Source organism: Zea mays, chromosome 2 (assembly GCF_902167145.1).
Source record: "Zea mays cultivar B73 chromosome 2, Zm-B73-REFERENCE-NAM-5.0, whole genome shotgun sequence".
NCBI lineage: Eukaryota > Viridiplantae > Streptophyta > Magnoliopsida > Poales > Poaceae > Zea > Zea mays.
Window position 1 is genome coordinate 195,496,364 of NC_050097.1, and position 72,089 is coordinate 195,568,452.

Consider the following 72,089-nt stretch of genomic DNA (forward strand, 5'->3'; position numbering starts at 1 on the left):
ATAGGTTTAAACCCATATACAATTTCGAAGGGGCATAAATTAGTTGTAGAATGTACTGCCCTATTATAAGCAAACTCCACGTGTGGCAAACATTCCTCCCAATCCTTCAAGTTCTTCTTTACCATTGTTCGCAGCAGCATTGACAATGTACGATTCACCACTTCAGTTTGGCCATCAGTTTGGGGGTGGCATGTGGTGGAGAACAAAAGTTTAGTCCCAAGCTTTGCCCACAATGTTTTCCAAAAATAGCTCACAAACTTCACATCACGGTCAGATACGATGGTCTTGGGCACTCCATGTAGTCTCACGATTTCTCTGAAAAACAAATTAGCAACATGTGAAGCATCGTCGTTCTTGTTGCATGGAATAAAATGAGCCATTTTTGAAAATCTATCAACCACAACAAAAATAGAATCTCTCTTTTTTCGAGTCATCGGCAGTCCTAAAACGAAATCCATGCTTATGTCTTCCCAAGGAATTTTAGGAGCGGGTAAAGGAGTATATAAACCATGAGGGTTCAATTTTGACTTAGCTTTGTGACAGGTGACACAACGCTCCACAAATCTGATGACGTCTCTCCTCATCTTGGGCCAATAGAAATGATCACTGAGCATTTCATAAGTCTTCCTTTGTCCAAAATGACCTGTTAGACCGCCTCCATGTGACTCCTGCAATAAAAGCAATCTAACTGAAGAATTTGGTACACAAAGTTTGTTAGCTCTAAACAAAAATCCATCATGTATATGATATTTTTCCCAACCTTTTCCATCTTTACAATGATTGTATGGTTCTGAAAATTCAGGATCATCATTATACATTTCTTTCAAATTTTCAAGACCCAAAACTTTTACCTCTAGTTGATTCAACAACACATTCCTTCGAGACAAGGCATCAGCGACCACATTGTCCTTACCTTTCTTATATTTCACAATGTATGGAAATGTTTCGATAAACTCAACCCATTTGGCACGGCGACGGTTCAGTTTGGCTTGCCCTTTCAAATACTTCAAAGCTTCATGATCGGAATGAATAACAAACTCTTTTGGCCATAAGTAGTGCTGCCATGTTTCAAGCGCTCGGACCAAAGCATACAATTCTTTGTCATACACAGAATAATTTAATTGAGCACCTCCCAATTTTTCACTAAAATATGCTATAGGTTTTCCTTGTTGCATTAAAACTCCTCCTATCCCAATCCCACTAGCATCACATTCTACTTCAAAAGTTTTAGTGAAATCAGGAAGAATAAGTACAGGTGCTTCAGTCAAACGTTTCTTCAATTCTTGAAAAGCATCTTCTTGTGAGTTTCCCCATTTAAATTCAACACCTTTCTTTGTCAATTCATTTAAAGGAGAAGCGATGGTACTAAAATCTCGCACAAATCTTCTATAAAAACCAGCAAGACCATGAAAACTTCTTACTTGACTTACATTCGTTGGAGCTGGCCAATCCTTGATGGCTTTCACCTTGGATTCATCCACCTCTATTCCTTTTGCTGAAACAACAAAGCCAAGAAACACAACATGGTCTGTGCAAAAACTGCACTTCTCAAGATTAGCAAATAATTTCTCCTTTCTAAGCTCATCTAAAACTTGTCGAATGTGTTTCACATGTTCATCAAAAGACTTGCTGTAAATTAGAATATCATCGAAGTAGACAACAACAAATTTTCCAATGAAAGTTCTTAAGACATGGTTCATTAATCTCATAAAAGTACTAGGAGCATTAGTCAACCCAAAGGGCATTACTAACCATTCATACAACCCAAATTTTGTTTTAAATGCAGTCTTCCATTCATCTCCAGTTTTCATTCTTATTTGATGGTATCCACTTCTCAAATCAATTTTAGTAAAAATTGTGGAACCACTTAATTCATCAAGCATATCATCTAGTCGTGGAATAGGATGGCGATAGCGAACGGTAATATTATTTATAGCTCTACAATCAACACACATCCTCCAAGATCCATCTTTCTTAGGTACTAAAATCACAGGAATAGCACAAGGGCTTAAGCTTTCACGAACAAAACCTTTATCAAGAAGTTCTTGTACTTGCCTTTGTATTTCCTTAGTTTCTTCGGGATTGGTTCGATATGGTGGACGGTTAGGAAGTGCAGCCCCTGCAATAAGATCGATTTGATGCTCAATCCCTCGAATTGGAGGTAGTCCAGCCGGTGTTTCTTGTGGAAATACGTCTTCATAGTCCTGCAAAAGATCAGCCACAACACTAGGAAGAGATGTTATGTCGTTAGGAGAAATCAAAACATCTTTGTTCACAAGTACAAAGAGCACTTGATATGGGTTGTTCCTCACTTCTCTCAGCTCGGATTTTGTGGCTAGCATAACTAGGTGTTCTCCCTCTTCCTTCTTTTTATCTTTGGAATTTGGCTTGTAGCACTCACTCACCGAATTGTGGATGGCACTCAATTTCTTTTGCTCTTCTCCTCCTCTACTTGCTGTACTAATTTCAGTTTTCTTTTGTAAGTGTTCAGCCATGATTTGTTGAGGGGTCATAGGCTTGAGTACAAACTTTCTCCCTTTCAGATCTAGCGTGTATTGATTTGTTCTTCCACAATGTTGAGAATATCGGTCATATTGCCAAGGTCTTCCTAGCAGCATGTGACACACAGACATGGGTGCAACATCACACTCCACTATGTCAACATACTCTCCAATCTTGAACGGAACTTTCACTTTATAACCAATCTTGATATCTCCCGATTCATTCAGCCATTGGACATGATATGGATGAGGGTGTCGCTGCAACTTCAAACCAAGCTTTTCAACCATCTCACGACTTGCAAGATTATGACAGCTCCCTCCATCAATGATCACCTTTACTACTTTGTCTTGCACTTTTGCTCGTGTTTGAAAAAGATTATGTCGCTGTCCAATTTCAGCTTCTTTCATTTGAACACTCAAGATTTGTGTAACCACAAGAGTAGTACCATGCTCAAATTCACATCCCGTATGTTCTTCAGATTTATCAATGTCATCTTCATTTCCTGCTTCAGCTTCCTCTTCACTAGCTGATGTATATTCTCCATCATCAGTCACAAGGATCACACGATTATTTGGACACTCCTTTATGACAAGACCACGACCTCCACACTTGAAGCACTGAATACCACTACTCTTGGCTGTTGAACCCACTGTCGTTGAAGTGGAGGCTGCTGGTTTATAACTCGTGTTTGGAGCAGCACTGTTCTTTCCACTAGAATTGCCTTGAATATTGGATCGCAAGCCTCCAGTTGAACCTTTTGTTGCTGAGGATGCAGCAGTAAACCTTGAGATCGATTTGCTTCCTCCAGTCATGGTTCGTGCACCATATGACAAGGGCTTGCTGCTCTTAGCATCTTGTTGCAGCTGGCGTTCAGCTTTGGTGGCTTGATGTACCAAATCAATAAGACTTTGGTACGGCTGAAACTCAACAATACGCTGAATGTTGCGGTGTAACCCAGCCATGAAACGTGCAATGGTTTGCTCTTCGTCTTCATACACATTGGCTCTAATCATGGCCTTCTCCATCTCCTTATAATACTCCTCAACAGAGAAACTTCCTTGCCTCAAATTCTGCAATTTATCAAAAAGATCACGCCGATAATGCTTCGGCACAAAACGAATTCTCATTTCTCGCTTCATCTCTTGCCAAGTAATAATAGGGTCCTCTCCATCTTCTTCACGATCACGAAGAAGTTGCTCCCACCAAATCAGGGCATATCCTTCAAACTCAAGAGATGCCATTGCAAGTTTCTTCTCCTCTGAATAATTATGTAGGCGGAAGATTTTCTCCACCTTCAATTCCCATGTGAAATAATCTTCAGGATCAGATCTACCATCAAATTTTGGCATGGTAAACTTAAGTTTCCCAAATCTCTCTTCTTGGTTGACACCTCTATGATGACGACGACCATAGCGATGTTGAGACTGATCATCCCCAAATTCAGATTCTTCATTGTCATTATTTCTTCGATTCCGGCCTCTTCCTCTACCATATGCAGCACCTTGATTTCTCCTCCCATGTTCACTTGCTCTTCTAGAATAATTTCCTTCATCTTCTTCCCCATCTTCATCCTGGTTTCTTACACCGTCGGGGAGTCGACGACGACCTCTGATTTCAGCCATAAGTGTCTGAAGATCTTGTGCCAACAGATCTTGCTTGGCTTCTATGCTTTGTTTGAGCTCATTGAATTGTATCAGGGTGACACATTCTTCAATCTCAACGTTGGGATCCATCTTCCTGCGAAGTTAGTGGCAACAAGGCAACAAATATAGGTGGAATATGAAGCTATATAGAATCTCACAACCTCACCACTCTTACCAACCAAAGCTCTTATGAGTTCCCTACGGGTTGCAAGAAAAATGTGTGGTGGTAACAAGAAAGTGATGGTTAAGCGAATACAAGACCAGAGTACCGATTACGATGGCTTATATGTGGAGCTTGGTGGGGAATAGTAAACAAGGAATGCAATCTGAATCCAAGTTGTTGTAAAGTTAAGCTGTGGCGGAACTGCCCGAATTATTCCAACTTAAGTGCCTAAGCCCCGCCTTAGAGGCTAGACCACACTTAAATGGGAATAACCCGTCAATCCCTCGGATCTAGTCCGACACGGCCACTGACAGGATCAAGTACCACAATCTCACTCGAAGGTGAGTCACAGAGCAAATACAATAAAGCATAAAACCATACATGTCAGAGTATTAGATTATTACATCACCATCATCATCATCGGAGTTTTGCAAAAGTAACCATCATTGTTCGAAGTGCAGCGGAAATAAACTAATGGTAAATAAATGGAGAGATGGGGAAGCCTGTCCCATCACTCCTCATGCTCCTCCTCAGCCGAGGCAGGGTCCCACTCGACAGTCCAACCCGGTGGCAAGGTGGACGGCCAAGTTATTCCAGCAACCATTTCCTCCAGAGAACCTGTAAAAAATTATGCCACAAGCAAGGCTGAGTATACTAATACTCAGCTAGACTTACCCGGTGTGAGGAGTCTACTCCTCTACCTCTAGACATGCAGCTGTTTGGCTGTGGGGTTTGGTTGCCAAAAGCACTAGCTGAGTTTCTAAATCAAAATTTTAACTTAGTCAAAGTTAAGTGTGACTCTCTTAAGGCTAAAAGTGGACTATCTACTCATACATGGTAGCAAGCATTATTAACAATCAACATCTTATCTCAACTCATCATACCTCCACTTATTACTCAATGCAGTACAATGGATCAAGCAGTCTCATTAGCTGCGAGAAGCAGACGATTCGAATCGAGTTTTTATCCTTGCAAGGTAAACCTAAACACACGACATGTAGGGGCACTCCGTCCCCACACACATCAACCGTCCCCATCGATTCCCCGTCAGCAGATCAGGGCTCACCACCTTGGCGTACAATGCCTCACTGACCCCGACTGGCCGTCGTGCAGTGACCGCACTTGTACCCACCATAACCGGAATGGGAGACCTCGTCTCAGGTCGCGTGAGGGGTAAAGTCCACTGCCAGGTTCAATCAGGTACTAGGCTTACCGATTTACCATATTTCTCGGCATGTGCTTAGTACGTTCAAACGCTTGACACAGGTATCTGCACGTTAATCCTTATTCCATTTTCCATCTCGTAAACAACCAATCCCCATGGATTGTTGTCCACCAACTAATATCATGACAGTGTGAAAGTGGGTACAATCAATTTCCTGATCTCGCGCGAGTGCTAGAAAAATCACTCGTCTTCTACCGAGATCCTAATTAAATAAAGCAACTACTCGACCTGTCATACTAGTATTCATTTCAAAAGGATTCCTGAGATCATGCAACTAGGGTTTCAAACAATTCCTACACCTAAGTGCACAATCAATCCTACAATCATTAAGTGAAGTAAAATAGCATAAATAACAGGTTATGCATAAAACCGGGGCTTGCCTTCCAAAGCAGTGGCAGGCAGGTCCTCTGGTGCAGGCTCGGGTGCTGGATCTGGGGCTACCTCCTGAGCAGCTCCTTGCTCCGGCACGAGGATGTACTCTCCGTCAGCAAGATTACAGTCTATCGAAATGCAATGAACATGTATGTCATGATTATGCAAGATTTAAGAACATTAAGCTAAAGAAACTAAGTCAAGAATTAACTTAGGGTTTCCTGGTTATGTGGGGCTTCTAGTGGTACATATATACATAGACTTATTACCTTTTAAGCTTAGGTTTTCTTTTAGGATAACATAGTGGAATTGCATTGTCTTTATAGATTTCAGTGGACAATCTTATAAAGGTTTTAGGATGACATTAATTTCCATTATTCATTTTCCTTTCTTTAATTTCCATTTAGGGTTTCTAGTGTAGGTTTGAACTACGACAGTGTTTTAATAATTTCCAAAAATTCTGTAAAAATTACAGTGGGTTGCCACTTGCTATTCTAGCTTGTTTTAAAAATTTGAGGCTTAAAGTACAAAAGCTAGGCCTTAAACAAAAATAGCAATAGTTAGGCAAAATGGGCCACTTTACACTACACCTCTTAGTTAGGGGTAGGTTCTGTCCTAAAGGTTATTTTTGCTGGCATCCCATAGTACTAATAGGCCTCTGTGCTAAAAATCACAGAAAACTAAGGGGTGGTTATTTAGTTATGATTTTCTCAAGTCTAATGTCAAAAAGGCTCTTTCTACTACATTATTATTTGAAAAATGTCAAACAGCAGATTTCATATTTTTTCCCAAATTCTCCTTAATAAAACATTAGTTATCCTAAGAGTGGGGGTGTTTTTACCTTGGGGTTATTTTTGTAGAGTTTTTCTAAGTTTCACTTGTTTTATTAAAACAAAAGGGGTCCTACTTATTTTATACTAAAACAGGGTATGATATATTTTTCCAGTGAACTATATTGAATAAGTAACCTAACAAAAATAGAGGTACTCTCTGGTCCATTAATTAAATTACATTTTCTATTTTTCTTACCCTTAAGCATATTATGAAATAAGGGGTAAAAACTAACTTAATGGAGTGGACAGAGAGGTTTAGCATTTTTATTTGGTTTAGTAGGTAGATACAAACTTCTCAAAATTTTTTTAACCCCAGTCAAATAGTGCAACTAATTTTGGCCCTATTATTAAGCTTTTGGTCAAAACTATAATTAAATCAGAGCTTTAAAGTTTTCTATAGTACATAGGGGGTTTTATATTTTTTTAAGTAGGTTACATTATTTAGAGTCTGACAAAATTGTTTTGACCAAATTTGGATGAATTAAACAGAAGTTATGCTTTTTCAAAGTTTCTGTCCAATTTAAAAACAGATTTAATAAAGGTTTTCTGGAAAAACAGTTTACACCGAGGTCCCTGGGCTTAAACTAAATCAACTTGCGCAAATCTACCCTCGCGCCACTATTCCCCTGTGTCTCTGACATTTCACAAAACCCCCTAACCTTCTCTCCCTCTCACCCGCAGTCCTTCCTCTTATGCAAACAGTAATCGCGGGAAAGAAAAGGGTGGCACGGCTTACCGGCGGCGAGGGAGGTCCGGCGAAGGGTGGGGTTGGCTCGGGGAGGCTCTGGCGGTCACGTCGAGGTACGGCTTGACGTCGGGGATGGCCGGAATCACCCGGTCCACGCGTGCAGGCGGGTGTCCTCGTCGGCGGCGAGTATACCGGCCAAACCACGGCGAACTGGTTCAATCCGAGGGCACGGTGAGCTTCACGGGGTAACATAGCGACCGTGTGCACAAGGAATCGAAGGATGGTGGAGTGGTTTACCCGATCCACGTACTCCGGCGGGGTTGAGAGCTCCGGCGAGCGTGGACTGGCCTCTCCGGCGAAGCAAACTCCGATTCCTTGCTCGGGGAGCCTCACGGAGGTGTGCACAGTCTTCTCCGAGGGCTGGCCAGAGTTGGGAATGGTTCCACTGGCCGGTCTACGGTGGCAGAGGGATTGGGCGGCCGCGGACTCGCTGCGCACGGGCAAACGGCGACGAGCTAGACTCCGGTGGGGTTTGAGGGTGCGCGGAAGGGTACAATCTAAGCCTGGGAGGGTTTTATAAGCGCGGGCGCGGGCCATGGCGCTGGCTTGGCTCGGGCGCGGCGCTGGGCATGAGGGGGCGCGCGTGAGCATGCTCTGGCGCGGGCAGAAGGCGTCGAACACGTGGAGGTGTGTTTCTTCCATTGTTCAAACGTCTCCAGAGATCGCAAACGTGCGAATCTTGCCATGAATCCGGCGCAGACCTCTTCCTGGCACCTAGGGCTATCTCACATGTGTGAGTTCCAATGGAGGATACGCCCTAGATCAGGAGATAGACGGGCGCCAAATCTGGCTTGTCTCACTGCCCACATTGCGACAAAACTGATGTCAAGAGCTGTCAAACGTCCGAGTCTCGGCTTCCACTTTTTCCAGGGGGTGCCTTAAGTGGTATACCACATTTTTGGTATAGAACCCAAGTGGTTTTGGCGCCATCTTCAAAGTGAACACGGTTGAACTTTAACTTAGGGTTAGAATTTGACTTAGAGGGAAATAGAGAGCTCTAGCTCTCTCTCCACTTGGAGATTTGAATTGGGGTTTCTCCAGGGGTCTTTTTGCAATATTTCCCTCCCCTAATTGATGGTTACTAGGTTAGTTAAGGTTTGGGTAAAATTTACTCATGCTTTGCACACTTGTTCACTCTCTTTCCCTTCTTACCTAGGGTTTTGGGAGATAGGGTTTAGGAGAGGTCTAGGGTTCTTCTCCCCTCCTATCCAAGATAGTAAGTGTGCAAGGATTAGAGTAATGCTTCTTATGTCATTGGCAACTTTATTAGCACTTGATCTCCAAGTTCTTATGTGTTGCCCTAAGCCTTTACCCCCTTGTGATCACAGCTTCTAGTGTCAAGGTGGGCTCTAGCCAAGGTAACACCTGGGGTGTTACAGCCCTCCCCCCTTAAAGGAATCTCGTCCCGAGATTTAGGTAGAGTCCCTTGAAGGGTGCTTGAAGGTGTGCTGGTGTTGTTTTCCCCTTACTTAAATTTCTCTTATTAACTGCTCTTCGAATGTCATCCTCTTTGCAACTTCAGAAGGAAGCCCTTCTTAAGTTAAATCCACCACTTAGACTATCCGTGTTATCTAAGTTTTTCTTATAATTGATTTCAAAGGGCAGGTGGGGTGGGGTTTTGGGGTTACATACCGACTCCTTTGGGTAGAAAGTCGGGGAAGCGAGAGCGTAGAAAATCCTCAGTCTCCCATGTAGCTTCTTCTGCAGAATGGTGACTCCACTGAACCTTGTACATTCTGACCGACCTTGCCCGAGTTGATCTCTCCTTTTGATCTAATACCTTGACGGGGTACTCTTGGTAGGACAAGTCTGATTCTATCTCAATGTCTGGTTCTGGTAGCACTTCAGTGGGTAGACGAACACATTTCCGCAGCTGAGATACATGGAACACATTATGAACTGCTGACATGTGAGGTGGCAATTCCAATTGGTAGGCTACGGGTCCACAACTTGCCTTGATCTCATAGGGTCCAATGTAGCGAGGAGCTAACTTGCCCTTGATCCCGAATCTCTGGACACCCTTGGTGGGTGATACCTTAAGATAGACATGATCTCCCACTTCAAACTGTAGAGGCTTCCGCCTCTTATCATGATAGCTCCTTTGCCTGGCCTGAGCAGCTTCCAAGTTCTTGGTAATAACTCTGACTTTTGCCTCTGCCTCGAGTACTAAATCCGGCCCAAAAATTTCCCTTTCTCCTGCTTGAGACCAATTTAATGGGGTCCTACACCTTCTCCCATATAAGGCTTCAAAAGGTGCCATCCTCAGACTAGATTGATAGCTGTTATTGTAAGAAAACTCTGCCAAAGACAGACACTTGTCCCAATCCTTTCCATAATGTAGTGCACATGCCCGCAACATGTCTTCCAAAATCTGATTTACCCTTTCTGTCTGGCCATCTGTTTGTGGGTGATATGCTGAGCTTCGGACTACTTGGGTCCCAAGTGATTCTTGCAGTTTCTCCCAAAAGCGTGCCACAAACAGTGCTCCTCTGTCAGATATAATGGTCTTTGGAATACCATGCAATCTTACTATCTGATCAACATAAATTTCAGCGTACTTCTCTGTCTTGTGGGTGGTGTGCACTGGCAAGAAATGAGCAGTCTTGGTCAATCTGTCCACGATAACCCAAATAGAATCATGGTGTCTGGAGGTATTGGGTAATCCCACTATGAAGTCCATGCAAATGTCCTCCCATTTCCAAGATGGTATGGGAAGGGGTTGCAAAGGGCCTGCTGCCTTCAAGTGACTAGCTTTAATTCTCTAGCAGGTGTCACATTCGGATATGTACTTGGCAATTTCCCTTTTCATTCTAGTCAACCAATATAGAGATCTGAGATCATGGTACATCTTGTTGCTACCAGGGTGCATGGAGAATTTGGAAAGGTGAGCTTCATCCAGTAACTTCTTTCTGAGCTCAGGGTCCTTGGGAACAACCAATCGATCTCCAAACCATAGAATTCCCTTGCTGTCCTGTCGGAAACACTTGTATTTCTCTGCCTTTTGCTTGATCATATCCTTGATAACCTGAACACCCTTATCCTCAACCTGTGCCCTGACTATCTGCTCTTGCAACGTGGGCTCCACCGAGATATAGCTTAGGTCACCCGAAGAAACAACTTCCAGGTTCAATCTGCACAACTCATCACACAGGGTGGTAACTCCCACATCCATGCTCATACAATTGCACTGGGCCTTTCTGCTCAAGGCATCTGCCACAACATTGGCCTTACCAGGGTGGTAATGCACCTCCAAATCATAGTCTTTGATCAACTCTAACCATCTCCTTTGCCTCATGTTCAGATCTGCCTGAGTGAAGATGTATTTGAGACTCTTGTGATCAGTATAGATGTTACAGTGAGCTCCCATCAAGTAGTGTCTCCATATCTTAAGAGCATGCACCACAGCTGCCAATTCCAGATCATGAGTGGGGTAGTTCTGCTCATGGGGCCTGAGTGCTCGGGAAGCATAAGCAATCACTCTGTTCTCTTGCATCAAGACACATCCCAATCCGGTACCCGAAGCATCACAATAAACTTCAAATGGCTTGGTGTTGTCAGGTTGGGCCAGCATTGGGGCTGTTGTCAAATGCTGCCTCAAGGTATGAAAGGCATCTTCACACTTTTGGCTCCACTCAAATTTGACTCCCTTCTTTAACAGTTCAGTCATTGGCTTGGCAATTCTGGAGAAATCCAGAATAAATCATCGATAATACCCTGCCAATCCCAGAAAACTCCGAATCTGCTTCACTGTAGTCGGGGGTTTCCAATCCATCACCTCCTGCACCTTCTCAGGATCAACGGATATCCCATCCTGGGAAATTGTGTGACCCAAGAATTTAATCTCCTTCAGCCAGAACTCACATTTAGACAACTTAGCATAGAGATGATGATCGCGCAGCCGCTGAAGCACGATGTGCAGGTGCTCAGTATGTTCATCTTCATTCTTGGAATAGACCAGAATATCATCAATGAAAACGACCACGAACTTATCCAATTCTGGCATAAACACTGAGTTCATCAGGTACATAAAATAAGCCGGGGCATTGGTCAGCCCAAAAGACATCACCAGAAACTCATACAGTCCATATCTGGTAGAGAAAGCCGTCTTGGGAATATCGCTGGCACGGATCTTGATCTGATGGTAACCTGAGCGAAGGTCTATCTTGGAGAATACCTTGGCTCCTACCAATTGATCGAACAGAACATCAATGCGGGGCAGCGGGTATTTGTTCTTAATAGTCACCGCATTGAGAGGGCGGTAGTCAACACACATCCTCAAACTCTCATCCTTCTTCTTCACAAATAAAGCTGGACATCCCCAAGGTGAAGTACTTGGGCGAATAAACCCCTTATCCAACAATTCTTGCAATTGTTTCTTCAATTCTGCCAATTCCGCGGGAGGCATCCTATAGGGTCTCTTGGAGATAGGAGCAGTCCCGGGTTGCAATTCGATGGCGAACTCAATATCTCGGTCAGGTGGCATCCCTGGCAATTCTTCCGGAAAAACATCCGGATAGTCACGGACCACTGGGATCTTTTCCACTGGGGAATTTATCATGACGAAAGCACAAGAACGGGTACAACCCTGGTCAGGCAAATAGAGTGTGGTTTCACCACAAGTTGGTGAGTGCACCTCAATGGCCCTGGCTGCAATATCAATAATTGCTTGGTGCCTGGTCAACCAGTCAGTTCCCAATATAATATCCACACTATCCAACCCCAAAATGAGGAGGGTGGTTTTAATTATTAGACTACCAAACTTTATGGGCACGTGTCTGTTGATTTGATAAGTGGCAACTCTGCCTCCGGGTGTTGAAATTGTGATACCTCCATTGGTGTGGTGAAAAGGCAATTGGCACTTGGCACTAAATTTTGCACTGATAAAACTATGCGATGCACCAGAATCAAATAGAATAATAGCAGGATAATTCAAAACTGTAAAGATACCAGTCATGACGGGTGCTCCCTCTGGAATATCAGCCATGGTGGTGAAGTTCAGTCTGCCCTGCCTCACTTGCACCTTCTGTCTCTTGCCTTGGTTCTGATTGACATTCTGCCCCTGCCTCTGCTGGTTCCTGGGGCAATTCTTGGCATAATGCCCAGTGTTGCCACATGTGAAGCATTTGTTGTCATTTGCCTGGCGGTACTGCTGCTGCTGCTGATTGCCCCTCTGAGCTGGAAATTGGGTGCGGTTGGGTGCCGGCTGCTGCTGCTGCTGCGGTCGGATCACCCATCGCCCTTGCTGCTACTGGGGTCCCCTGCCCTGGGTGTCGGACACAATCCTGAAGCGCTGTGGCTGAGCTGAGGGTCCTGCCACATGGGTCTTCCTCTTCTTCTCTGCCTGTCTAGCTGTAATGCAGTCCTCTTGGGAGATAGCCATGTTGACCAACTCATTATAACTGTTGGCCCTGATGGTGTTGAGACGATCACGGAGCTTAGTGCTGAGCCCCCTCCTGAACCTATCCCTCTTCTTCTCATCTGTATCTGCATGATATCCCGCATACTGGCACAAATCATTAAAAGCCTGGGCATACTGCAACACTGTCCTGTTGCCCTGAGTGAGTGCCAAAAACTCATTGAGCTTCCTGTCCATGATCCCGGCTGGTATATGGTGTCCTCTAAAAGCTGCCTTGAACTCCCTCCACTCCACCTCTCGGTCCTCTGGCTGCATAGCAAGAAAATGATCCCACCAAGTCCTTGCAGGTCCACGAAGCTGCTGGGTGGCGAACCTGACTTTGGTGACCTCTGAGCAAGCTCCATGGAGCAGGGGGAATTTGGATTCCACCACTCGCAGCCACACATCTGCATAAAGTGGGTCCTCCGCCCTTGTGAACAATGGAGGCTGGGTGCTAAGGAATTCCTGGTATGTAGCCGCCGCGGGGTGACGCTGATGGTCTCCACCACCATGATGTTGAGGTGGTGGCTGACGTTGAGCCAGCTGCCTCAGGATCTCATTCTGCTGAGCCATGAGCTCCTGCAGAGTGGGAGGTGGTGGCGGCGGTGGAGGAACGCGCTCGTTCTGGCCACGACGTTGCCTCCTGGCCATCTGAAAAACCACATACATACTTAACACCACAGTTCCAAGTTCAAGATTTTATCACAGAGAAAAAGTTAAAACAACATGATAGACTCCGACTTCAACAAAAGGATTTTTAAAAGACACTAATTCTTTCTTCCAAATTTAGACTGATGACAACATCCATCAAACAAGCTTCCAAGAGAGTTTAGCATGATTACATCAAATTGTTCCAAAATGACTCAACTCTATCTAGCCTAGTACCCCAAGGGTGCAAAAGCTAAGCTAGCTGCGAGGAGTCCGACTATCCAACTTCTAAGCCTATCCTGAACACCTAGTGAGCGAACGAAGCAACACTCGACTCGGGGGAAGGTGGTCTTCCCGAGCCAGCAGTGTCCACACTGGAGGCAGGCTCATCTCCTCCCTCAATGTCGACGTCCTCGTTGGCCTCCTGGTCCTGGATCTCCTGGTGATGCATGTCCAGGTGCTCGTTAGCCTCAGCGAGCTGCTGCTGAGTGTTAATGAGCTGATCCTCTAGAATCTCGATGGTGTTCTCCTTGGTGCCCACCAGCTCCTCCAATTCCTGAATATCAGTGGATAGCTGCTCCACCTGCAAGTCCTTCTCCACCATTTCTTGAGACAAGTCAACCACGAGTTCCTCTCTGTTATCCAACGTAATCTTTGTTGCCTCCAGCAGTGCCATCAGATGGGACATTGCCTCACCGCGCATCACCTACAGACGGTACAGGGCATTCATGCACCGTACAGTCAAGTATGCGGTCTATCCTGGGTAGATGGCCCAGATATCCTTGGCATGCTCCACCCGATCCTTCCACATTGGGTCGTCCTCCCTCTCAGCGGGGAACAAGCCAATGGGGTGGGTAGCCAGCTCCAAAGGATGGAATCCGCAGAAAGTAGTCAATCCATGCAGAGCGATTGCCTTGATCGTGTCCTCTGCTCGGTATCCGAAAGACTCGGAGTCCAAAGAGCGCCAGCCTGGCTGCAGGGGATGAGGCTCCAAAGTCATCCTCACCCTACAACGAGGCACTCGGTGCTTCTCGAACTGCTGCACCGCGTACTGAGGGGGTGTCGTGTATCCGGCCCCCTGAAGTACCTCCCACAAAATGCGGGGAAAGCCCTCTCGTGCAAGTCCGTCAGTGTGGGTCAGTGCATTTCCGTCATCGGAGGATCCGTGGGAAGTCATCTGTGTACGGTTAAGCGTAAGTAAAAGAAAAAAGAATAAAAAGAACAAGGAAAAATAAAACTCAGCCCTTCTCTAGTTAAATGAAAAGGCACTGGGGACCTAGTTGGTTGTTATCTTATTTTTAAGTCCTTTACTCAGATATCCATTTGCTTAATTATGAATGCATGCATGCTCGTCCTGAACGACCTCACAACAAGATAAAAGGAATAGGGAGAAACTCCCATCCTGTAAAAGTGGCCTGTAGGGCCTAGTTACTTAGCCACCTAGCTACCCTTCTATTACCCTAAGGCTCCACGTCCTAGGTCTATCCTGCTCGTCCTACTATCTATCCAACATTGTTTCTATCAAATTTTACTTGGAAAATTGATGGTATTTACATTTTATTGATTCCTCTGTGGTGGTACAAGCTCCAATACCAGCTGTGGCGGAACTGCCCGAATTATTCCAACTTAAGTGCCTAAGCCCCGCCTTAGAGGCTAGACCACACTTAAATGGGAATAACCCGTCAATCCCTCGGATCTAGTCCGACACGGCCACTGACAGGATCAAGTACCACAATCTGACTCGAAGGTGAGTCACAGAGCAAATACAATAAAGCATAAAACCAAACATGTCAGAGTATTAGATTATTACATCACCATCATCATCATCGGAGTTTTGCAAAAGTAACCATCATTGTTCGAAGTGCAGCGGAAATAAACTAACGGTAAATAAATGGAGAGATGGGGAAGCCTGTCCCATCACTCCTCATGCTCCTCCTCAGCCGAGGCAGGGTCCCACTCGACAGTCCAACCCGGTGGCAAGGTGGACGGCCAAGTTATTCCAGCAACCATTTCCTCCAGAGAACCTGTAAAAAATTATGCCACAAGCAAGGCTGAGTATACTAATACTCAGCTAGACTTACCCGGTGTGAGGAGTCTACTCCTCTACCTCTAGACATGCAGCTGTTTGGCTGTGGGGTTTGGTTGCCAAAAGCACTAGCTGAGTTTCTAAATCAAAATTTTAACTTAGTCAAAGTTAAGTGTGACTCTCTTAAGGCTAAAAGTGGACTATCTACTCATACATGGTAGCAAGCATTATTAACAATCAACATCTTATCTCAACTCATCATACTTCCACTTATTACTCAATGCAGTACAATGGATCAAGCAGTCTCATTAGCTGCGAGAAGCAGACGATTCGAATCGAGTTTTTATCCTTTCAAGGTAAACCTAAACACACGACATGTAGGGGCACTCCGTCCCCACACACATCAACCGTCCCCATCGATTCCCCGTCAGCAGATCAGGGCTCACTGCCTTGGCGTACAATGCCTCACTGACCCCGACTGGCCGTCGTGCAGTGACCGCACTTGTACCCACCATAACCGGAATGGGAGACCTCGTCTCAGGTCGCGTGAGGGGTAAAGTCCACTGCCAGGTTCAATCAGGTACTAGGCTTACCGATTTACCATATTTCTCGGCATGTGCTTAGTACGTTCAAACGCTTGACACAGGTATCCGCACGTTAATCCTTATTCCATTTTCCATCTCGTAAACAACCAATCCCCATGGATTGTTGTCCACCAACTAATATCATGACAGTGTGAAAGTGGGTACAATCAATTTCCTGATCTCGCGCGAGTGCTAGAAAAATCACTCGTCTTCTACCGAGATCCTAATTAAATAAAGCAACTACTCGACCTGTCATACTAGTATTCATTTCAAAAGGATTCCTGAGATCATGCAACTAGGGTTTCAAACAATTCCTACACCTAAGTGCACAATCAATACTACAATCATTAAGTGAAGTAAAATAGCATAAATAACAGGTTATGCATAAAACTGGGGCTTGCCTTCCAAAGCAGTGGCAGGCAGGTCCTCTGGTGCAGGCTCGGGTGCTGGATCTGGGGCTACCTCCTGAGCAGCTCCTTGCTCCGGCACGAGGATGTACTCTCCGTCAGCAAGATTACAGTCTATCGAAATGCAATGAACATGTATGTCATGATTATGCAAGATTTAAGAACATTAAGCTAAAGAAACTAAGTCAAGAATTAACTTAGGGTTTCCTGGTTATGTGGGGCTTCTAGTGGTACATATATACATAGACTTATTACCTTTTAAGCTTAGGTTTTCTTTTAGGATAACATAGTGGATTTGCATTGTCTTTATAGATTTCAGTGGACAATCTTATAAAGGTTTTAGGATGACATTAATTTCCATTATTCATTTTCCTTTCCTTAATTTCCATTTAGGGTTTCTAGTGTAGGTTTGAACTACGACAGTGTTTTAATAATTTCCAAAAATTCTGTAAAAATTACAGTGGGTTGCCACTTGCTATTCTAGCTTGTTTTAAAAATTTGAGGCTTAAAGTACAAAAGCTAGGCTTTAAACAAAAATAGCAATAGTTAGGCAAAATGGGCCACTTTACACTACACCTCTTAGTTAGGGGTAGGTTCTGTCCTAAAGGTTATTTTTTGCTGGCATCCCATAGTACTAATAGGCCTCTGTGCTAAAAATCACAGAAAACTAAGGGGTGGTTATTTAGTTATGATTTTCTCAAGTCTAATGTCAAAAAGGCTCTTTCTACTACATTATTATTTGAAAAATGTCAAACAGCAGATTTCATATTTTTTCCCAAATTCTCCTTAATAAAACATTAGTTATCCTAAGGGTGGGGGTGTTTTTACCTTGGGGTTATTTTTGTAGAGTTTTTCTAAGTTTCACTTGTTTTATTAAAACAAAAGGGGTCCTACTTATTTTATACTAAAACAGGGTATGATATATTTTTCCAGTGAACTATATTGAATAAGTAACCTAACAAAAATAGAGGTACTCTCTGGTCCATTAATTAAATTACATTTTCTATTTTTCTTAGCCTTAAGCATATTATGAAATAAGGGGTAAAAACTAACTTAATGGAGTGGACAGAGAGGTTTAGCATTTTTATTTGGTTTAGTAGGTAGATACAAACTTCTCAAAATTTTTCTAACCCCAGTCAAATAGTGCAACTAATTTTGGCCCTATTATTAAGCTTTTGGTCAAAACTATAATTAAATCAGAGCTTTAAAGTTTTCTATAGTACATAGGGGGTTTTATATTTTTCTTAAGTAGGTTACATTATTTAGAGTCTGACAAAATTGGTTTGACCAAATTTGGATGAATTAAACAGCAGTTATGCTTTTTCAAAGTTTCTGTCCAATTTAAAAACAGATTTAATAAAGGTTTTCTGGAAAAACAGTTTACACCGAGGTCCCTGAGCTTAAACTAAATCAACTTGCGCAAATCTACCCTCGTGCCACTATTCCCCTGTGTCTCTGACATTTCACAAAACCCCCTAACCTTCTCTCCCTCTCACCCGCAGTCCTTCCTCTTATGCAAACAGTAATCGCGGGAAAGAAAAGGGTGGCGCGGCTTACCGGCGGCGAGGGAGGTCCGGCGAAGGGTGGGGTTGGCTCGGGGAGACTCTGGCGGTCACGTCGAGGTACGGCTTGACGTCGGGGATGGCCGGAATCGCCCGGTCCACGCGTGCAGGTGGGTGTCCTCGTCGGCGGCGAGTATACCGGCCAAACCACGGCGAACTGGTTCAATCCGAGGGCACGGTGAGCTTCACGGGGTAACATAGCGACCGTGTGCACAAGGAATCGAAGGATGGTGGAGTGGTTTACCCGGTCCACGTACTCCGGCGGGGTTGAGAGCTCCGGCGAGCGTGGACTGGCCTCTCCGGCGAAGCAAACTCCGATTCCTTGCTCGGGGAGCCTCACGGAGGTGTGCACAGTCTTCTCCGAGGGCTGGCCGGAGTTGGGAATGGTTCCACTGGCCGGTCTACGGTGGCAGAGGGATTGGGCGGCCGCGGACTCGCTGCGCACGGGCAAACGGCGACGAGCTAGACTCCGGTGGGGTTTGAGGGTGCACGGAAGGGTACAATCTAAGCCTGGGAGGGTTTTATAAGCGCGGGCGCGGGCCATGGTGCTGGCTTGGCTCGGGCGCGGCGCTGGGCATGCGGGGGCGCGCGTGAGCGTGCTCTGGCGCGGGCAGAAGGCGTCGAACACGTGGAGGTGTGTTTCTTCCATTGTTCAAACGTCTCCAGAGATCGCAAACGTGCGAATCTTGCCATGAATCCGGCGCAGACCTCTTCCTGGCACCTAGGGCTATCTCACATGTGTGAGTTCCAATGGAGGATACGCCCTAGATCAGGAGATAGACGGGCGCCAAATCTGGCTTGTCTCACTGCCCACATTGCGACAAAACTGATGTCAAGAGCTGTCAAACGTCCGAGTCTCGGCTTCCACTTTTTCCAGGGGGTGCCTTAAGTGGTATACCACATTTTTGGTATAGAACCCAAGTGGTTTTGGCGCCATCTTCAAAGTGAACACGGTTGAACTTTAACTTAGGGTTAGAATTTGACTTAGAGGGAAATAGAGAGCTCTAGCTCTCTCTCTCCACTTGGAGATTTGAATTGGGGTTTCTCCAGGGGTCTTTTTGCAATATTTCCCTCCCCTAATTGATGGTTACTAGGTTAGTTAAGGTTTGGGTAAAATTTACTCATGCTTTGCACACTTGTTCACTCTCTTTCCCTTCTTACCTAGGGTTTTGGGAGATAGGGTTTAGGAGAGGTCTAGGGTTCTTCTCCCCTCCTATCCAAGGTAGTAAGTGTGCAAGGATTAGAGTAATGCTTCTTATGTCATTGGCAACTTTATTAGCACTTGATCTCCAAGTTCTTATGTGTTGCCCTAAGCCTTTACCCCCTAGTGATCACAGCTTCTAGTGCCAAGGTGGGCTCTAGCCAAGGTAACACCTGGGGTGTTACAGCTGTGACACCCCAGGTGTCAGTTTCGTGTTACGTCGGGAGATTTATCCTAATCTCGGATGCTCAGTGAAAATTTATATTTCTCGCTCGCGTATGTCTCTGATTATCCAGACTATTCGTACACATTTCACCGAATTCGGAATTTTTCAGTCTCACAGAAGGCCGAATTTGGAGCCTGTTAAAACTTTTAATTCTCGGCACGAATACGAACTCGATAATCCATCTCGAATTATAAATCTCATCTGAAGCTCATTTAATCAAAAGATCGACAACTGCTAGTCGAGCTGTGTCCGATTTCTCGATGTTCGATCTATGTCCAAAAAATTAATCCTACTCCGTACTCTCAGACGGAATACTCAGTATATCGTCCTCTAATAAATTCTTACTCGACTCAGCCTAGTATATTTGTGTCTAAACCGAATTCAAAACCCACTCCGACAGCGATTTTTAAATGTCGCGGTTTGTCTCCTTCAATCAAAAATCCGAAAGCCGGCCGTATCTCAAGGCGATTTATTTTCCAATCACGCGTAGGGAATTAATTTCCGAGCAAATTCAAAACAGACTCTCGGCCGAGTTAATTGCGCAACCTTCCGTTCGTCCGAACTCTTTTCGCTCTGTTTCTCCGTAGCGGCAAATTCCGCGGGAACATTTTATTCCGGAAAATGTTTAGCGCAGCCCGATTTCGTGTTTGGGCCAGCCCAACCCAGCCCAATTGGGCCCATTTAAACCCTAATCCTAGGGCTGCTTCTATAAATAGGGGTGCTCATTCCTTGCCCTTGGCTATTTTGCACTCCCACCCCTCTAATTCTCCTAGCCGCCACCTTCTCTTTCCCTGTCTTCTCCCTCACGGCAGCAGCCCACGCTCCTTCACGCACGCCAGAGCAGGGAGCAGCCACTCCCATGGATGGCGCCCAAGCCTTCTTCCACCTCTAGCCGGACCTTTGCCTAGCGCCCCCCTGCTCTCCCCTTGGCCGCTGTTTTCTCTGTGTGTGCAGGGTTGACGGCAGGAGCTCCTCCCCTCGGCCAGCCATGGCCCGGCGCCCTCCCGGCTCCTCCTGCGAGCGGCTGCAGCATGGAGCTCCCTCTCCTCCCATGGCGTCCTCCCCTTCTTCCCAACGTGCAAGAGCAGGGCACCCCTTCTTCCTCCCGCATCACGGTAGCAAGCAGCCTCTCCATGCCGAGCTCGCCCAGCAGCCAAGGACGCCCCCTGCCACTGCTCCAAATGGTGAGCTCCATATCTGCATGGAGCCGAGCTCTCCCATCTCCACCAGCCGGCTCCCCTTCCTCCTTCCCCCTTCTTTCCCATGGCCGAGCCCTAGCTCCGGCCAGCAGTTTTGAGCGCCCTTTCTCCACTGCACCTGCCTTTCTCTGCTGTCCACGGTGAGCAGTCCAGCAGCCGAGCGCTCCACTGTTGAAGCTCCCTCGACGGCGCCCTTTCTTCTCCCCCATGGCCACAAGCAGCTCGCCCCTTTCCTCCAGCCACGCCCTCCCTGTTCCTCTTCCACGCAGCGCGGTTGGCTCCCTGTCCATGGATTGCAGCGAGCTCGCAGTTGCCCATGGCCGCGAGCCCTCTGCCGATGCCTCCTCTCTGCTGCTGCGCAGTGCGCCGTTGACGCTCGCTGTGTGCTCGACGAAATGCACAACAAGCCACGCGTCGTCGATTTCCTGCAGCAGCCCCGGCGTCTCCGCGCTCTGCGGGCTCGCTGTTTTATAAGGCACGGTGAACAGCACGCCGTCGACACTCGCCGATTGTTTCTGTTTTTGCGCAGCCTCATCGTTGTCGTCGTTCACCCCGGTGAGACTGCGACGCTCCGTGTTCGATTCCGCATCGACATTATTTTCCTATGGTTAATTATGTATGTGTGCTGCTTTGTTTTATTTTTGTGGAGGAGAGAACCCCGTGTTTTGCGTGGAGAAGAAGGCAAGCCGCTCGACGCTCGTCGATGTGCGGAGCGATGCACAAAGCCGAATCGCCATCGTCCTCACAAACACCGATTGGGTTGTTTATGGTGAGCCGATGCATGTCGCTCTTGATCGACTCGATTAATTATTTTGAATGGATGTGTGTAAAATGTTTCGATTATGCGCATTGGTAGGATCGCGTTTGCGATTGGAGAACAAGAGATTAATTGATATGCGCGATTTGTAGTTGTCTAATTATGTTTTGGTCGATGATGTGCATGTGGTTATATGTGTGTGAAAGTATAATTGTATGAATGGACGCGTGTAGGGAAGAAAATGAAATAGAAAAGAACTCGGGTATTTTTATTTCGATAAGAAAATATGCGATGCGTTGTTTGATGCGAAAACTAAGTTACAAAATGTGGATTTTGTTTTGGGAAACGCATCGATATGTGCTTATGTGAAAAGTGTGTTTGTTTTAAGCAATGTGATGGGATTCTTAATTTTAGAGGGGATATATTTATTGATGTGACGAGTAGTTTAGAGAATGCTAATTTGCGTAGAGGATGTATCGTTAAGACATGAGTGTCGGAGTTCATATATTAATGGTCGCGCCACATTGATTGAAATGTCTCGAGTGCACGCCACCATATGGTTGTATGCGAGACAAGGTTATGCGCATGATGAGTCTAGTAAAAGTCCATCGGTGTCGGTATGGCTTCTGTTGTATGGCGGATTGATGTCTTGCTTGGTCAAGTATCGCATTCCATTCCCATTGGATAAATAAATGTTTGGTTGATCGATTAGAGGTCTTATATGAGCGTGATCGCAGCCTAATAATTATTGGAAGCAAGTAGCATTCATAAGTGAGTCATGGTTAAAATTGGAAGAACAATTCGATAGCATATGCACATAAGTGCTTTAGGTCCCTTGGTAGCCCATGTAAGTCTTACGGAGTTCTATGCCAGGTGTTAATGCCTCTATGTTAGACCTCCTAAAATATGGTGTTTTAAGTGACTTGTGTGTTGTCCAGTTTAAGTTGAGAAAAGGTTAAGAAACATTAATTAACTTGCTCCCACCCATGTGTTGAGTTGCAATGTCTAAATGGTTCGCTAAGTTTTCTACTGTGATTAGCCAACTCATGTTAAATAGGAGTCGATTTTGTTAAGTGTTTGTTATATATATGTTGTGTCTCGGATTGCGATAGTAATAGACAAGCCGACGTGTATGCTGTCGAGCGGACCGTGTCGTTGCTCTAGTTAGCCAAATTGTTCGATGAATTGGTTAAGGTCGTAGCCACGATAAATTGCTTGTTGTATTCTAAATGCGTATGGTTACGGTCGCGGATGGAAAGTAGTAGCGCTCATGTGGTGTCTAAGCTAAAATGAGGACTAGTGGGTGAAAAGCGCTTTGATATACTTATATACCAAATTTGACTATTGTGATGAATGCGTTGTTAATTGTGTATAGTAATTCTAGGCACGAAATGAATTGAGTAAAAATTTAGGAAGTCCACTTGTTAGTTCACACTTGGTTATTTTAACTCTAACAAATGTCAAAGTGTTATAATAATTCAAGTCTCTAGAACGCGGCAACTCTTGAATTGTATAGAAGCTGAAATTTATTGATTGCTGTTTTGGACTGCACGCACTGTTTTGGTTGTGCTGTATGTTTGATGAACCAAATTGTGTTTTCTGTAGATATGTGATATAGAAAAGTGGTAGATAACTTTATTATCTTGCTGGTGTTAAAATTTGGCAGCCATAGGTCTGACAGTTTAGGAGTTATGCTATTTACAAATTCAGTAACTGAATCTGTCCAAATTCTATACAGATTTCCGAAACTGCATTGTTTGCCTAATTTAATGTTGCAATCTGTTTATGGTCGTTATAATAAAGTTGTAGATGCTTTTCTTATCTTGCTTGTGTTAAAATTTCCTAACTATAGGCCTGACGGTTTAAGAGTTATGAATTTTACAAACTGCTTGCTGTGTTCTGTCCACTGTCAGAACAGATTTCGAAAACTGTAATGTTTGATTTAGTTAAACCTGGAATCACTTCTTGGTGATTATAAAAGTTATGTAGTGCTTTTCCTAAGATTTCCAAAAAGTCTTGGATCACTATTTTTGGTGATCTGAAGATTAAGTTATGGATGTTTAAAGTCTGAAGACTGAATCTGTCCAATTCTGGACAGCAAAGCCTTCTAGTGCCTTTTATCCTTAGTTAAATATGGAATCACCTTGAGATGTTTATAAATAATTTGTAGAACATTTAATTAGCTTTCCAGAAAGTCTAAAATCACTTTGTTTGGATGTCTGAATCTTCAGTTGTGAATTTTTGAAGTTGCAAGCCTGAATCTGTCCAAATCTGGACAGAGCTGCTGTGTTTGCACAATTCGACTTTGCTAAGTGTTAAATCATGTTGTGATGAAAATACCAAAATTGTAGAGCACTTTCTAAACTTTCCAGAAAGTCATAGTTTACTATTTTTGGATTAATATTTGAAAAGTTATGATTAAAACAAGTAACTGCTGTGCTGCTGTCCCAAAAATCTGCAAGTGAGCAAATGAATGTTTAGTTCACCCTATTTGCTAAAAATGTTTGGTTAACACTTAAGTAATGTAGACTTGCCATGACTAAGCTTAATAATGCACGTGTGTCACGTTTTATATGTTTCTTTTCTAGTTAATTGTGATATAGGAGTTTCATAGACATTGATGCCTAGGCCCGATTTAAACTTACGTTGTCTTGGTTGCTCTTGTGTGGTCAATAGGAGAACAAATGAATGATTAAGGTGAGCGTAGAAAATGCGGGTACTTGTCATATCGTATTTGTGTTGCGTAAATAAATAAAATGTGGTCGTCTTGTTAATGGTGTTAATGATGAACGCCGATAACATACGAATAGCTAGCGATTGCGTATAGTCGTTGCGGTGTCTTACAATTAAATGTTAGTTTGCTACCATGTATTTATATAGCTTGTGATATTTTTCATTGTATTCATACATATGCATCCTGCATCTCATTTAGGATCGAGAGGTGACGACCGTGCAAGTGATGTGGTGACAACCACAAGATGCAGTTGGTGGACGTACTGAAGGATGGTGGACTTAACCAGTGGATGCTCGCCAAGCGAGCACCTCCCCAGCAAACACTACCTAAGTGTTAAATTAAAAGGCAAGCCCCGGTTTTATGCATAACCGTTATATATATGCTATTTTACTGCACTTAACGTTTGTAGGCTTGTACTGTGCACTTAAGTGTAGGAGTTGTCTGAAACCCTAGTTGCATGAACTCAGGATTTCCTTTGAGATGGATACTAGTATGCTAGGTCGAGTAGCTGCTTTGCTAATTAGGGATCTCGGTAGAAGTCGAGTGATTTTTCTGCACTCGCGCGAGGTCAGAAATTGATTGTATCCATTTTGATATCATAATAATGATGGTCTGTTAACGACGGTCCATGGGGATGCGTCGTCTCTGAGACGGAAATTGGAATAAGGATTATGGTGTGGTACCGTGAGTCAAGCGTTTGAACGTACTAAACATATGCCGAGAAATATGGTAAATCGGTAAGCCTAGTACCTGATTGAACCTGGCAGTGGACTTTACCCCTCACGCGACCTGAGACGTGGTCTCCCATTCCGGTTATGGTGGGTACAAGTGCGGTCACTGCACGACGGCAGTCGGGGTCAGTGAGGCATTGTACGCCAAGGCGGTGAGCCCTGATCTGCTGACGGGGAATCGATGGGGACGGTTGATGTGTGTGGGGACGGAGTGCCCCTACACGTCGTGTGTTTAGGTTTACCTTGCAAGGATAAAAACTCGATTCGAATCGTCTGCTTCTCGCAGCTAATGAGACTGCTTGATCCATGTTGCTACATTGAGTAACAAGTGGAAATGTGGTGACTGGCAAAAGATGTTGGTTGATAAAAATGTTTGATACCATGTATGATTAGCTAGATACACATCTAGTCTAAAGGATTCTACTAAAACTTGAAAAGCTAAAACTTGTTTTTAGACTCAGCTAGTGCTTTTGGCAAACCAAACCCCTCAGCCAAATAGCTGCATGTCTAGAGGTAGAGGAGTAGACTCCTCACACCGGGTAAGTCTAGCTGAGTATTAGTATACTCAGCCTTGCTTGTGGCATAATTTTTGCAGGTACTCCTTAGGATGATTGGTTGTTGGTGTGACTTGGCCTTCATCCCTGCCACCGGGATAGACGGTCGAGAGGGTTATTGCTTCCGCAGGAGAGGACCAGGAGGAGTAGCGTGGCCAGGCTTCGCCATGATACTCGGTTTTCTCCGATAGTTATTTCCGCTGCATTAAAATTTTATGATTATTATTTCTGAAACTCCGATAATGTAATCACTAATGATACTTATTAAATTTGTGGTATTATGTTTTATTGTATTTCTCTGTGCCTCACCTTCGTGTGAGCTAGTGGTATTCGATCCTGGTAAGTGGCTTTATCGGACTAGATCCGAGGGACTGACGGGTTATTCCTGTTTAAGTGTGTTGCTGCCCTTAAGGGTGCGACTTGGGCACTTAAGCTGGAATAATTCGGGCGGTTCCGCCACAGCTGGTATCGGAGCGAATACCAGTACAGAGAAGTCAATAAGTCATGATTCCAACCTTTTCTAAAGTAAAACTTGCTTAGAAACCAAAGTTGGATAGATCGTCAGGACGATCAGGATAGACCTAGGACGAGAAGCCATAGGACATAGATGGGTAGCTAGGTGGCTATTTATATAGGCCATAAAGGCTACTATTGCTACTAGCAGGATGCTGTAGAAGCATCCGAAAAATTAGTTAGGTCTGAGAAGACGACTAGAATGAGCATGCATCATGATTGTCACATAATTGTCTCTTGTGCACTGACATGCTTCTCTCACCTATATTCCAATAATAAGAACTTGTGAATAATGTGATGTACTGCTATGGTAGAAATGCCTTACCTCGTGTCAGTTTGGTAAGTCTTGTTAGGTCGTGCTAAGTGTTTCTCTTGCCTTGCTAGCTAGGTGGTATTGTAATTGTTCAACCCTCTTTGCCAATAAAAATTGTTGCCTGTTTTGCCCATAAAAAGAGACCCCTCTCCAACCAACCTTGATTTAGCAAGTGAAACCTCTTAAAAAAAATCACATGCTTGTGTTGGTGTTTTCTAGCCCTTGAGTGTTTTACCCTTGAATTTACACCTGCATAACTTGTAGACCCCCATTGCTTAACCGCTGGCCAAACCGAAACTTCCTTGTGCACGTGGTTATGTCAAAAAAAATTGTTGTTTGGTGTCTAGTTGCGCAAACCCTATCAAGGCCATGTTTCTTTCCATAGATCCTGTCCCGAATCTTCATAACCTTTCTTGTGCTCATCCTAATCGATCTCATGTGACTACCTCTCTTTTCACCTAGATCTGGTAAATTTTTTTTTCTTGTAAATCATGTTGTGGCTTTATCATCCGAATCTCCGGATCCCCTATTGATCCTACCCTATTATCTGGATATCTGCTCTAACTCGTTCTCAAGTATCAGATGTTGATATACCAAAATCTCTCAATTCTGGTCATTCTCATACCCCTTCTCCAAGGATCATGACGTCATTTTATCAACTTATCTCTAATCAGTATATCCACTTAGTTCAATGGATTTCATTGTTGTCCTTGGTTCTTTCATGTCTCTAAAAGCTCAACAATCTATTTTGATCTCATGGTCGGTTCATCCTCATATCAAATCTCGTGCTAATATCTGATCTGATAATCTCTATGTTGATCATAAAATGGTTCTCTGAGTTAAATAAAAATTCTCATCTGATGCTCTTTTGCCAACAATCTTTGCTTCAACTTTAGTCACATTTTCTGAGCCATACTCTCATGGGCTCCATCTATCTGTGCTATGTGGATTTCTTATTGTTGTGTTTAGTAATGGTGTTGCGACTAAACGACCGATGGTGCCGCGGCGAGATCGAGAGCCTACTATGGTGCACACATGGTTGAGCTACTCGGCACGCGCCGGTATCGCGGTTTATAGTCGTGGTCCATTACGAGACTATACTGATGTGCTATCTTTTGTGGATATTCTCTCAAAGTGATCGCTGCATTTTGTCTCAACATGGCGCGATATTCTATCCAAATCTGTCTTCAGTATCTTCTCAGATACCCTCTCACGAATTTGCATCTATCTTCAGCCTGGACGTTACATGCTTCTCCACCCTTGAAGACCCTCATTCGAATCTCGGGACGAGATTCTTTTTAAGGGGGGAAGGCTGTGACACCCCAGGTGTCAGTTTCGTGTTACGTCGGGAGATTTATCCTAATCTCGGATGCTCAGTGAAAATTTCTATTTCTCGCTCGCGTATGTCTCTGATTATCCAGACTATTCGTACACATTTCACCGAATTCGGAATTTTTCAGTCTCACAGAAGGCCGAATTTGGAGCCTGTTAAAACTTTTAATTCTCGGCACGAATACGAACTCGATAATCCATCTCGAATTATAAATCTCATCTGAAGCTCATTTAATCAAAAGATCGACAACTGCTAGTCGAGCTGTGTCTGATTTCTCGATGTTCGATCTATGTCCAAAAAATTAATCCTACTCCGTACTCTCAGACGGAATACTCAGTATATCGTCCTCTAATAAATTCTTACTCGACTCAGCCTAGTATCTTTGTGTCTAAACCGAATTCAAAACCCACTCCGACAGCGATTTTTAAATGTCGCGGTTTGTCTCCTTCAATCAAAAATCCGAAAGCCGGCCGTATCTCAAGGCGATTTATTTTCCAATCACGCGTAGAGAATTAATTTCCGAGCAAATTCAAAACAGACTCTCGGTCGAGTTAATTGCGCAACCTTCCGTTCGTCCGAACTCTTTTTGCTCTGTTTCTCCGTAGCGGCAAATTCCGCGGGAACATTTTATTCCGGAAAATGTTTAGCGCAGCCCGATTTCGTGTTTGGGCCAGCCCAACCCAGCCCAATTGGGCCCATTTAAACCCTAACCCTAGGGCTGCTTCTATAAATAGGGGTGCTCATTCCTTGCCCTTGGCTATTTTGCACTCCCACCCCTCTAATTCTCCTAGCCGCCACCTTCTCTTTCCCTATCTTCTCCCTCACGGCAGCAGCCCACGCTCCTTCACGCACGCCAGAGCAGGGAGCAGCCACTCCCATGGATGGCGCCCAAGCCTTCTTCCACCTCTAGCCGGACCTTTGCCTAGCGCCCCCCTGCTCTCCCCTTGGCCGCTGTTTTCTCTGCGTGTGCAGGGTTGACGGCAGGAGCTCCTCCCCTCGGCCAGCCATGGCCCGGCGCCCTCCCGGCTCCTCCTGCGAGCGGCTGCAGCATGGAGCTCCCTCTCCTCCCATGGCGTCCTCCCCTTCTTCCCAACGTGCAAGAGCAGGGCACCCCTTCTTCCTCCCGCATCACGGCAGCAAGCAGCCTCTCCATGCCGAGCTCGCCCAGCAGCCAAGGACGCCCCCTGCCACTGCTCCAAATGGCGAGCTCCATATCTGCATGGAGCCGAGCTCTCCCATCTCCACCAGCCGGCTCCCCTTCCTCCTTCCCCCTTCTTTCCCATGGCCGAGCCCTAGCTCCGGCCAGCAGTTTTGAGCACCCTTTCTCCACTGCACCTGCCTTTCTCTGCTGTCCACGGTGAGCAGTCCAGCAGCCGAGCGCTCCACTGTTGAAGCTCCCTCGACGGCGCCCTTTCTTCTCCCCCATGGCCACAAGCAGCTCGCCCCTTTCCTCCAGCCACGCCCTCCCTGTTCCTCTTCCACGCAGCGCGGTTGGCTCCCTGTCCATGGATTGCAGCGAGCTCGCAGTTGCCCATGGCCGCGAGCCCTCTGCCGATGCCTCCTCTCTGCTGCTGCGCAGTGCGCCGTTGACGCTCGCTGTGTGCTCGACGAAATGCACAACAAGCCACGCGTCGTCGATTTCCTGCAGCAGCCCCGGCGTCTCCGCGCTCTGCGGGCTCGCTGTTTTATAAGGCACGGTGAACAGCACGCCGTCGACACTCGCCGATTGTTTCTGTTTTTGCGCAGCCTCATCGTTGTCGTCGTTCACCCCGGTGAGACCGCGACGCTCCGTGTTCGATTCCGCATCGACATTATTTTCCTATGATTAATTATGTATGTGTGCTGCTTTGTTTTATTTTTGTGGAGGAGAGAACCCCGTGTTTTGCGTGGAGAAGAAGGCAAGCCGCTCGACGCTCGTCGATGTGCGGAGCGATGCACAAAGCCGAATCGCCATCGTCCTCACAAACACCGATTGGGTTGTTTATGGTGAGCCGATGCATGTCGCTCTTGATCGACTCGATTAATTATTTTGAATGGATGTGTGTAAAATGTTTCGATTATGCGCATTGGTAGGATCGCGTTTGCGATTGGAGAACAAGAGATTAATTGATATGCGCGATTTGTAGTTGTCTAATTATGTTTTGGTCGATGATGTGCATGTGGTTATATGTGTGTGAAAGTATAATTGTATGAATGGACGCGTGTAGGGAAGAAAATGAAATAGAAAAGAACTCGGGTATTTTTATTTCGATAAGAAAATATGCGATGCGTTGTTTGATGCGAAAACTAAGTTACAAAATGTGGATTTTGTTTTGGGAAACGCATCGATATGTGCTTATGTGAAAAGTGTGTTTGTTTTAAGCAATGTGATGGGATTCTTAATTTTAGAGGGGATATATTTATTGATGTGACGAGTAGTTTAGAGAATGCTAATTTGCGTAGAGGATGTATCGTTAAGACATGAGTGTCGGAGTTCATATATTAATGGTCGCGCCACATTGATTGAAATGTCTCGAGTGCACGCCACCATATGGTTGTATGCGAGACAAGGTTATGCGCATGATGAGTCTAGTAAAAGTCCATCGGTGTCGGTATGGCTTCTGTTGTATGGCGGATTGATGTCTTGCTTGGTCAAGTATCGCATTCCATTCCCATTGGATAAATAAATGTTTGGTTGATCGATTAGAGGTCTTATATGAGCGTGATCGCAGCCTAATAATTATTGGAAGCAAGTAGCATTCATAAGTGAGTCATGGTTAAAATTGGAAGAACAATTCGATAGCATATGCACATAAGTGCTTTAGGTCCCTTGGTAGCCCATGTAAGTCTTACGGAGTTCTATGCCAGGTGTTAATGCCTCTATGTTAGACCTCCTAAAATATGGTGTTTTAAGTGACTTGTGTGTTGTCCAGTTTAAGTTGAGAAAAGGTTAAGAAACATTAATTAACTTGCTCCCACCCATGTGTTGAGTTGCAATGTCTAAATGGTTCGCTAAGTTTTCTACTGTGATTAGCCAACTCATGTTAAATAGGAGTCGATTTTGTTAAGTGTTTGTTATATATATGTTGTGTCTCGGATTGCGATAGTAATAGACAAGCCGACGTGTATGCTGTCGAGCGGACCGTGTCGTTGCTCTAGTTAGCCAAATTGTTCGATGAATTGGTTAAGGTCGTAGCCACGATAAATTGCTTGTTGTATTCTAAATGCGTATGGTTACGGTCGCGGATGGAAAGTAGTAGCGCTCATGTGGTGTCTAAGCTAAAATGAGGACTAGTGGGTGAAAAGCGCTTTGATATACTTATATACCAAATTTGACTATTGTGATGAATGCGTTGTTAATTGTGTATAGTAATTCTAGGCACGAAATGAATTGAGTAAAAATTTAGGAAGTCCACTTGTTAGTTCACACTTGGTTATTTTAACTCTAACAAATGTCAAAGTGTTATAATAATTCAAGTCTCTAGAACGCGGCAACTCTTGAATTGTATAGAAGCTGAAATTTATTGATTGCTGTTTTGGACTGCACGCACTGTTTTGGTTGTGCTGTATGTTTGATGAACCAAATTGTGTTTTCTGTAGATATGTGATATAGAAAAGTGGTAGATAACTTTATTATCTTGCTGGTGTTAAAATTTGGCAGCCATAGGTCTGACAGTTTAGGAGTTATGCTGTTTACAAATTCAGTAACTGAATCTGTCCAAATTCTGTACAGATTTCAGAAACTGCATTGTTTGCCTAATTTAATGTTGCAATCTGTTTATGGTCGTTATAATAAAGTTGTAGATGCTTTTCTTATCTTGCTTGTGTTAAAATTTCCTAACTATAGGCCTGACGGTTTAAGAGTTATGAATTTTACAAACTACTTGCTGTGTTCTGTCCACTGTCAGAACAGATTTTGAAAACTGTAATGTTTGATTTAGTTAAACCTGGAATCACTTCTTGGTGATTATAAAAGTTATGTAGTGCTTTTCCCAAGCTTTCCAAAAAGTCTTGGATCACTATTTTTGGTAATCTGAAGATTAAGTTATGGATGTTTAAAGTCTGAAGACTGAATCTGTCCAATTCTGGACAGCAAAGCCTTCTAGTGCCTTTTATCCTTAGTTAAATATGGAATCACCTTGAGATGTTTATAAATAATTTGTAGAACATTTAATTAGCTTTCTAGAAAGTCTAAAATCACTTTGTTTAGATGTCTGAATCTTCAGTTGTGAATTTTTGAAGTTGCAAGCCTGAATCTGTCCAAATCTGGACAGAGCTGCTGTGTTTGCACAATTCGACTTTGCTAAGTGTTGAATCATGTTGTGATGAAAATACCAAAATTGTAGAGCACTTTCTAAACTTTCCAGAAAGTCATAGTTTACTATTTTTGGATTAATATTTGAAAAGTTATGATTAAAACAAGTAACTGTTGTGCTGCTGTCCCAAAAATCTGCAAGTGAGCAAATGAATGTTTAGTTCACCCTATTTGCTAAAAATGTTTGGTTAACACTTAAGTAATGTAGACTTGCCATGACTAAGCTTAATAATGCACGTGTGTCACGTTTTATATGTTTCTTCTCTAGTTAATTGTGATATAGGAGTTTCATAGACATTGATGCCTAGGCCCGATTTAAACTTACGTTGTCTTGGTTGCTCTTGTGTGGTCAATAGGAGAACAAATGAATGATTAAGGTGAGCGTAGAAAATGCGGGTACTTGTCATATCGTATTTGTGTTGCGTAAATAAATAAAATGTGGTCGTCTTGTTAATGGTGTTAATGATGAACGCCGATAACATACGAATAGCTAACGATTGCGTATAGTCGTTGCGGTGTCTTACAATTAAATGTTAGTTTGCTACCATGTATTTATATAGCTTGTGATATTTTTCATTGTATTCATACATATGCATCCTGCATCTCATTTAGGATCGAGAGGTGACGACCGTGCAAGTGATGTGGTGACAACCACAAGATGCAGTTGGTGGACGTACTGAAGGATGGTGGACTTAACCAGTGGATGCTCGCCAAGCGAGCACCTCCCCAGCAAACACTACCTAAGTGTTAAATTAAAAGGCAAGCCCCGGTTTTATGCATAACCGTTATATATATGCTATTTTACTGCACTTAATGTTTGTAGGCTTTTACTGTGCACTTAAGTGTAGGAGTTGTCTGAAACCCTAGTTGCATGAACTCAGGATTTCCTTTGAGATGGATACTAGTATGCTAGGTCGAGTAGCTGCTTTGCTAATTAGGGATCTCGGTAGAAGTCGAGTGATTTTTCTAGCACTCGCGCGAGGTCAGGAATTGATTGTATCCATTTTGATATCATAATAATGATGGTCTGTTGACGACGGTCCATGGGGATGCGTCGTCTCCGAGACGGAAATTGGAATAAGGATTATGGTGTGGTACCGTGAGTCAAGCGTTTGAACGTACTAAACATATGCCGAGAAATATGGTAAATCGATAAGCCTAGTACCTGATTGAACCTGGCAGTGGACTTTACCCCTCACGCGACCTGAGACGTGGTCTCCCATTCCGGTTATGGTGGGTACAAGTGCGGTCACTGCACGACGGCAGTCGGGGTCAGTGAGGCATTGTACGCCAAGGCGGTGAGCCCTGATCTGCTGACGGGGAATCGATGGGGACGGTTGATGTGTGTGGGGACGGAGTGCCCCTACACGTCGTGTGTTTAGGTTTACCTTGCAAGGATAAAAACTCGATTCGAATCGTCTGCTTCTCGCAGCTAATGAGACTGCTTGATCCATGCTGCTACATTGAGTAACAAGTGGAAATGTGGTGACTGGCAAAAGATGTTGGTTGATAAAAATGTTTGATACCATGTATGATTAGCTAGGTACACATCTAGTCTAAAGGATTCTTCTAAAACTTGAAAAGCTAAAACTTGTTTTTAGACTCAGCTAGTGCTTTTGGCAAACCAAACCCCTCAGCCAAATAGCTGCATGTCTAGAGGTAGAGGAGTAGACTCCTCACACCGGGTAAGTCTAGCTGAGTATTAGCATACTCAGCCTTGCTTGTGGCATAATTTTTGCAAGTACTCCTTAGGATGATTGGTTGTTGGTGTGACTTGGCCTTCATCCCTGCCACCGGGATAGACGGTCGAGAGGGTTATTGCTTCCGCAGGAGAGGACCAGGAGGAGTAGCGTGGCCAGGCTTCGCCATGATACTCGGTTTTCTCCGATAGTTATTTCCGCTGCATTAAAATTTTATGATTATTATTTCTGAAACTCCGATAATGTAATCACTAATGATACTTATTAAATTTGTGGTATTATGTTTTATTGTATTTCTCTGTGCCTCACCTTCGTGTGAGCTAGTGGTATTCGATCCTGGTAAGTGGCTGTAACACCCCAGGTGTTACCTTGGCTAGAGCCCACCTTGGCACTAGAAGCTGTGATCACAAGGGGGTAAAGGCTTAGGGCAACACATAAGAACTTGGAGATCAAGTGCTAATAAAGTTGCCAATGACATAAGAAGCATTACTCTAATCCTTGCACACTTACTACCTTGGATAGGAGGGGAGAAGAACCCTAGACCTCTCCTAAACCCTATCTCCCAAAACCCTAGGTAAGAAGGGAAAGAGAGTGAACAAGTGTGCAAAGCATGAGTAAATTTTACCCAAACCTTAACTAACCTAGTAACCATCAATTAGGGGAGGGAAATATTGCAAAAAGACCCCTGGAGAAACCCCAATTCAAATCTCCAAGTGGAGAGAGAGCTAGAGCTCTCTATTTCCCTCTAAGTCAAATTCTAACCCTAAGTTAAAGTTCAACCGTGTTCACTTTGAAGATGGCGCCAAAACCACTTGGGTTCTATACCAAAAATGTGGTATACCACTTAAGGCACCCCCTGGAAAAAGTGGAAGCCGAGACTCGGACGTTTGACAGCTCTTGACATCAGTTTTGTCGCAATGTGGGCAGTGAGACAAGCCAGATTTGGCGCCCGTCTATCTCCTGATCTAGGGCGTATCCTCCATTGGAACTCACACATGTGAGATAGCCCTAGGTGCCAGGAAGAGGTCTGCACCGGATTCATGGCAAGATTCGCATGTTTGCGATCTCTGGAGACGTTTGAACAATGGAAGAAACACACCTCCACGTGTTCGACGCCTTCTGCCCACGCCAGGGCACGCTCACGCGCGCCCCCGCATGCCCAGCGCCGCGCCCGAGCCAAGCCAGCGCCATGGCCCACGCCCGCGCTTATAAAACCCTCCCAGGCTTAGATTGTACCCTTCCACGCACCCTCAAACCCCACCGGAGTCTAGCTCGTCGCCGTTTGCCCGTGCGCAGCGAGTCCGCGGCCGCCCAATCCCTCTACCACCGTAGACTGGCCAGTGGAACCATTCCCAACTCCGGCCAGCCCTCGGAGAAGACTGTGCACACCTCTGTGAGGCTCCCCGAGCAAGGAATCGGAGTTTGCTTCGCCGGAGAGGCCAGTCCACGCTCGCCGGAGCTCTCAACCCCGCCGGAGTACGTGGACCGGGTAAACCACTCCACCATCCTTCGATTCCTTGTGCACACGGTCGCTATGTTACCCCGTGAAGCTCACCGTGCCCTCGGATTGAACCAGTTCGCCGTGGTTTGGCCGGTATACTCGCCGCCGACGAGGACACCCGCCTGCACGCGTGGACCGGGCGATTCCGGCCATCCCCGACGTCAAGCCGTACCTCGACGTGACCGCCAGAGTCTCCCCGAGCCAACCCCACCCTTCGCTGGACCTCCCTCGCCGCCGGTAAGCCGCGCCACCCTTTTCTTTCCCGCGGTTACTGTTTGCATAAGAGGAAGGACTGCGGGTGAGAGGGAGAGAAGGTTAGGGGGTATTGTGAAATGTCAGAGACACAGGGGAATAGTGGCGCGAGGGTAGATTTGCGCAAGTTTATTTAGTTTAAGCCCAGGGACCTCGGTGTAAACTGTTTTTCGAGAAAACCTTTATTAAATCTGTTTTTAAATTGGACAGAAATTTTGAAAAAGCATAACTTCTGTTTAATTCATCCAAATTTGGTCAAACCAATTTTGTCAGACTCTAAATAATGTAACCTACTTAAGAAAAATATAAAACCCCATATGTACTATAGAAAACTTTAAAGCTCTGATTTAATTATAGTTTTGACCAAAAGCTTAATAATAGGGCCAAAATTAGTTGCACTATTTGACTGGGGTTAGAAAAATTTTGAGAAGTTTGTATCTACCTACTAAACCAAATAAAAATGCTAAACCTCTCTGTCCACTCCATTAAGTTAGTTTTTACCCCTTATTTCATAATATGCTTAAGGGTAAGAAAAATAGAAAATGTAATTTAATTAATGGACCAGAGAGTACCTCTATTTTTGTTAGGTTACTTATTCAATATAGTTCACTGGAAAAATATATCATACCCTGTTTTAGTATAAAATAAGTAGGACCCCTTTTGTTTTAATAAAACAAGTGAAACTTAGAAAAACTCTACAAAAATAACCCCAAGGTAAAAACACCCCCACCCTTAGGATAACTAATGTTTTATTAAGGAGAATTTGGGAAAAAATATGAAATCTGCTGTTTGACATTTTTCAAATAATAATGTAGTAGAAAGAGCCTTTTGACATTAGACTTGAGAAAATCATAACTAAATAACCACCCCTTAGTTTTTTGTGATTTTTAGCACAAAGGCCTATTAGTACTATGGGATGCCAGCAAAAATAACCTTTAGGACAGAACCTACACCTAACTAAGAGGTGTAGTGTAAAGTGGCCCATTTTGCCTAACTATTGCTATTTTTGTTTAAAGCCTAGCTTTTGTACTTTAAGCCTCAAATTTTGAAAACAAGCTAGAATAGCAAGTGGCAACCCACTGTAATTTTTACAGAATTTTTGGAAATTATTAAAACACTGTCGCAGTTCAAACCTACACTAGAAACCCTAAATGGAAATTAAAGAAAGGAAAATGAATAATGGAAATTAATGTCATCCTAAAACCTTTATAAGATTGTCCACTAAAATCTATAATGACAATGCAAATCCACTATGTTATCCTAAAAGAAAACCTAAGCTTAAAAGGTAATAAGTCTATGTATATATGTACCACTAGAAGCCCCACATAACCAGGAAACCCTAAGTTAATTCTTGACTTAGTTTCTTTAGCTTAATGTTCTTAAATCTTGCATAATCATGACATACATGTTCATTGCATTTCGATAGACTGTAATCTTGCTGACGGAGAGTGCATCCTCGTGCCGGAGCAAGGAGCTACTCAGGAGGTAGCCCCAGATCCAGCACCCGAGCCTGCACCAGAGGACCTGCCTGCCACTGCTTTGGAAGGCAAGCCCCGGTTTTATGCATAACCTGTTATTTATGCTATTTTACTTCACTTAATGATTGTAGTATTGATTGTGCACTTAGGTGTAGGAATTGTTTGAAACCCTAGTTGCATGATCTCAGGAATCCTTTTGAAATGAATACTAGTATGACAGGTCGAGTAGTTGCTTTATTTAATTAGGATCTCGATAGAAGACGAGTGATTTTTCTAGCACTCGCGCGAGATCAGGAAATTGATTGTACCCACTTTCACACTGTCATGATATTAGTTGGTGGACAACAATCCATGGGGATTGGTTGTTTATGAGATGGAAAATGGAATAAGGATTAACGTGCGGATACCTGTGTCAAGCGTTTGAACGTACTAAGCACATGCCGAGAAATATGGTAAATCGGTAAGCCTAGTACCTGATTGAACCTGGCAGTGGACTTTACCCCTCACGCGACCTGAGACGAGGTCTCCCATTCCGGTTATGGTGGGTACAAGTGCGGTCACTGCACGACGGCCAGTCGGGGTCAGTGAGGCATTGTACGCCAAGGCGGTGAGCCCTGATCTGCTGATGGGGAATCGATGGGGACGGTTGATGTGTGTGGGGACGGAGTGCCCCTACATGTCGTGTGTTTAGGTTTACCTTGCAAGGATAAAAACTCGATTCGAATCGTCTGCTTCTCGCAGCTAATGAGACTGCTTGATCCATTGTACTGCATTGAGTAATAAGTGGAAGTATGATGAGTTGAGATAAGATGTTGATTGTTAATAATGCTTGCTACCATGTATGAGTAGATAGTCCACTTTTAGCCTTAAGAGAGTCACACTTAACTTTGACTAAGTTAAAATTTTGATTTAGAAACTCATCTAGTGCTTTTGGCAACCAAACCCCACAGCCAAACAGCTGCATGTCTAGAGGTAGAGGAGTAGACTCCTCACACCGGGTAAGTCTAGCTGAGTATTAGTATACTCAGCCTTGCTTGTGGCATAATTTTTTTACAGGTTCTCTGGAGGAAATGGTTGCTGGAATAACTTGGCCGTCCACCTTGCCACCGGGTTGGACTGTCGAGTGGGACCCTGCCTCGGCTGAGGAGGAGCATGAGGAGTGATGGGACAGGCTTCCCCATCTCTCCATTTATTTACCGTTAGTTTATTTCTGCTGCACTTCGAACAATGATGGTTACTTTTGCAAAACTCCGATGATGATGATGGTGATGTAATAATCTAATACTCTGACATGTATGGTTTTATGCTTTATTGTATTTGCTCTGTGACTCACCTTCGAGTGAGATTGTGGTACTTGATCCTGTCAGTGGCCGTGTCGGACTAGATCCGAGGGATTGACGGGTTATTCCCATTTAAGTGTGGTCTAGCCTCTAAGGCGGGGCTTAGGCACTTAAGTTGGAATAATTCGGGCAGTTCCGCCACAGCTGGTATCGGAGCTTGTACCACCACAGAGGAATCAATAAAATGTAAATACCATCAATTTTTCCAAGTAAAATTTGATAGAAACAATGTTGGATAGATAGTAGGACGAGCAGGATAGACCTAGGACGTGGAGCCTTAGGGTAATAGAAGGGTAGCTAGGTGGCTAAGTAACTAGGCCCTACAGGCCACTTTTACAGGATGGGAGTTTCTCCCTATTCCTTTTATCTTGTTGTGAGGTCATTCAGGACGAGCATGCATCCATTCATAATTAAGCAAATGGATATCTGAGTAAAGGACTTAAAAATAAGATAACAACCAACTAGGTCCCCAGTGCCTTTTCATTTAACTAGAGAAGGGCTGAGTTTTATTTTTCCTTGTTCTTTTTATTCTTTTTTCTTTTACTTACGCTTGACCGTACACAGATGACTTCCCACGGATCCTCTGATGACGGAAATGCACTGACCCACACTGACGGACTTGCACGAGAAGGCTTTCCCCGCATTTTGTGGGAGGTACTTCAGGGGGTCGGATACACGACACCCCCTCAGTACGCGGTGCAGCAGTTCGAGAAGCACCGAGTGCCTCGCTGTAGGGTGAGGATGACTTTGGAGCCTCATCCCCTGCAGCCAGGCTGGCGCTCTTTGGACTCCGAGTCTTTCGGATACCGAGCAGAGGACACGATCGAGGCAATCGCTCTGCATGGATTGACTACTTTCTGCGGATTCCATCCTTTGGAGCTGGCTACCCACCCCATTGGCTTGTTCCCCGCTGAGAGGGAGGACGACCCAATGTGGAAGGATCGGGTGGAGCATGCCAAGGATATCTGGGCCATCTACCCAGGACAGACCGCGCACTTGACTGTACGGTGCATGAATGCCCTGTACCGTCTGCAGGTGATGCGCGGTGAGGCAATGTCCCATCTGATGGCACTGCTGGAGGCAACAAAGATTACGTTGGATAACAGAGAGGAACTCGTGGTTGACTTGTCTCAAGAAATGGTGGAGAAGGACTTGCAGGTGGAGCAGCTATCCACTGATATTCAGGAATTGGAGGAGCTGGTGGGCACCAGGGAGAACACCATCGAGATTCTAGAGGATCAGCTCATTAACACTCAGCAGCAGCTCGCTGAGGCTAACGAGCACCTGGACATGCATCACCAGGAGATCCAGGACCAGGAGGCCAACGAGGACGTCGACATTGAGGGAGGAGATGAGCCTGCCTCCAGTGTGGACACTGCTGGCTCGGGAAGACCACCTTCCCCCGAGTCGAGTGTTGCTTCGTTCGCTCACTAGGTGTTCAGGATAGGCTTAGAAGTTGGATAGTCGGACTCCTCGCAGCTAGCTTAGCTTTTGCACCCTTGGGGTACTAGGCTAGATAGAGTTGAGTCATTTTGGAACAATTTGATGTAATCATGCTAAACTCTCTTGGAAGCTTGTTTGATGGATGTTGTCATCAGTCTAAATTTGGAAGAAAGAATTAGTGTCTTTTAAAAATCCTTTTGTTGAAGTCGGAGTCTATCATGTTGTTTTAACTTTTTCTCCGTGATAAAATCTTGAACTTGGAACTGTGGTGTTAAGTATGTATGTGGTTTTTCAGATGGCCGGGAGGCAGCGTCGTGGCCAGAACGAGCGCGTTCCTCCACCGCCGCCACCACCTCCCACTCTGCAGGAGCTCATGGCTCAGCAGAATGAGATCCTGAGGCAGCTGGCTCAACGTCAGCCACCACCTCAGCATTATGGTGGTGGAGACCATCAGCGTCACCCCGCGGCGGCTACATACCAGGAATTCCTTAGCACCCAGCCTCCATTGTTCACAAGGGCGGAGGACCCACTTGATGCAGATGTGTGGCTGCGAGTGGTGGAATCAAAATTCCCCCTGCTCCATGGAGCTTGCTCAGAGGTCACCAAAGTCAGGTTCGCCACCCAGCAGCTTCGCGGACCTGCAAGGACTTGGTGGGATCATTTTCTTGCTATGCAGCCAGAGGACCGAGAGGTGGAGTGGAGGGAGTTCAAGGCAGCTTTTAGAGGACACCATATACCAGCCGGGATCATGGACAGGAAGCTCAATGAGTTTTTGGCACTCACTCAGGGCAACAGGACAGTGTTGCAGTATGCCCAGGCTTTTAATGATTTGTGCCAGTATGCGGGATATCATGCAGATACAGATGAGAAGAAGAGGGATAGGTTCAGGAGGGGGCTCAGCACTAAGCTCCGTGATCGTCTCAACACCGTCAGGGCCAACAGTTACAATGAGTTGGTCAACATGGATATCTCCCAACAGGACTGCATTACAGCTAGACAGGCAGAGAAGAAGAGGAAGACCCCTGTGGCAGGACCCTCAGCTCAGCCACAGCGCTTCAGGATTGTGTCCGACACCCAGGGCAGGGGACCCCAGCAGCAGCAAGGGCGATGGGTGATCCGACCGCAGCAGCAGCAGCAGCCGGCACCCAACCGCACCCAATTTCTAGCTCAGAGGGGCAATCAGCAGCAGCGGCAGTACCGCCAGGCAAATGACAACAGATGCTTCACATGTGGCAACACTGGGCATTATGCCAAGAATTGCCCCAGGAACCAGCAGAGGCAGGGGCAGAATGTCAATCAGAACCAAGGCAAGAGACAGAAGGTGCAAGTGAGGCAGGGCAGACTGAACTTCACCACCATGGCTGATATTCCAGAGGGAGCACCCGTCATGACTGGTATCTTTACAGTTTTGAATTATCCTGCTATTATTCTATTTGATTCTGGTGCATCGCATAGTTTTATCAGTGCAAAATTTAGTGCCAAGTGCCAACTGCCTTTTCACCACACCAATGGAGGTATCACAATTTCAACACCCGGAGGCAGAGTTGCCACTTATCAAATCAACAGACACGTGCCCATAAAGTTTGGTAGTCTAATAATTAAAACCACCCTCCTCATTTTGGGGTTGGATAGTGTGGATATTATATTGGGAACTGACTGGTTGACCAGGCACCAAGCAGTTATTGATATTGCAGCCAGGGCCATTGAGGTGCACTCACCAACTTGTGGTGAAACCACACTCTATTTGCCTGACCAGGGTTGTACCCGTTCTTGTGCTTTCGTCATGATAAATTCCCCGGTGGAAAAGATCCCAGTGGTCCGTGACTATCCGGATGTTTTTCTGGAAGAATTGCCAGGGATGCCACCTGACCGAGATATTGAGTTCGCCATCGAATTGCAACCCGGGACTGCTCCTATCTCCAAGAGATCCTATAGGATGCCTCCCGCGGAATTGGCAGAATTGAAGAAACAATTGCAAGAATTGTTGGATAAGGGGTTTATTCGCCCAAGTACTTCACCTTGGGGATGTCCAGCTTTATTTGTGAAGAAGAAGGATGAGAGTTTGAGGATGTGTGTTGACTACCGCCCTCTCAATGCGGTGACTATTAAGAACAAATACCCGCTGCCCCGCATTGATGTTCTGTTCGATCAATTGGTAGGAGCCAAGGTATTCTCCAAGATAGACCTTCGCTCAGGTTACCATCAGATCAAGATCCGTGCCAGCGATATTCCCAAGACGGCTTTCTCAACCAGATATGGACTGTATGAGTTTCTGGTGATGTCTTTTGGGCTGACCAATGCCTCGGCTTATTTTATGTACCTGATGAACTCAGTGTTTATGCCAGAATTGGATAAGTTCGTGGTCGTTTTCATTGATGATATTCTGGTCTATTCCAAGAATGAAGATGAACATACTGAGCACCTGCACATCGTGCTTCAGCGGCTGCGCGATCATCATCTCTATGCTAAGTTGTCTAAATGTGAGTTCTGGCTGAAAGAGATTAAATTCTTGGGTCACACAATTTCCCAGGATGGGATATCCGTTGATCCTGAGAAGGTGCAGGAGGTGATGGATTGGAAACCCCCGACTACAGTGAAGCAGATTCGGAGTTTTCTGGGATTGGCAGGGTATTATCGACGATTTATTCCGGATTTCTCCAGAATTGCCAAGCCAATGACTGAACTGTTAAAGAAGGGAGTCAAATTTGAGTGGAGCCAAAAGTGTGAAGATGCCTTTCATACCTTGAGGCAGCATTTGACAACAGCCCCAGTGCTGGCCCAACCTGACAACACCAAGCCATTTGAAGTTTATTGTGATGCTTCGGGTACCGGATTGGGATGTGTCTTGATGCAAGAGAACAGAGTGATTGCTTATGCTTCCCGAGCACTCAGGCCCCATGAGCAGAACTACCCCACTCATGATCTGGAATTGGCAGCTGTGGTGCATGCTCTTAAGATATGGAGACACTACTTGATGGGAGCTCACTGTAACATCTATACTGATCACAAGAGTCTCAAATACATCTTCACTCAGGCAGATCTGAACATGAGGCAAAGGAGATGGTTAGAGTTGATCAAAGACTATGATTTGGAGGTGCATTACCACCCTGGTAAGGCCAATGTTGTGGCAGATGCCTTGAGCAGAAAGGCCCAGTGCAATTGTATGAGCATGGATGTGGGAGTTACCACCCTGTGTGATGAGTTGTGCAGATTGAACCTGGAAGTTGTTTCTTCGGGCGACCTAAGCTATATCTCGGTGGAGCCCACGTTGCAAGAGCAGATAGTCAGGGCACAGGTTGAGGATAAGGGTGTTCAGGTTATCAAGGATATGATCAAGCAAAAGGCAGAGAAATACAAGTGTTTCCGACAGGACAGCAAGGGAATTATATGGTTTGGAGATCGATTGGTTGTTCCCAAGGACCCTGAGCTCAGAAAGAAGTTACTGGATGAAGCTCACCTTTCCAAATTCTCCATGCACCCTGGTAGCAACAAGATGTACCATGATCTCAGATCTCTATATTGGTGGACTAGAATGAAAAGGGAAATTGCCAAGTACATATCCGAATGTGACACCTGCCAGAGAATTAAAGCTAGTCACTTGAAGGCAGCAGGCCCTTTGCAACCCCTTCCCATACCATCTTGGAAATGGGAGGACATTTGCATGGACTTCATAGTGGGATTACCCAATACCTCCAGACACCATGATTCTATTTGGGTTATCGTGGACAGATTGACCAAGACTGCTCATTTCTTGCCAGTGCACACCACCCACAAGATAGAGAAGTACGCTGAAATTTATGTTGATCAGATAGTAAGATTGCATGGTATTCCAAAGACCATTATATCTGACAGAGGAGCACTGTTTGTGGCACGCTTTTGGGAGAAACTGCAAGAATCACTTGGGACCCAAGTAGTCCGAAGCTCAGCATATCACCCACAAACAGATGGCCAGACAGAAAGGGTAAATCAGATTTTGGAAGACATGTTGCGGGCATGTGCACTACATTATGGAAAGGATTGGGACAAGTGTCTGTCTTTGGCAGAGTTTTCTTACAATAACAGCTATCAATCTAGTCTGAGGATGGCACCTTTTGAAGCCTTATATGGGAGAAGGTGTAGGACCCCATTAAATTGGTCTCAAGCAGGAGAAAGGGAAATTTTTGGGCCGGATTTAGTACTCGAGGCAGAGGCAAAAGTCAGAGTTATTACCAAGAACTTGGAAGCTGCTCAGGACAGGCAAAGGAGCTATCATGATAAGAGGCGGAAGCCTCTACAGTTTGAAGTGGGAGATCATGTCTATCTTAAGGTATCACCCACCAAGGGTGTCCAGAGATTCGGGATCAAGGGCAAGTTAGCTCCTCGCTACATTGGACCCTATGAGATCAAGGCAAGTTGTGGACCCGTAGCCTACCAATTGGAATTGCCACCTCACATGTCAGCAGTTCATAATGTATTCCATGTATCTCAGCTGCGAAATGTGTTCATCTACCCACTGAAGTGCTACCAGAACCAGACATTGAGATAGAATCAGACTTGTCCTACCAAGAGTACCCCGTCAAGGTATTAGATCAAAAGGAGAGATCAACTCGGGCAAGGCCGGTCAGAATGTACAAGGTTCAGTGGAGTCACCATTATGCAGAAGAAGCTACATGGGAGACTGAGGATTTTCTACGCTCTCGCTTCCTCGACTTTCTACCCAAAGGAGTCGGTATGTAACCCCAAAACCCCACCCCCACCTGCCCTTTGAAATCAATTATAAGAAAAACTTAGATAACAAGGATAGTCTAAGTGGTGGATTTAACTTAAGAAGGGCTTCCTTCTGAAGTTGCAAAGAGGATGACATTCGAAGAGCAGTTAATAAGAGAAATTTAAGTAAGGGGAAAACAACACCAGCACACCTTCAAGCACCCTTCAAGGGACTCTACCTAAATCTCGGGACGAGATTCCTTTAAGGGGGGAGGGCTGTAACACCCCAGGTGTTACCTTGGCTAGAGCCCACCTTGGCACTAGAAGCTGTGATCACAAGGGGGTAAAGGCTTAGGGCAACACATAAGAACTAGGAGATCAAGTGCTAATAAAGTTGTCAATGACATAAGAAGCATTACTCTAATCCTTGCACACTTACTACCTTGGATAGGAGGGGAGAAGAACCCTAGACCTCTCCTAAACCCTATCTCCCAAAACCCTAGGTAAGAAGGGAAAGAGAGTGAACAAGTGTGCAAAGCATGAGTAAATTTTACCCAAACCTTAACTAACCTAGTAACCATCAATTAGGGGAGGGAAATATTGCAAAAAGACCCCTAGAGAAATCCCAATTCAAATCTCCAAGTGGGTTCAAATCTCTCTATTTCCCTCTAAGTCAAATTCTAACCCTAAGTTAAAGTTCAACCGTGTTCACTTTGAAGATGGCGCCAAAACCACTTGGGTTCTATACCAAAAATGTGGTATACCACTTAAGGCACCCCCTGGAAAAAGTGGAAGCCGAGACTCGGACGTTTGACAGCTCTTGACATCAGTTTTGTCGCAATGTGGGCAGTGACACAAGCCAGATTTGGCGCCCGTCTATCTCCTGATCTAGGGCGTATCCTCCATTGGAAGTCACACATGTGAGATAGCCCTAGGTGCCAGGAAGAGGTCTGCGCCGGATTCATGGCAAGATTCGCACGTTTGCGATCTCTAGAGACGTTTGAACAATGGAAGAAACACACCTCCACGTGTTCGACGCCTTCTGCCCGCGCCAGGGCACGCTCACGCGCGCCCCCGCATGCCCAGCGCCGCGCCCGAGCCAAGCCAGCGCCATGGCCCGCGCCCGCGCTTATAAAACCCTCCCAGGCTTAGATTGTACCCTTCCGCGCACCCTCAAACCCCACCGGAGTCTAGCTCGTCGCCGTTTGCCCGTGCGCAGCGAGTCCGCGGCCGCCCAACCCCTCTGCCACCGTAGACCGGCCAGTGGAACCATTCCCAACTCCGGCCAGCCCTCGGAGAAGACTGTGCACACCTCCGTGAGGCTCCCCGAGCAAGGAATCGGAGTTTGCTTCGCCGGAGAGGCCAGTCCACGCTCGCCGGAGCTCTCAACCCCGCCGGAGTACATGGACCGGGTAAACCACTCCACCATCTTTCGATTCCTTGTGCACACGGTCGCTATGTTACCCCGTGAAGCTCACAGTGCCCTCGGATTGAACCAGTTCGCCGTGGTTTGGCCGGTATACTCGCCGCCGACGAGGACACCCGCCTGCACGCGTGGACCGGGCGATTCCGGCCATCCCCGACGTCAAGCCGTACCTCGACGTGACCGCCAGAGTCTCCCCGAGCCAACCCCACCCTTCGCCGGACCTCCCTCGCCGCCGGTAAGCCGTGCCACCCTTTTCTTTCCCGCGGTTACTGTTTGCATAAGAGGAAGGACTGCGGGTGAGAGGGAGAGAAGGTTAGGGGGTTTTGTGAAATGTCAGAGACACAGGGGAATAGTGGCGCGAGGGTAGATTTGCGCAAGTTGATTTAGTTTAAGCCTAGGGACCTCGGTGTAAACTGTTTTTCCAGAAAACCTTTATTAAATCTGTTTTTAAATTGGACAGAAACTTTGAAAAAGCATAACTTCTGTTTTAATTCATCCAAATTTGGTCAAACCAATTTTGTCAGACTCTAAATAATGTAACCTACTTAAGAAAAATATAAAACCCCATATGTACTATAGAAAACTTTAAAGCTCTGATTTAATTATAGTTTTGACTAAAAGCTTAATAATAGGGCCAAAATTAGTTGCACTATTTGACTGGGGTTAGAAAAATTTTGAGAAGTTTGTATCTACCTACTAAACCAAATAAAAATGCTAAACCTCTCTGTCCACTCCATTAAGTTAGTTTTTACCCCTTATTTCATAATATGCTTAAGGGTAAGAAAAATAGAAAATGTAATTTAATTAATGGACCAGAGAGTACCTCTATTTTTGTTAGGTTACTTATTCAATATAGTTCACTGGAAAAATATATCATACCCTGTTTTAGTATAAAATAAGTAGGACCCCTTTTGTTTTAATAAAACAAGTGAAACTTAGAAAAACTCTACAAAAATAACCCCAAGGTAAAAACACCCCCACCCTTAGGATAACTAATGTTTTATTAAGGAGAATTTGGGAAAAAAATATGAAATCTGCTGTTTGACATTTTTCAAATAATAATGTAGTAGAAAGAGCCTTTTTGACATTAGACTTGAGAAAATCATAACTAAATAACCACCCCTTAGTTTTCTGTGATTTTTAGCACAGAGGCCTATTAGTACTATGGGATGCCAGCAAAAATAACCTTTAGGACAGAACCTACCCCTAACTAAGAGGTGTAGTGTAAAGTGGCCCATTTTGCCTAACTATTGCTATTTTTGTTTAAAGCCTAGCTTTTGTACTTTAAGCCTTAAATTTTTAAAATAAGCTAGAATAGCAAGTGGCAACCCACTGTAATTTTTACAGAATTTTTGGAAATTATTAAAACACTGTCGTAGTTCAAACCTACACTAGAAACCCTAAATGGAAATTAAAGAAAGGAAAATGAATAATGGAAATTAATGTCATCCTAAAACCTTTATAAGATTGTCCACTGAAATCTATAAATACAATGCAAATCCACTATGTTATCCTAAAAGAAAACCTAAGCTTAAAAGGTAATAAGTCTATGTATATATGTACCACTAGAAGCCCCACATAACCAGGAAACCCTAAGTTAATTCTTGACTTAGTTTCTTTAGCTTAATGTTCTTAAATCTTGCATAATCATGACATACATGTTCATTGCATTTCGATAGACTGTAATCTTGCTGACGGAGAGTGCATCCTCGTGCCGGAGCAAGGAGCTGCTCAGGAGGTAGCCCCAGATCCAGCACCCGAGCCTGCACCAGAGGACCTGCCTGGCACTGCTTTGGAAGGCAAGCCCCGGTTTTATGCATAACCTGTTATTTATGCTATTTTACTTCACTTAATGATTGTAGGATTGATTGTGCACTTAGGTGTAGGAATTGTTTGAAACCCTAGTTGCATGATCTCAGGAATCCTTTTGAAATGAATACTAGTATGACAGGTCGAGTAGTTGCTTTATTTAATTAGGATCTCGGTAGAAGACGAGTGATTTTTCTAGCACTCGCGCGAGATCAGGAAATTGATTGTACCCACTTTCACACTGTCATGATATTAGTTGGTGGACAACAATCCATGGGGATTGGTTGTTTACGAGATGGAAAATGGAATAAGGATTAACGTGCGGATACCTGTGTCAAGCGTTTGAACGTACTAAGCACATGCCGAGAAATATGGTAAATCGGTAAGCCTAGTACCTGATTGAACCTGGCAGTGGACTTTACCCCTCACGCGACCTGAGACGAGGTCTCCCATTCCGGTTATGGTGGGTACAAGTGCGGTCACTGCACGACGGCCAGTCGGGGTCAGTGAGGCATTGTACGCCAAGGCGGTGAGCCCTGATCTGCTGATGGGGAATCGATGGGGACGGTTGATGTGTGTGGGGACGGAGTGCCCCTACATGTCGTGTGTTTAGGTTTACCTTGCAAGGATAAAAACTCGATTCGAATCGTCTGCTTCTCGCAGCTAATGAGACTGCTTGATCCATTGTACTGCATTGAGTAATAAGTGGAAGTATGATGAGTTGAGATAAGATGTTGATTGTTAATAATGCTTGCTACCATGTATGAGTAGATAGTCCACTTTTAGCCTTAAGAGAGTCACACTTAACTTTGACTAAGTTAAAATTTTGATTTAGAAACTCAGCTAGTGCTTTTGGCAACCAAACCCCACAGCCAAACAGCTGCATGTCTAGAGGTAGAGGAGTAGACTCCTCACACCGGGTAAGTCTAGCTGAGTATTAGTATACTCAGCCTTGCTTGTGGCATAATTTTTTTACAGGTTCTCTGGAGGAAATGGTTGCTGGAATAACTTGGCCGTCCACCTTGCCACCGGGTTGGACTGTCGAGTGGGACCCTGCCTCGGCTGAGGAGGAGCATGAGGAGTGATGGGACAGGCTTCCCCATCTCTCCATTTATTTACCGTTAGTTTATTTCCGCTGCACTTCGAATAATGATGGTTACTTTTGCAAAACTCCGATGATGATGATGGTGATGTAATAATCTAATACTCTGACATGTATGGTTTTATGCTTTATTGTATTTGCTCTGTGACTCACCTTCGAGTGAGATTGTGGTACTTGATCCTGTCAGTGGCCGTGTCGGACTAGATCTGAGGGATTGACGGGTTATTCCCATTTAAGTGTGGTCTAGCCTCTAAGGCGGGGCTTAGGCACTTAAGTTGGAATAATTCGGGCAGTTCCGCCACAACTCGGGTGCTGGATCTGGGGCTACCTCCTGAACAGCTCCTTGCTCCGACACGAGGATGCACTCTCCGTCAGCAAGATTACAGTCTATCGAAATGCAATGGACATGTAATTCATGATTATGCAAGATTTAAGAACATTAAGCTAAAGAAACTAAGTCAAGAATTAACTTAGGGTTTCCTGGTTATGTGGGGCTTCTAGTGGTACATATATACATAGACTTATTACCTTTTAAGCTTAGGTTTTCTTTTAGGATAACATAGTGGATTTGCATTGTCTTTATAGATTTCAGTGGACAATCTTATAAAGGTTTTAGGATGACATTAATTTCCATTATTCATTTTCCTTTCTTTAATTTCCATTTAGGGTTTCTAGTGTAGGTTTGAACTACGACAGTGTTTTAATAATTTCCAAAAATTCTGTAAAAATTACAGTGGGTTGCCACTTGCTATTCTAGCTTGTTTTAAAAATTTGAGGCTTAAAGTACAAAAGCTAGGCTTTAAACAAAAAGCTATCCTAGTTGGTTGTTATCTTATTTTTAAGTCCTTTACTCAGATATCCATTTGCTTAATTATGAATGCATGCATGCTCGTCCTGAACGACCTCACAACAAGATAAAAGGAATAGGGAGAAACTCCCATCCTATAAAAGTGGCCTGTAGGGCCTAGTTACTTAGCCACCTAGCTACCCTTCTATTACCCTAAGGCTCCACGTCCTAGGTCTATCCTGCTCGTCCTACTATCTATCCAACATTGTTTCTATCAAATTTTACTTGGAAAAAATGATGGTATTTACATTTTATTGATTCCTCTGTGGTGGTACAAGCTCCGATACCAGCTGTGGTGGAACTGCCCGAATTATTCCAACTTAAGTGCCTAAGCCCCGCCTTAGAGGCTAGACCACACTTAAATGGGAATAACCCGTCAATCCCTCGGATCTAGTCCGACACGGCCACTGACAGGATCAAGTACCACAATCTCACTCGAAGGTGAGTCACAGAGCAAATACAATAAAGCATAAAACCATACATGTCAGAGTATTAGATTATTACATCACCATCATCATCATCGGAGTTTTGCAAAAGTAACCATCATTGTTCGAAGTGCAGCGGAAATAAACTAACGGTAAATAAATGGAGAGATGGGGAAGCCTGTCCCATCACTCCTCATGCTCCTCCTCAGCCGAGGCAGGGTCCCACTCGACAGTCCAACCCGGTGGCAAGGTGGACGGCCAAGTTATTCCAGCAACCATTTCCTCCAGAGAACCTGTAAAAAAATTATGCCACAAGCAAGGCTGAGTATACTAATACTCAGCTAGACTTACCCGGTGTGAGGAGTCTACTCCTCTACCTCTAGACATGCAGCTGTTTGGCTGTGGGGTTTGGTTGCCAAAAGCACTAGCTGAGTTTCTAAATCAAAATTTTAACTTAGTCAAAGTTAAGTGTGACTCTCTTAAGGCTAAAAGTGGACTATCTACTCATACATGGTAGCAAGCATTATTAACAATCAACATCTTATCTCAACTCATCATACTTCCACTTATTACTCAATGCAGTACAATGGATCAAGCAGTCTCATTAGCTGCGAGAAGCAGACGATTCGAATCGAGTTTTTATCCTTGCAAGGTAAACCTAAACACACGACATGTAGGGGCACTCCGTCCCCATACACATCAACCGTCCCCATCGATTCCCCGTCAGCAGATCAGGGCTCACCGCCTTGGCGTACAATGCCTCACTGACCCCGACTGGCCGTCGTGTAGTGACCGCACTTGTACCCACCATAACCGGAATGGGAGACCTCGTCTCAGGTCGCGTGAGGGGTAAAGTCCACTGCCAGGTTCAATCAGGTACTAGACTTACCGATTTACCATATTTCTCGGCATGTGCTTAGTACGTTCAAACGCTTGACACAGGTATCCGCACGTTAATCCTTATTCCATTTTCCATCTCGTAAACAACCAATCCCCATGGATTGTTGTCCACCAACTAATATCATGACAGTGTGAAAGTGGGTACAATCAATTTCCTGATCTCGCGCGAGTGCTAGAAAAATCACTCGTCTTCTACCGAGATCCTAATTAAATAAAGCAACTACTCGACCTGTCATACTAGTATTCATTTCAAAAGGATTCCTGAGATCATGCAACTAGGGTTTCAAACAATTCCTACACCTATGTGCACAATCAATCCTACAATCATTAAGTGAAGTAAAATAGCATAAATAATAGGTTATGCATAAAACCGGGGCTTGCCTTCCAAAGCAGTGGTAGGCAGGTCCTCTGGTGCAGGCTCGGGTGCTGGATCTGGGGCTACTTCCTGAGCAGCTCCTTGCTCCGGCACGAGGATGCACTCTCCGTCAGCAAGATTACAGTCTATCGAAATGCAATGAACATGTATGTCATGATTATGCAAGATTTAAGAACATTAAGCTAAAGAAACTAAGTCAAGAATTAACTTAGGGTTTCCTGGTTATGTGGGGCTTCTAGTGGTACATATATATATAGACTTATTACCTTTTAAGCTTAGGTTTTCTTTTAGGATAACATAGTGGATTTGCATTGTCTTTATAGATTTCAGTGGACAATCTTATAAAGGTTTTAGGATGACATTAATTTCCATTATTCATTTTCCTTTCTTTAATTTCCATTTAGGGTTTCTAGTGTAGGTTTGAACTACGACAATGTTTTAATAATTTCCAAAAATTCTGTAAAAATTACAGTGGGTTGTCACTTGCTATTCTAGCTTGTTTTAAAAATTTGAGGCTTAAAGTACAAAAGCTAGGCTTTAAACAAAAATAGCAATAGTTAGGCAAAATGGGCCACTTTACACTACACCTCTTAGTTAGGGGTAGGTTCTGTCCTAAAGGTTATTTTTGCTGGCATCCCATAGTACTAATAGGCCTCTGTGCTAAAAATCACAGAAAACTAAGGGGTGGTTATTTAGTTATGATTTTCTCAAGTCTAATGTCAAAAAGGCTCTTTCTACTACATTATTATTTGAAAATGTCAAACAGCAGATTTCATATTTTTTTCCCAAATTCTCCTTAATAAAACATTAGTTATCCTAAGGGTGGGGGTGTTTTTACCTTGGGGTTATTTTTGTAGAGTTTTTCTAAGTTTCACTTGTTTTATTAAAACAAAAGGGGTCCTACTTATTTTATACTAAAACAGGGTATGATATATTTTTCCAGTGAACTATATTGAATAAGTAACCTAACAAAAATAGAGGTACTCTCTGGTCCATTAATTAAATTACATTTCCTATTTTTCTTACCCTTAAGCATATTATGAAATAAGGGGTAAAAACTAACTTAATGGAGTGGACAGAGAGGTTTAGCATTTTTATTTGGTTTAGTAGGTAGATACAAACTTCTCAAAAATTTTCTAACCCCAGTCAAATAGTGCAACTAATTTTGGCCCTATTATTAAGCTTTTGGTCAAAACTATAATTAAATCAGAGCTTTAAAGTTTTCTATAGTACATAGGGGTTTTATATTTTTCTTAAGTAGGTTACATTATTTAGAGTCTGACAAAATTGGTTTGACCAAATTTGGATGAATTAAACAGAAGTTATGCTTTTTCAAAGTTTCTGTCCAATTTAAAAACAGATTTAATAAAGGTTTTCTGGAAAAACAGTTTACACCGAGGTCCCTGGGCTTAAACTAAATCAACTTGCGCAAATCTACCCTCGCGCCACTATTCCCTGTGTCTCTGACATTTCACAAAACCCCCTAACCTTCTCTCCCTCTCACCTGCAGTCCTTCCTCTTATGCAAACAGTAACCGCGGGAAAGAAAAGGGTGGCGCGGCTTACCGGCGGCGAGGGAGGTCCGGCGAAGGGTGGGGTTGGCTCGGGGAGGCTCTGGCGGTCACGTCGAGGTACGGCTTGACGTCGGGGATGGCCGGAATCGCCCGGTCCACGCGTGCAGGCGGGTGTCCTCGTCGGCGGCGAGTATACCGGCCAAACCACGGCGAACTGGTTCAATCCGAGGGCACGGTGAGCTTCACGGGGTAACATAGCGACCGTGTGCACAAGGAATCGAAGGATGGTGGAGTGGTTTACCCGGTCCACGTACTCCGGCGGGGTTGAGAGCTCCGGCGAGCGTGGACTGGCCTCTCCGGCGAAGCAAACTCCGATTCCTTGCTCGGGGAGCCTCATGGAGGTGTGCACAGTCTTCTCCGAGGGCTGGCCGGAGTTGGGAATGGTTCCACTGGCCGGTCTACGGTGGCAGAGGGATTGGGCGGCCGCGGACTCGCTGCGCACGGGCAAACGGCGACGAGCTAGACTCCGGTGGGGTTTGAGGGTGCGCGGAAGGGTACAATCTAAGCCTGGGAGGGTTTTATAAGCGCGGGCGCGGGTCATGGCGCTGGCTTGGCTCGGGCGCGGCGCTGGGCATGCGGGGGGGCGCGTGAGCGTGCCCTGGCGCGGGCAGAAGGCGTCGAACACGTGGAGGTGTGTTTCTTCCATTGTTCAAACGTCTCTAGAGATCGCAAACGTGCGAATCTTGCCATGAATCCGGCGCAGACCTCTTCCTGGCACCTAGGGCTATCTCACATGTGTGAGTTCCAATGGAGGATACGCCCTAGATCAGGAGATAGACGGGCGCCAAATCTGGCTTGTCTCACTGCCCACATTGCGACAAAACTGATGTCAAGAGCTGTCAAACGTCCGAGTCTCGGCTTCCACTTTTTCCAGGGGGTGCCTTAAGTGGTATACCACATTTTTGGTATAGAACCCAAGTGGTTTTGGTGCCATCTTCAAAGTGAACACGGTTGAACTTTAACTTAGGGTTAGAATTTGACTTAGAGGGAAATAGAGAGCTCTAGCTCTCTCTCCACTTGGAGATTTGAATTGGGGTTTCTCCAGGGGTCTTTTTGCAATATTTCCCTCCCCTAATTGATGGTTACTAGGTTAGTTAAGGTTTGGGTAAAATTTACTCATGCTTTGCACACTTGTTCACTCTCTTTCCCTTCTTACCTAGGGTTTTGGGAGATAGGGTTTAGGAGAGGTCTAGGGTTCTTCTCCCCTCCTATCCAAGGTAGTAAGTGTGCAAGGATTAGAGTAATGCTTCTTATGTCATTGGCAACTTTATTAGCACTTGATCTCCAAGTTCTTATGTGTTGCCCTAAGCCTTTACCCCCTTGTGATCACAGCTTCTAGTGCCAAGGTGGGCTCTAGCCAAGGTAACACCTGGGGTGTTACAGCCCTCCCCCCTTAAAGGAATCTCGTCCCGAGATTTAGGTAGAGTCCCTTGAAGGGTGCTTGAAGGTGTGCTGGTGTTGTTTTCCCCTTACTTAAATTTCTCTTATTAACTGCTCTTCGAATGTCATCCTCTTTGCAACTTCAGAAGGAAGCCCTTCTTAAGTTAAATCCACCACTTAGACTATCCTTGTTATCTAAGTTTTTCTTATAATTGATTTCAAAGGGCAGGTGGGGGTGGGGTTTTGGGGTTACATACCGACTCCTTTGGGTAGAAAGTCGAGGAAGCGAGAGCGTAGAAAATCCTCAGTCTCCCATGTAGCTTCTTCTGCAGAATGGTGACTCCACTGAACCTTGTACATTCTGACCGGCCTTGCCCGAGTTGATCTCTCCTTTTGATCTAATACCTTGACGGGGTACTCTTGGTAGGACAAGTCTGATTCTATCTCAATGTCTGGTTCTGGTAGCACTTCAGTGGGTAGACGAACACATTTCCGCAGCTGAGATACATGGAACACATTATGAACTGCTGACATGTGAGGTGGCAATTCCAATTGGTAGGCTACGGGTCCACAACTTGCCTTGATCTCATAGGGTCCAATGTAGCGAGGAGCTAACTTGCCCTTGATCCCGAATCTCTGGACACCCTTGGTGGGTGATACCTTAAGATAGACATGATCTCCCACTTCAAACTGTAGAGGCTTCCGCCTCTTATCATGATAGCACCTTTGCCTGTCCTGAGCAGCTTCCAAGTTCTTGGTAATAACTCTGACTTTTGCCTCTGCCTCGAGTACTAAATCCGGCCCAAAAATTTCCCTTTCTCCTGCTTGAGACCAATTTAATGGGGTCCTACACCTTCTCCCATATAAGGCTTCAAAAGGTGCCATCCTCAGACTAGATTGATAGCTGTTATTGTAAGAAAACTCTGCCAAAGACAGACACTTGTCCCAATCCTTTGCATAATGTAGTGCACATGCCCGCAACATGTCTTCCAAAATCTGATTTACCCTTTCTGTCTGGCCATCTGTTTGTGGGTGATATGCTGAGCTTCGGACTACTTGGGTCCCAAGTGATTCTTGCAGTTTCTCCCAAAAGCGTGCCACAAACAGTGCTCCTCTGTCAGATATAATGGTCTTTGGAATACCATGCAATCTTACTATCTGATCAACATAAATTTCAGTGTACTTCTCTGTCTTGTGGGTGGTGTGCACTGGCAAGAAATGAGCAGTCTTGGTCAATCTGTCCACGATAACCCAAATAGAATCATGGTGTCTGGAGGTATTGGGTAATCCCACTATGAAGTCCATGCAAATGTCCTCCCATTTCCAAGATGGTATGGGAAGGGGTTGCAAAGGGCCTGCTGCCTTCAAGTGACTAGCTTTAATTCTCTGGCAGGTGTCACATTCGGATATGTACTTGGCAATTTCCCTTTTCATTCTAGTCCACCAATATAGAGATCTGAGATCATGGTACATCTTGTTGCTACCAGGGTGCATGGAGAATTTGGAAAGGTGAGCTTCATCCAGTAACTTCTTTCTGAGCTCAGGGTCCATGGGAACAACCAATCGATCTCCAAACCATAGAATTCCCTTGCTGTCCTGTCGGAAACACTTGTATTTCTCTGCCTTTTGCTTGATCATATCCTTGATAACCTGAACACCCTTATCCTCAACCTGTGCCCTGACTATCTGCTCTTGCAACGTGGGCTCCACCGAGATATAGCTTAGGTCACCCGAAGAAACAACTTCCAGGTTCAATCTGCACAACTCATCACACAGGGTGGTAACTCCCACATCCATGCTCATACAATTGCACTGGGCCTTTCTGCTCAAGGCATCTGCCACAACATTGGCCTTACCAGGGTGGTAATGCACCTCCAAATCATAGTCTTTGATCAACTCTAACCATCTCCTTTGCCTCATGTTCAGATCTGCCTAAGTGAAGATGTATTTGAGACTCTTGTGATCAGTATAGATGTTACAGTGAGCTCCCATCAAGTAGTGTCTCCATATCTTAAGAGCATGCACCACAGCTGCCAATTCCAGATCATGAGTGGGGTAGTTCTGCTCATGGGGCCTGAGTGCTCGGGAAGCATAAGCAATCACTCTGTTCTCTTGCATCAAGACACATCCCAATCCGGTACCCGAAGCATCACAATAAACTTCAAATGGCTTGGTGTTGTCAGGTTGGGCCAGCACTGGGGCTGTTGTCAAATGCTGCCTCAAGGTATGAAAGGCATCTTCACACTTTTGGCTCCACTCAAATTTGACTCCCTTCTTTAACAGTTCAGTCATTGGCTTGGCAATTCTGGAGAAATCCGGAATAAATCGTCGATAATACCCTGCCAATCCCAGAAAACTCCGAATCTGCTTCACTGTAGTCGGGGGTTTCCAATCCATCACCTCCTGCACCTTCTCAGGATCAACGGATATCCCATCCTGGGAAATTGTGTGACCCAAGAATTTAATCTCCTTCAGCCAGAACTCACATTTAGACAACTTAGCATAGAGATGATGATCGCGCAGCCGCTGAAGCACGATGTGCAGGTGCTCAGTATGTTCATCTTCATTCTTGGAATAGACCAGAATATCATCAATGAAAACGACCACGAACTTATCCAATTCTGGCATAAACACTGAGTTCATCAGGTACATAAAATAAGCCGGGGCATTGGTCAGCCCAAAAGACATCACCAGAAACTCATATAGTCCATATCTGGTAGAGAAAGCCGTCTTGGGAATATCGCTGGCACGGATCTTGATCTGATGGTAACCTGAGCGAAGGTCTATCTTGGAGAATACCTTGGCTCCTACCAATTGATCGAACAGAACATCAATGCGGGGCAGCGGGTATTTGTTCTTAATAGTCACCGCATTGAGAGGGCGGTAGTCAACACACATCCTCAAACTCTCATCCTTCTTCTTCACAAATAAAGCTAGACATCCCCAAGGTGAAGTACTTGGGCGAATAAACCCCTTATCCAACAATTCTTGCAATTGTTTCTTCAATTCTGCCAATTCCGCGGGAGGCATCCTATAGGGTCTCTTGGAGATAGGAGCAGTCCCGGGTTGCAATTCGATGGCGAACTCAATATCTCGGTCAGGTGGCATCCCTGGCAATTCTTCCGGAAAAACATCCGGATAGTCACGAACCACTGGGATCTTTTCCACTGGGGAATTTATCATGACGAAAGCACAAGAACGGGTACAACCCTGGTCAGGCAAATAGAGTGTGGTTTCACCACAAGTTGGTGAGTGCACCTCAATGGCCCTGGCTGCAATATCAATAACTGCTTGGTGCCTGGTCAACCAGTCAGTTCCCAATATAATATCCACACTATCCAACCCCAAAATGAGGAGGGTGGTTTTAATTATTAGACTACCAAACTTTATGGGCACGTGTCTGTTGATTTGATAAGTGGCAACTCTGCCTCCGGGTGTTGAAATTGTGATACCACCATTGGTGTGGTGAAAAGGCAATTGGCACTTGGCACTAAATTTTGCACTGATAAAACTATGTGATGCACCAGAATCAAATAGAATAATAGCAGGATAATTCAAAACTGTAAAGATACCAGTCATGACGGGTGCTCCCTCTGGAATATCAGCCATGGTGGTGAAGTTCATTCTGCCCTGCCTCACTTGCACCTTCTGTCTCTTGCCTTGGTTCTGATTGACATTCTGCCCCTGCCTCTGCTGGTTCCTGGGGCAATTCTTGGCATAATGCCCAGTGTTGCCACATGTGAAGCATCTGTTGTCATTTGCCTGGCGGTACTGCTGCTGCTGCTGATTGCCCCTCTGAGCTGGAAATTGGGTGCGGTTGGGTGCCGGCTGCTGCTGCTGCTGCGGTCGGATCACCCATCGCCCTTGCTGCTGCTGGGGTCCCCTGCCCTGGGTGTCGGACACAATCCTGAAGCGTTGTGGCTGAGCTGAGGGTCCTGCCACAGGGGTCTTCCTCTTCTTCTCTGCCTGTCTAGCTGTAATGCAGTCCTCTTGGGAGATAGCCATGTTGACCAACTCATTGTAACTGTTGGCCCTGACGGTGTTGAGACGATCACGGAGCTTAGTGTTGAGCCCCCTCCTGAACCTATCCCTCTTCTTCTCATCTGTATCTGCATGATATCCCGCATACTGGCACAAATCATTAAAAGCCTGGGCATACTGCAACACTGTCCTGTTGCCCTGAGTGAGTGCCAAAAACTCATTGAGCTTCCTGTCCATGATCCCGGCTGGTATATGGTGTCCTCTAAAAGCTGCCTTGAACTCCCTCCACTCCACCTCTCGGTCCTCTGGCTGCATAGCAATAAAATGATCCCACCAAGTCCTTGCAGGTCCGCGAAGCTGCTGGGTGGCGAACCTGACTTTGGTGACCTCTGAGCAAGCTCCATGGAGCAGGGGGAATTTGGATTCCACCACTCGCAGCCACACATCTGCATCAAGTGGGTCCTCCGCCCTTGTGAACAATGGAGGCTGGGTGCTAAGGAATTCCTGGTATGTAGCCGCTGCGGGGTGACGCTGATGGTCTCCACCACCATAATGCTGAGGTGGTGGCTGACGTTGAGCCAGCTGCCTCAGGATCTCATTCTGCTGAGCCATGAGCTCCTGCAGAGTGGGAGGTGGTGGCGGCGGTGGAGGAACGCGCTCGTTCTGGCCACGACGCTGCCTCCCGGCCATCTGAAAAACCACATACATACTTAACACCACAGTTCCAAGTTCAAGATTTTATCACGGAGAAAAAGTTAAAACAACATGATAGACTCCGACTTCAACAAAAGGATTTTTAAAAGACACTAATTCTTTCTTCCAAATTTAGACTGATGACAACATCCATCAAACAAGCTTCCAAGAGAGTTTAGCATGATTACATCAAATTGTTCCAAAATGACTCAACTCTATCTAGCCTAGTACCCCAAGGGTGCAAAAGCTAAGCTAGCTGCGAGGAGTTCGACTATCCAACTTCTAAGCCTATCCTGAACACCTAGTGAGCGAACGAAGCAACACTCGACTCGGGGGAAGGTGGTCTTCCCGGGCTCATCTCCTCCCTCAATGTCGACGTCCTCGTTGGCCTCCTGGTCCTGGATCTCCTGGTGATGCATGTCTAGGTGCTCGTTAGCCTCAGCGAGCTGCTGCTGAGTGTTAATGAGCTGATCCTCTAGAATCTCGATGGTGTTCTCCCTGGTGCCCACCAGCTCCTCCAATTCCTGAATATCAGTGGATAGCTGCTCCACCTGCAAGTCCTTCTCTACCATTTCTTGAGACAAGTCAACCACGAGTTCCTCTCTATTATCCAACGTAATCTTTGTTGCCTCCAGCAGTGCCATCAGATGGGACATTGCCTCACCGCGCATCACCTGCAGACGGTACAGGGCATTCATGCACCGTACAGTCAAGTGCGCGGTCTGTCCTGGGTAGATGGCCCAGATATCCTTGGCATGCTCCACCCGATCCTTCCACATTGGGTCGTCCTCCCTCTCAGCGGGGAACAAGCCAATGGGGTGGGTAGCCAGCTCCAAAGGATGGAATCCGCAGAAAGTAGTCAATCCATGCAGAGCGATTGCCTCGATCGTGTCCTCTGCTCGGTATCCGAAAGACTCGGAGTCCAAAGAGCGCCAGCCTGGCTGCAGGGGATGAGGCTCCAAAGTCATCCTCACCCTACAGCGAGGCACTCGGTTGTCACACCCGGTTTTTTAGAAGGCAAACCGAATGCGAACCATGTACGTGCCAGGATCAGTTATTCACGTACACAGCAGTTACATAATATGGACATCATCACACAGTGCTCAAAATAGTATTAATAAGGGAAAATAGTCGATTACATCATACGTCTGAGACGTCCATATAGTTCTTACAATAAATCAAAGTGCGGAAAAGAAACGTAGATAACACGGCCTTCACAGGCAGCCGACTGGGGGTTGCCGCTAACCCACACCTAGAACTCGTCGTAATCTTGGAACTCCTGGAAGTCTCCTTCCACAGCTTCATCTTCTCCTGAGCAGTGGTTGCAATGCTGACAACCTGGGGGGGGGTTTTTGGTGTGTAGGGCAAGGGTGAGTACACATCAACATACTCAGCAAGTATCCTGTTTGGCTGTAGTGGACTAGCTTTATGTGGGGATAAGTCAAGCAGTTGCTTTTAGTTGGTCAGATTATTATTTACTAGTAGAAAGCCAAGTTTTAGCATTAACCCAAGTTATTAACCCGATGTACCCTTTCCAAACGGAAAGAATACCACTTACCAGCACCATAATCATAACCAGAACCATCAATCTCATTGCCACCTGTACCACAATGTCTCTGATCAAGTATCACTAATCACTGGAGCTCCCTTGGCCGCTCATAACCGCGAGCACGGCTGATATATCAGTTTCATAACACTCTGCAGAGGTTGTGCACTTTACCCACAAGCCGTGATTCCCTCTTGCCTCGGGCCGATCAAACCCTTAAACACTACCAAGGTGAATAGGCAGGGTTTCACTACGTAGCCTTTACAAAGATTCCCCGGGGCTGTAGCCACCCGTTAGGTTTCCTAAATGCACCGCACTCCTCCCCAAGGGGCGAACCCAAACTTGGCAGAGCGAGCCGCATACACCGAGCCCCATTGACGGCACGACGGCTAAGTGAACTACATCCCGGATCCTCTAATTATTCAGCTAAGGGCACCCCATTCCACCCTCATGGTTGCACTGTTTTCCCGGGCGGTCATCCATAGAACAGGTCCTTACGGAGAGGCACTCGAGAAACCGCTCGAGCCCCCTTGAATACCACAAGTACAACATCATAATAAGAGAAGGGAAAACAGCGTATCATAGATAATCTCATCATGTTCATTGATTAGAGTTGAGCAATAGCATAAAGCTAAACAGTAATAATCCAACCCAAATAGGTAAACAAGGACATGGATAACAAAAGCTAGTCAATCCTTAGGTATAAAGATGTAATGCGGGGGTGAATTAAATAATGAATAGGACGGAGATAGGTCAAAGGACACTTGCCTCCACCAAACGACTGCTGCTCAGGGGCTTCTCCTGCGAATTCCTCGGGCTCTTCGACCGGATCGTTCTCTATGCGAGCGCAAACGTACATACATACATCCACATATTTAATACAAAAGAACAGTACACCATACAAGATAACAAATAAAGCGAATATGCATCAAGTATGACATTCGATAACGCATTTGTTATGGTTAGAAAGAAACGGGGAAAGGTCTCGCAGGGGGTTAAATCTTATGCACTAATGACACAATTGGTTTTTAACAAAATAATTCTGTTATATATATTTATATATACTGATGGAAACCTAATCACTTTTAGTTGATCAACATTGCACAGGGTAAACAATTAACTACGTGAATCAATAACATAACGGAATTTTAAATTAAACTTCCTATTTTCCTATAGCATGAACAGTGATTAGCCTACTTAAAATACAGTAATTATGATCACAGAAAGTAAATAAAATAAAATAAAAAAAATAAAAAAACAGAAGGGGGGGCGGTTGAACCGGCCCTAGGGCGGTTGAACCGGCCCTAGGCGGGGCGCGGGCGCGGGCGGGGCTGGCCGGGCGGCTGAGCCACTGAGCCGGCCGGTTGAACCGGCGGCCAGGCGGGCGCGCGGGGGGGGTCGGGCTGGGGAGGGCGGGCGGCGCAGGGGGCGGCCGAGCCGGCCGAGCAGGGGGCGGGGCGGCCGAGCCGCAGGGCGCGCAGGGGCGCGGGGCAGGGCGCGGGGCAGGGCGCGGGGCGGCCGAACCGGCCATAGGGCCGAGCGGCGAGGGGAAGGGGAGGGAGGAGAGGGGAGAGAGGGAGGAGGGAGAGAGAGAGGAGGGGGGGGGGCTCACCGGTGTCGGGGATCGACGGCGAGGGGCGGCCGGCGGCAGGGGGCGGCGCGGCGACCTAGGGCAGGGGGCGGGTAGGGGGTAGGGGCGGCGGCTTAGGTGGGGAGGGAGAAAATGAGGGGGGAGAGGGAGAGGGTTAGGGAATAAGGGAAAGAGGGGGGGCGGCTGGGCCTTCCAGGCCCAAGAGGGGGGCGCGCAGGGGCCTGGGCCGGCCGGGGTCGGCCCACGGCGCGGGAGAGAGAGAAAAAGAGGAGAGAAAAAAAGAGGGAGAAAAAAGAAAGAAAAGATCTTCTCCACATTTTCGAAATCCGATCTTTCTACATGAATGCAATTGCGCTTTCAAAGCAATCAAAAGAAATGCAAGGTTCGGCATGGTGCATCAAACAACATAAAGTATTTAGGGTTTTTCCTTACACGGGAATTCCAAACCGAATCCCGCTTAGAACTTTGGAAAAGGTCAAGGTTTAGCGAAGGGAAAAAGAAAAGGAAAAGGTAACGCCCGAATTTTGGCGAGTAAAGAAAAGAAAAAAAATTCACTGCAAAATTCGGGGCGTTACAAACCTATCCCCCTTAAAAGAATCTCGCCCTCGAGATTCAGGGCTGGCTAGCAAAGAGCTCCGGGTACTTGGCCATCAGATCATCTTCACGCTCCCAGGTTGCTTCTTTCTCAGAGTGGTGACTCCATCTGACTTTGCACATTCTGACGGTCTTCCTTCGGGTGACTCTATCTGCAACCTCAAGGATCTGAGCTGGCTTCTCAACATAGGTCAAGTCCTCCTGGACTTCAAGACCTTCCACTGGCAACTGCTCTTCCGGCACACGCAAGCACTTCTTCAACTGAGACACATGAAAGACATCATGCACAGCAGACAAATTCTCTGGCAAACTGAGCTGATAAGCCACTTCTCCTCGTCTTGCAAGAATCTGATACGGACCAATGTAGCGGGGTGCTAGCTTGCCTTTCACTCCGAATCTTCTGACTCCTCTGATCGGTGACACTTTCAGATAAACAAAGTCTCCGACTTCGAAACTCAGCTCTCTTCTTCTTGTGTCTGCATAGCTTCGCTGCCTTGATTGCGCTATATTCAGATTCTCTCGGACCATCTTGATGTTCTCTTCGGCTTCAAGCAGAATATCTGGCCCAAACACCTGCTTCTCTCCAGGCTGATCCCATTGCAACGGAGTTCTGCAACTCCTTCCATACAGCGCTTGAAACGGTGACATCTTCAAACTGGCCTGATAACTGTTGTTATAGGAAAACTCTGCATAAGGCAATCGCTTGTCCCATCCGGACTGATCTTGCAACGCACAGGCTCTCAACATATCTTCAAGAATTTGATTGGTTCTTTCAGTCTGACCATCTGTCTGCGGGTGATAAGCTGAACTGAAATTCAGATGCGTGCCCAAGGCTTCATGCAACTGCTGCCAGAAATGAGAGGTGAACTGCGTTCCTCTGTCTGACACTATCTTCTTTGGCACACCATGAAGACAAACGATCCGAGACATATACAATTCTGCCAATACTGCACTGTTGTAGTTGGTCTTGACAGGTATGAAGTGGGCTGACTTGGTCAAGCGGTCCACTACTACCCAAATGGAATCGTAGCCGGCTCGAGTGCGAGGCAATCCGACTATGAAATCCATACCAATTTCATCCCATTTCCACTGAGGGATCTGCAACGGTTGCAACAATCCAGCTGGTCTCTGGTGTTCTGCCTTAATTCTTCGACAACTATCGCACATAGCCACATGCTCTGCGATTTCTCTTTTCATTCCGTACCACCAGAATTTCTTCTTCAGATCCTGATACATCTTCTCACTGCCAGGGTGAATCGAATAAGCTGTCTCATGAGCTTCCTTAAGAATCAACTCCCGAATAGACTGGACATTGGGAACACACAAGCGGTCTTTGAACCATACCACACCTTCAGCATCTTCTCGAAAATCTTTGCCTCTGCCATCTAGAATCAATCGCCGAATCTCACTGATCTTCTCATCATTTTTCTGCGCTTCTTTGATTTCGCGCTCCAAGGTAGGTTCCAATTCAACTGTGACTCCTCGCGAATTGTTCAGAAATCCGAGACTCAACCTGTCAAACTCTTTGGCCAACTCATAAGGCATCGGGCGAGCAACCATCAGATTGACTTGACTCTTTCTGCTCAAAGCATCTGCCACTACGTTCGCTTTTCCTGGATGGTAATGAATCTCCAACTCATAGTCTTTGATCAACTCTAACCATCTTCGCTGCCTCATGTTCAACTCTGACTGAGTGAATATGTACTTCAGACTCTTATGGTCTGTGTAAACATCGCATTTCTGTCCATACAGATAGTGCCTCCATGACTTCAGTGCGTGAACCACTGCTGCCAACTCTAGATCATGGATTGGGTAATTCTTCTCATGAACCTTCAGCTGTCGGGACGAGTAAGCCACAACTCTTCCCTCTTGCATCAACACACATCCCAAACCTGTGTAACAAGCATCGCAATACACCGAGAAGGGCTTGTGCACATCAGGCAAGACTAGGACGGGCGCTGTAGTCAACTTCTCTTTCAGCGCTTCAAAGGCCTCTTGGCATTTCTGGGTCCACTTGAACTCAACCTTGTTGCCTAGCAACGCTGTCATTGGCTTCGCAATCTTCGAAAACCCTTCAATGAATCGCCGATAATATCCGGCCATTCCAATGAAGCTCTTGATTCCTCGAGCATCCGTTGGCGCTTTCCAGTTTAGAATGTCTGCCACTTTCTTCGGATCCACAGCCAATCCTTCTTTGTTGATTATGTGACCCAAGAACAGGACTTCACTGATCCAGAACTCACACTTGCTCAACTTTGCATACAACTGGTGCTCTCGCAATCTCTGCAATACCATCCTCAAATGATCTGCATGCTCTTCTTCACTTTGAGAATAAACCAGAATGTCATCAATGAATACCACCACGAACTTATCAAGATAATCCATGAATACACTGTTCATCAAGTTCATGAAGAATGCTGGCGCATTGGTCAAACCAAAAGACATCACTGTGAACTCATATAAACCATACTTGGTAATGAATGCCGTCTTCGGAATGTCCGAAGGTTGGATCCTGAGCTGATGATAACCTGACCTCAGATCGATCTTGGAGAACACACTGGCTCCTCTCAACTGGTCGAACAGATCTTCTATTCTAGGCAAAGGATACTTGTTCTTGATCGTGACCTCATTCAAAGCTCGATAATCGATGCACATCCTCTTAGTGCCATCTTTCTTTTCTACGAACAAGACAGGGGCGGCCCAAGGCGAGGTGCTTGGCCGGATGTAACCTTTCTCTGACAGCTCATCAATTTGCTTCTTAAGTTCATCCAACTCTGGTCCAGATATTCTGTAAGCTCTCTTGAAGATAGGGGCGGTTCCAGGAAGAAGCTCTATAGCAAATTCAACTTTCCGCTCTGGTGGCATACCCGGTAAATCCTTTGGAAACACATCTGGGAATTCAGACACAACCTTGATACTCTCAATTGGGTCTGCTTCACTGCTATCGACAGCCATCTGATAACAACTTCCTTTCTTTGGCTCAGGCGGGACTAACTCGGTCACCACTTCCTCTCCTAGTGGGGACACCAACTTGATTGTCCTTTTATCACAACTGATAACTGCCTGATACTTATCTAGCCAATTCATCCCTAGGATGACATCTATTCCCTGAGTACCCATTACTATAAGGTTGGCGGGAAATGCTATCCCCCTTATTTTCACACTTATATTCAAACAAATGCTATCAGCTCGAATTCTACCACCGGCTGAGTCAATTTGAATGGGGGTTAACATGGTAGTAGTTGGAAGATTATGTGCTTCTACCCATGATGCAGTAATGAAAGAATGTGTTGCTCCAGTATCAAATAACACTTCTGCAATATGGGAATCGACTGGGAACATACCTACTGTCATGTCGGGGGTCTCCTGAACTGCTTCAGCCTCCAAGTGATTCAATCTTCCATGATTATAGCGCTGCTGAGAGCGATTGCCTGCTCCAGGCTGAGGCACATTCTGCTTTGCTGGGGCATTGGGGCCTGACTGCTGCTGGGCTGCCTTCTTCGGACATTGCATCACCCAATGGCCTTGCTCTCCACAGTGGAAACATGCCCTGTTTCCAACCTGAGCTGGTGCTGCCTGACTGTTCTGCTGATTTGCTGGGGCAGGAAGACGAGGTGTTTGCTGATTCTGCTTTTGAAACTGACCTCCTGACTGATTGCTCTGACGGTTCTGGTACTGATGCTGAGGATACTGCCTTTGGAACTGCTGATACTGCTGATGCTGCTGATGCTGCTGAGATGGACGCTGGTTCTGCCTGAACTGCTGAGGTTGATTGCCTGAGAAACGGGGACGGCTGCTGCTTCCAGGCTGGGGTCCACTGATCTTGCGCTTACGATCTTCCATCTCCTTGCGCTTCCTTTCTGTCATGATTGCTCTGTCAATCAGGTGCTGGAATGTCGGGAAGGTGTGGTTCATCAGCTGATACTGCAGAGGGTTAACCAAGCCTCTCAAGAAGCGGTACTGTCGCTTGGCGTCGGTGTTGACATCTTCAGGTGCATAGCGAGACAATTGCAGAAACCTGTCTCGATACTCACTGACAGACGATGACCCTTGCTTAAGGGCCAGGAACTCCTCCTTCTTCACTGTCATCAGACCTGCAGGCACATGGTACTGACGAAAGCTACCTCTGAATTCTTCCCAGGTGATGGTGTCGGGGTTGGCATGGGTGGCGAGGTAAGACTCCCACCATGACTGGGCTGCTCCTCTCAACAGACGGGGACCATACAAGACTTTCTCCCGGTCATCGCACTGAGCGGTATGCAACTCCCGCTCCACAGTGCGCAGCCAATCTTCAGCATCCATGGGGTCAGAAGAGTGAGCGAACGTTGGTGGATGACCTCTCATGAATTCAGCACGCTTGTCTCTAGGCATCTGAGGCATCTGAGGCTGGGGTGGTGCTTGCTGCTGTTGCTGCTGCTGCTGCTGCTGCTGAATGGCGGCCAGAGTCTGACCGATGGCTTGAACTGCCTGAGTCTGCATCAGAAACATCTGCTCAATCGACATCGGGGGCGGGGGCGGCAGGTGCTGCTGCTGGGGCACCTCATCCTGCGGAGCGGCTCGCTCCTGCTGAGCACGCCTTCCTCCTCTACGCCTGTTCTCTGACATCTGCAGAACGCAACCACACATCAGAACTGATCTGGCAAAACTTGCAGCATAAGAAAAGAGTATAGAATTCTCCAACAGCACTGAACAGATGAGCATCTTCACTGACCTCCAACACAGACCACACAGCTTCTCAGATAAAGAGGAAAGGAGAATAATGGGTTTCCCAACTATATAACTAACTTTATTGACATAGTATGTAAACCAAAATGCAGGGGATACCCACACTCTGGTGACAATCATTACAAAGATCCAAATCAAACATAGTTCATCATGACAAACATAAATGCACAGGATATAGCAAACTACCCTGTCTAACTAAAACTAACTAAGACCGAGACTAACGCTAAGACTGAAGCTTCCATGTATATATTTATTTCGTATTAATTACAAGATCCAACTCTAACGATCTATGGTTCTAGAGTTATCTTGGTCTTGCAGTCGGGGTTGCCATAAGACTGGTGTCCACGCTGAGGTGAGCGGTACGGGTGCTGAGTCCCAACGGGAGCGGGGGAACCACCGTCCAGATAACGACGTTCCGCGCGCTCAGCCCGCAGCAGGGCGATCTCAGCACGAGCCCTACTCAGCTCGTCTAATGCATGGTCCAGCTCCGTGTTTAGCACGGCGGCTAGGTTGACTGTGCTGCTCAACCTAGGATTGCCCTCACCGACAGGTGAGACAATCACGCCTCCTGTGCTGCCGGATGAACGGCGGGGGTAATACTTCAGGTCAAGACCGTCAGCTGCCCCACCGAAAACCGAGCAGTAGTGCGAAAGCACACGCCGTGCAGCATCTTGCATGGCTGCCTCAGCTGAGTCCCGTTCAGAGATAGAATAGTGCTCTGAACAGGCCTCTGCACCCTGGAGACTGTCCTCCGGGCAGCGCACCAAGCAAGTCGCCTCCCAGCGGTCCGGGTAGACCCCGCGACTATGCTGGTAGACCACACAGCGATACTCGACGGACCAAGTATGCCGGTCAAATGCCCGACGTAGCAGGGTGTCGAGCGCATCATGGAAGTGACACCCGCGAGCAGCGTCGCGAGTGATGGGTCGAGCAACCCATCCTTCCGGCTCAGGGTTAGCAGAGAAGTCGGTGTCGTGGCTCGAGCTGTCGTCGCCTCCTCCGTCGTCTGGGTCTCCTCCAGCAGCTACTCCAGAGGCTGGGGCGCCCAGTGGTGGTGCAGGGGGCGGCTCCAGAGGAAGCACAGGGGAGCAGCTCCTCACAGACTCTATCTCCTGGTGGAGCGAGAGGGAAGAGCTCTGCTGCTCCTGTCGTCGACGTTCCTGCTCCTCACGCAGGCGGTGGTGTAGTCTCTCCAAGTGGCTGGACTGTCCGGCCACAGGACGGCGAAGCGGACGCTCAGCAAGGCGGGAGGGTAAGAAGGGGATGACTGACTTTCGTGCAGTGTGTCTAAGTCGAGCCATCTACAAAAGACATCGCAAGCAAAAGGGTGAGAACAGAATTAATATGACCAGCAAGTAATGAATCATAAATAAATGAAGGATCAGAATAAAACATAATTTTCAGCAAGGTATAATATGTAGTAGAACATAGGTTTGGTCAGTAGGACCAACTTTTGAAGGGATATCAAAGTCAAGGAAGAGACAGAGGTCTATAATCCTTAGAACGGCCATTCTACTCTAGGTTAGCGGTCCTACAGTCAGCACGGCTTTGATACCACTTATGTCACACCCGGTTTTTTAGAAGGCAAACCGAATGCGAACCATGTACGTGCCAGGATCAGTTATTCACGTACACAGCAGTTACATAATATGGACATCATCACACAGTGCTCAAAATAGTATTAATAAGGGAAAATAGTCGATTACATCATACGTCTGAGACGTCCATATAGTTCTTACAATAAATCAAAGTGCGGAAAAGAAACGTAGATAACACGGCCTTCACAGGCAGCCGACTGGGGGTTGCCGCTAACCCACACCTAGAACTCGTCGTAATCTTGGAACTCCTGGAAGTCTCCTTCCACAGCTTCATCTTCTCCTGAGCAGTGGTTGCAATGCTGACAACCTGGGGGGGGGGGGGGGGGGGGTTTGGTGTGTAGGGCAAGGGTGAGTACACATCAACATACTCAGCAAGTATCCTGTTTGGCTGTAGTGGACTAGCTTTATGTGGGGATAAGTCAAGCAGTTGCTTTTAGTTGGTCAGATTATTATTTACTAGTAGAAAGCCAAGTTTTAGCATTAACCCAAGTTATTAACCCGATGTACCCTTTCCAAACGGAAAGAATACCACTTACCAGCACCATAATCATAACCAGAACCATCAATCTCATTGCCACCTGTACCACAATGTCTCTGATCAAGTATCACTAATCACTGGAGCTCCCTTGGCCGCTCATAACCGCGAGCACGGCTGATATATCAGTTTCATAACACTCTGCAGAGGTTGTGCACTTTACCCACAAGCCGTGATTCCCTCTTGCCTCGGGCCGATCAAACCCTTAAACACTACCAAGGTGAATAGGCAGGGTTTCACTACGTAGCCTTTACAAAGATTCCCCGGGGCTGTAGCCACCCGTTAGGTTTCCTAAATGCACCGCACTCCTCCCCAAGGGGCGAACCCAAACTTGGCAGAGCGAGCCGCATACACCGAGCCCCATTGACGGCACGACGGCTAAGTGAACTACATCCCGGATCCTCTAATTATTCAGCTAAGGGCACCCCATTCCACCCTCATGGTTGCACTGTTTTCCCGGGCGGTCATCCATAGAACAGGTCCTTACGGAGAGGCACTCGAGAAACCGCTCGAGCCCCCTTGAATACCACAAGTACAACATCATAATAAGAGAAGGGAAAACAGCGTATCATAGATAATCTCATCATGTTCATTGATTAGAGTTGAGCAATAGCATAAAGCTAAACAGTAATAATCCAACCCAAATAGGTAAACAAGGACATGGATAACAAAAGCTAGTCAATCCTTAGGTATAAAGATGTAATGCGGGGGTGAATTAAATAATGAATAGGACGGAGATAGGTCAAAGGACACTTGCCTCCACCAAACGACTGCTGCTCAGGGGCTTCTCCTGCGAATTCCTCGGGCTCTTCGACCGGATCGTTCTCTATGCGAGCGCAAACGTACATACATACATCCACATATTTAATACAAAAGAACAGTACACCATACAAGATAACAAATAAAGCGAATATGCATCAAGTATGACATTCGATAACGCATTTGTTATGGTTAGAAAGAAACGGGGAAAGGTCTCGCAGGGGGTTAAATCTTATGCACTAATGACACAATTGGTTTTTAACAAAATAATTCTGTTATATATATTTATATATACTGATGGAAACCTAATCACTTTTAGTTGATCAACATTGCACAGGGTAAACAATTAACTACGTGAATCAATAACATAACGGAATTTTAAATTAAACTTCCTATTTTCCTATAGCATGAACAGTGATTAGCCTACTTAAAATACAGTAATTATGATCACAGAAAGTAAATAAAATAAAATAAAAAAAATAAAAAAACAGAAGGGGGGGGGGCGGTTGAACCGGCCCTAGGGCGGTTGAACCGGCCCTAGGCGGGGCGCGGGCGCGGGCGGGGCTGGCCGGGCGGCTGAGCCGCTGAGCCGGCCGGTTGAACCGGCGGCCAGGCGGGCGCGCGGGGGGGGTCGGGCTGGGGAGGGCGGGCGGCGCAGGGGGCGGCCGAGCCGGCCGAGCAGGGGGCGGGGCGGCCGAGCCGCAGGGCGCGCAGGGGCGCGGGGCAGGGCGCGGGGCAGGGCGCGGGGCGGCCGAACCGGCCATGGGGCCGAGCGGCGAGGGGAAGGGGAGGGAGGAGAGGGGAGAGAGGGAGGAGGGAGAGAGAGAGGAGGGGGGGCTCACCGGTGTCGGGGATCGACGGCGAGGGGCGGCCGGCGGCAGGGGGCGGCGCGGCGACCTAGGGCAGGGGGCGGGTAGGGGGTAGGGGCGGCGGCTTAGGTGGGGAGGGAGAAAATGAGGGGGGAGAGGGAGAGGGTTAGGGAATAAGGGAAAGAGGGGGGGGCGGCTGGGCCTTCCAGGCCCAAGAGGGGGGGCGCGCAGGGGCCTGGGCCGGCCGGGGTCGGCCCACGGCGCGGGAGAGAGAGAAAAAGAGGAGAGAAAAAAAGAGGGAGAAAAAAGAAAGAAAAGATCTTCTCCACATTTTCGAAATCCGATCTTTCTACATGAATGCAATTGCGCTTTCAAAGCAATCAAAAGAAATGCAAGGTTCGGCATGGTGCATCAAACAACATAAAGTATTTAGGGTTTTTCCTTACACGGGAATTCCAAACCGAATCCCGCTTAGAACTTTGGAAAAGGTCAAGGTTTAGCGAAGGGAAAAAGAAAAGGAAAAGGTAACGCCCGAATTTTGGCGAGTAAAGAAAAGAAAAAAAATTCACTGCAAAATTCGGGGCGTTACATCGGTGCTTCTCGAACTGCTGCACCGCGTACTGAGGGGGTGTCGTGTATCCGGCCCCCTGAAGTACCTCCCACAAAATGCGGGGAAAGCCCTCTCGTGCAAGTCCGTCAGTGTGGGTCAGTGCATTTCCGTCATCGGAGGATCCGTGGGAAGTCATCTGTGTACGGTCAAGCGTAAGTAAAAGAAAAAAGAATAAAAAGAACAAGGAAAAATAAAACTCAGCCCTTCTCTAGTTAAATGAAAAGGCACTGGGGACCTAGTTGGTTGTTATCTTATTTTTAAGTCCTTTACTCAGATATCCATTTGCTTAATTATGAATGCATGCATGCTCGTCCTGAACGACCTCACAACAAGATAAAAGGAATAGGGAGAAACTCCCATCCTGTAAAAGTGGCCTGTAGGGCCTAGTTACTTAGCCACCTAGCTACCCTTCTATTACCCTAAGGCTCCACGTCCTAGGTCTATCCT

The 72,089-nt window shown here is 45.9% G+C and overlaps 2 protein-coding genes across 2 annotated transcripts; both read right to left on the reverse strand.

Moving 5' to 3' along the window:
* Window positions 1-20,269: 20,269 nt before the first annotated feature.
* On the reverse strand, window positions 20,270-21,126 carry LOC109944591 (uncharacterized). Its single transcript, XM_020549363.2, has one exon. The coding sequence runs from the start codon at window positions 21,022-21,024 to the stop codon at window positions 20,440-20,442; it is 585 nt and encodes a 194-aa protein (XP_020404952.1). The 5' UTR covers window positions 21,025-21,126; the 3' UTR covers window positions 20,270-20,439.
* Window positions 21,127-28,514: 7,388 nt separating this feature from the next.
* On the reverse strand, window positions 28,515-29,278 carry LOC103649184 (uncharacterized). Its single transcript, XM_020549364.1, has one exon. The coding sequence runs from the start codon at window positions 29,174-29,176 to the stop codon at window positions 28,592-28,594; it is 585 nt and encodes a 194-aa protein (XP_020404953.1). The 5' UTR covers window positions 29,177-29,278; the 3' UTR covers window positions 28,515-28,591.
* Window positions 29,279-72,089: the final 42,811 nt, after the last annotated feature.

Bases quoted from the DNA above. Each gene is read 5' to 3' on its own strand.
- LOC109944591 (XM_020549363.2), bottom strand. From the start codon at position 21,024: ATGGACAGGGAGCCAACCGCGCTGCGTGGAAGAGGAACAGGGAGGGCG.
- LOC103649184 (XM_020549364.1), bottom strand. From the start codon at position 29,176: ATGGACAGGGAGCCAACCGCGCTGCGTGGAAGAGGAACAGGGAGGGCG.